This window comes from Fistularia commersonii, chromosome 32, assembly GCF_037954325.1.
Source record: "Fistularia commersonii isolate RoL2024-O1a breed Wild chromosome 32, RoL_Fcom_v1.0, whole genome shotgun sequence".
NCBI classification, from domain to species: domain Eukaryota; kingdom Metazoa; phylum Chordata; class Actinopteri; order Syngnathiformes; family Fistulariidae; genus Fistularia; species Fistularia commersonii.
In genome coordinates, this window is record NC_141315.1 from 3,315,141 (window position 1) to 3,387,229 (window position 72,089).

The 72,089-nt window shown below is 40.8% G+C and overlaps 2 protein-coding genes and 1 pseudogene across 3 annotated transcripts; all 3 read right to left on the reverse strand.

Annotated features, from left to right (window-relative positions):
- Positions 1-2,758: 2,758 nt before the first annotated feature.
- LOC147215153 (SH3 and cysteine-rich domain-containing protein 2-like) lies at positions 2,759-27,291 on the reverse strand. The gene is made up of 11 exons (XM_086140029.1): positions 26,869-27,291; positions 16,047-16,419; positions 13,829-13,923; positions 9,542-9,626; positions 9,195-9,307; positions 9,003-9,066; positions 6,991-7,046; positions 6,703-6,791; positions 6,004-6,055; positions 4,901-5,038; positions 2,759-4,735 (listed from the first exon to the last, which is right to left on the reverse strand). The coding sequence occupies exons 1-11, from the start codon at positions 26,941-26,943 to the stop codon at positions 4,637-4,639; spliced, it is 1,239 nt and encodes a 412-aa protein (XP_085996155.1). The 5' UTR covers positions 26,944-27,291; the 3' UTR covers positions 2,759-4,636.
- A 10,768-nt stretch (positions 27,292-38,059) lies between these two features.
- On the reverse strand, positions 38,060-49,084 carry med1 (mediator complex subunit 1). The gene is made up of 16 exons (XM_086139726.1): positions 48,937-49,084; positions 47,754-47,860; positions 47,173-47,251; positions 46,518-46,572; positions 46,069-46,201; positions 45,860-45,888; positions 45,678-45,749; positions 45,415-45,489; positions 45,110-45,273; positions 44,861-44,972; positions 44,605-44,729; positions 44,181-44,308; positions 43,354-43,555; positions 42,788-42,883; positions 42,545-42,650; positions 38,060-42,458 (listed from the first exon to the last, which is right to left on the reverse strand). Exons 1-16 carry the CDS (start codon positions 49,052-49,054, stop codon positions 38,618-38,620), a joined length of 5,442 nt encoding a protein of 1,813 aa, XP_085995852.1. The 5' UTR covers positions 49,055-49,084; the 3' UTR covers positions 38,060-38,617.
- A 17,367-nt stretch (positions 49,085-66,451) lies between these two features.
- On the reverse strand, positions 66,452-70,325 carry LOC147215155 (neurogenic differentiation factor 2 pseudogene; annotated as a pseudogene). Its single transcript, XR_015104206.1, has 2 exons — positions 70,084-70,325; positions 66,452-68,962 (listed from the first exon to the last, which is right to left on the reverse strand). The product of XR_015104206.1 is annotated as a neurogenic differentiation factor 2 pseudogene (transcript).
- Between the last annotated feature and the right edge of the window lie 1,764 nt (positions 70,326-72,089).

Genomic DNA, 72,089 nt, shown 5'->3' on the forward strand with positions numbered 1-72,089 from the left:
AAGCCAAACTGAAATGGTTGGGTCATGTACAGAGGAGGGAGAGTGATTATGTTGGTAGACGGATGCTGGAATCGGAGCTGCCAGGCAGGAGGTCCTGAGGAAGACCAAAGAGAAGATTTATGGACGAGGATATGAAGGTAGTTGGTGTGAGAGAGGAGGATACAGAGAATAGGATTAGATGGAGAGGGTTGATTCGCTGTGGTGATCCCTGAAGGGAAAAGCCGAAAGGAAAAGAAGTGAAGAAGCCAATGTTCTTGTCAAGTCATTGTTTACTGTCATATCAGTATGAGGTGTAACTTCAAGCCAAGGCCAAATTCCTTGTATTTATGAACATACCTGGTCAATAATTTTTATGATTTCATCACACCCACCAAAGTGAAAATAATAGCTGTATCTGGGTCTCTGTGAATCCATGGTGAGTCCTCCTCCCGGGAGCCTGCCATGTTGCATCAGCCGCACAGACAGAATTTTTCAGTCTGGGTGCTTTGGCAGTTGTTCTGCTGTTATTTCTTTTGTCACACTTGTTTCAGATGGGGTGGTTTGGGATAAAAGGGTGTAAAGTTCAGTAACTCATGAGACAGGATTGAATGATATTAGAACTAAAGTTTTTTTTTTTTCTTTTGGCTTAAACCAGAAATGTTCTCTCTTTAAAAATGCATTCCAAGTTTTCCGAACAACTGAATATTTTGGACGGTGTTGACAAACCAGTCAGTTTGTCAAACTTGCAAGAGAAAGGCTGGCAAGGAAGGGCCAAGTAAATCATTCTCTCTCTGTCTGTCACATTCTTCTACTGACATTGTACAGTATTACGCCGAATAAGGACATCATTCATCCTCAAGATGAAAAAACAAGATTGAGGATGAAGAGATACAGAAAGATAAAGACATGCAAATGTGTTCTTGATTGATGGAAAGGCAGCTTTTTCAAAGATTACCGGAAATAAACATGATGTTGATGTAGATGACCCATAACCAGAGCATTATTTTCTGCAATATGTAGCATCCAGTGAATAAAATGTCAGAAACAGAAAGGGTGCGGTATGGGGTTTATTCTTGTTTGTCTGACTCAGGGGTCTAGAAAGCTTTTATTCTCAGCTGACAGAGCCTTCCTCTCCTTTCCTCTCAAGTGAGAGCACACACTGTATAATCAAGTGCTATTTTGAGCTCAGATTTTCTTCAAGAATTTGCATTGTTGTTGTCCCTGCTGTGAACACTCTCGTGCTGCGATCATCACCTCTGCAGTGAGCGTGTCTGGCGGCTGCAGCACTTAAAAACCATTTGAGCATCAGCATTTAAAGAAGGCAGATTATTGTGTTAAAACTCACACTTTGAAAAATGTTGCAAAAAAAAAAAAAAAAGTTTGAAAATTTTTTTTTAAAAACGTTGCTTAAAATGTTGCTTAAAAATATTTTTGAAACATTTTGGTATTTGAAAGGTATTCCATCCCAGAACTAAAGATATCAGGTTTTTCCCATGATGTCGATACATGTTTGAGAGAACCACGAAAATGATATGCTAAGGAAGAAAAGGTAACTCGGTCTAATGTTATTCCTTCATCCCTGCCATTTGAAAGACTCTCCTTTCTGTGCTACAGTACATAAGATGAAAGAGCTCAGTAAGTGGCGAGCATCAGGCCACCACCTGCCATAAAGTCAGGAAAAATGATAAAATATATGAGCAGCTTGATGAACTGCAAGATGCACACATTTTTGTGTCCCTCTGTAGAGACAAAAATCACATTTGATGCAATTTGATAACAGAACTGGGTCATGATTTGAGAAATGTTCTTCACACCACAGCAGGCGCACACACTACACACAGACACACAAAAAACACATTCGCGCAACACTCTTTGCCAGCTTAGTCTGAAGCCTGCCAGCAGCTTTTCCACTGCCAATTAATTTTATTTGGAGTTAATCATTTTATTTATGGTCATTAAGAACAAGCAGTCTTCTCGGGCTCTGGCTTGTCAACTGTAATGAAAGTGCTTGGATGGTTGGAGTGCTGTAACCGTCAACGAGGCATTTTCTTTTGGAATTCAATGGCTTATAAATATAGGTGTGAAATGACTGAACGTGAGAGAAAAAGTGTATAATTTCACATTTAAAGTGAATTGTGTTTCATGCATACCGTGACAAGAAATTGCTGGAAAGGGCTTCTCTTTTGAAAAGCACCAGTTTCAAAATTTGGCATCTTGATTATTTCGAGAACACACTTTGTAACACCCTGTTTTGATGGCCAATGCCAATTGGGAATTATCGAAAAAACACTCAAACATAGCTGGCCTTCATCACACTAATCACATGCAATACTACTGATGTCTTCACCATCAGCTTCATCGAGCGTTAACCGTGTGTTTAAAAGCCCAAATAGTCCACAATCTGATTATAATTCATTTACACCTGGCTAGAGAACACGTACGATGTGAAAAAGGCATACTCTGATACATAGTCCTGACTCATATATGAAAGTTGGCAGACATCGTGATAAGGTCAGCAAAAAAAAAATTAAAAAATTAGGAAAATTAACATTTTGGATGACCTTTATATACCCGAAAAAGTATAAAATAAATATAATCAAGTACAGCTTCAGGTATAGCTAGTTATACTCACAAGGATCTTCAGGTCACCAATCACCTGTGTTTTATCATGTTTAAATACTGGTATATATATACATTGGGACGATTGCATTTCATATATGAAATATACTGCATTGCAGTTAATATTTCACGAATAAGAGATTACACAACATGAGTTCATCCAAATTTATTGAGAGAGTGAGGGTCACAGGACAGCTAGCCATGCAAATAACTAGCCTGGTAGTGGTACATCACCTGGATAAGGCCGATCCTGAGCCAATTTGGGTTCTAGTCATTGACAGTAATGTTTAGGATTAGCATGGCGCAAACACACATCATAAATTTGCACTTGGTCCAAGCTGCTATGCTCTCAAAACCAGAGTCCACATTTTTATACAAACTGCCAAAGCAAAGATATACATTGACACGAGTGGTTATGTGGAGTAGAAAATAAAGGGAGGGACTAGAACTATTGTGCATAGTGTTTTAAGAGATTTGTGCTGAAAGGGCTCAATTATAGCTGATGTCATGTGAAAGATTAATGAATGGTCTCCTGTTATTGGTAATTGTGACGTTAATGCCCTCAATTGTTTCCTGGATAGCTGCAAACCTCTTGGTTTTGAGTGCTAGTTAATATATATTCATAAAGCTATTTACAAATACTATCATACTGTTATTTACAGATATTGCTCAAACAAAAGGCAGTCTGTCAGTGCCTTGTGGTTTGTAACAAAGCAATAAATCTAATTCTTTTTGGGGGGATTTCACCTTTCATCAAATTTAAGAGCAGTAATGAGATACCTAGACTGTGATTGACCAAATTACAGGTATTCATATACAAAAAAAGAAGAAAAAAAAAACAACTTTTTTTAGACCCCCATTTTTCACCCTCTTTTGACAGACAAAACCGAGTTTGGTTTATAATCAAGCTTCTTGGATTTTTTTGGCTCTTTCCTTGGGAAAAAACAAAACAAAAACACAAGCATTTCAGATACTCTGCGTGGCACACCATTCTCACTTTGTAGAACACGGCCATATGTGACGCCAAATATTGCATGACGTTACATACAGATAACCTCAATGACAGGAAGCAGATTCTAATGGTTTGATTTATAGCCACACGGAGTGGTGTGAACTGTAAAATCCGAGGAGAATAGAATTGAAGGGCAGACTGAGAGACAAACTCCCTGAAGTGCACACAAAGCATTTGTCACATCAGTGCTGTGAAGAGCACAAATGTGGTATAATCAAATCACTTGAGAGCAGTCTGAAACACAGATACCCTCCCCCAGAATATGCGCATCTGTGTGTGTTGTGACTTTCATTTGACTGCGTGAGCAGCAGAAAAGACTTTGCTTCAAAATCTTTACATCCGTTCAGTGTAGAACCTGAATTGTTTCCTCGTCAGACTTGGAATGACACATATGTACATGGCGAAAGTCACACTGCAACAGATGCGTTTACATTTAGAGCAGCAGCCTGCACGTACAGTGCAAACGTGGCATCAACAAATAATTCGATGTCAGGGCTTAGGGGAAGGTAAAACAAAACGGGAAAACTTGTATACACAGGAAACCATGATAAACATCTACAATCATTCACAATCTGATAGGTCTTGTTTTTCACACCATGTACAATGAGATGAAGACAGTTTGCTTGCAAAGTCTTGCAAATCCTGTCGGCTTGGAAATGCCTTGACATCATAGTAAGGTAGTCCTCTTGCCTTTTTCTTAGACAGATGGCCAAGTGAGGTAGCCAGACTTTCTTCACATGATGCTACATCTGCGTTGTGCATGTAAAAACACACATAATGTAAAGATATGCTACAAGAAAGTAGCTCTAAGTAAGCCCCTCGCTAATATCTCACTTAGCCTTGGAGTATTCTGCGTCCTAAAGCATAGTTGTTGACCTTTATATCTGTGGCCACTCGAGATTTTGCTTGCTGCCACATTCTGGAGAGGTGGAGGTTGGTGGCGATCAGTGAGGTGCTGGATAAACACTCCTGAGTATTCCTGTCTTCGTGAACTTTACTACCAAACTGGGTTTCCAGGAGAGGCCATCATATTTCTAGCAGATAATTCACAGGGACCAAGCCTCTCTTTTTTCCACTGGTCAGCCTGAGGAAACCGTCCGTCTCCTCATTCTTTCCCACACAGATCTGCAGTTAAGGAGTGTTGGGAGGGTAGAGGGTTGGGGGGCAGGATGAGAGGGGGAGGGGCAAATCAGAAATGTTGTCCTCTAATTTCAGCACTTTTCTGCATTAATTTGCATAAAACTATTTAATGTATTCAGAGGGAGTGCGAATGATTGTATGCACATTCACCTGAGCCTCTTTCACAGTCATCTGGCCTTTGTCTCTGTTGCCATGGAAACCAGCCGTGACCTTCCACACCCGCTCACCAGGACGGACCCGCTGCACAAAGTTGGCTGGGAAAAATCCCACCTTGTTTCGGCTTTTCCCCTGAAAATATGACCAAGCAAAAAGTTCTGCACTGTTCTTATCTCAGTGCTTTAAGTACAAAAATCCATGACTCACTCTGATGGTTGTTGACAAAAATTCACAGCTACTTGTGCATCACTGCCTCCTGCCTCTGAATGACCGCAGGCCTCGAAAGTCCTTGTCCTACTTTATGCAACCACACTTGATTTTGATTGCTGCATTTGCTTATTAACAAACTTTGGACCACATTTCTATGATGGTGACAAAAGTGAATTTAAAACAAACCACTACAAGTGGTGGGAAAATGAGGATAAGAACATTTTGGCTTTTTAGGCCAAAAGCTCTGTTTGTATCGTTCTAATACGGCAATAAGTTTCTGGTACACAGATGTATAAAGTAATTTATGATTAAATTGACCTTTTTTTGTTTCTACAGGTCATTACACATACTAATCAAAGAAAAAGGATATTGAGACAGAAAGAGTATAACCATCAAATCTTTGATTGACATTTTTTTTTCTTCTTCTACTCCTTTCTCCTTTCGGCTTTTCCCTTCAGAGGTCGCCACAGTGAATCAACCTTCTCCATCTAACCCTGTTCTCTGTATCCTCCTCTCTCACACAAACTACCTTCATATCCTTGATTAACATTTTAAAGCAGTTAATTAAAGCGACACATATTCATTTATTCAAAAGAAAGCTTTTTTCAATATTGCTTATGTGTCTATTATTCATCCCTCAGAGAAAGAAGGTTAAGAGCATCAGCTGAAATCTCCTGTCCCACTTTATGTTTCTACTTCATGAGAACAGCTAAATCTGCTGTGATCCACCACAGCCTCCAACTCTGAAGAGACTGGCCTTTGACCAGGAAAGAATCAGCGAATCGCATGCGTGTCTGACTGGTTATTCCACCATATCTAATCTAGAATAAGTTAAATGGTCCTGAGAGAAATAAAAAAAGAGGGAGGGGGGTTATTCAATAGTCTACCTTCCACCAATCCTCATTGGAGTCATCTGTGACTTGGACTCTATCACCGGGTCTGCAAGAGACAGTAAAACAGAGTACTTAAAATAAAGCAGAGGGATACGATCATTAAAGCATTTATGAGAATTACACGAGAAAACCCAGCATCTAAGTAGTTTGCTTAAAGGACTATCAATAAGGTACACTCTTTGACTTTAAAATCTATTTTTCCATTAAACAAATCTACTTTGGTTGTTGGGTCTTCAATTAACTGTTATCTAGTTCTCTCTAAATCAAGTTTCAGGATCTGGATTTTTGCCAGTTGGTTGTGACTGAGGTTAAGTTGCCTTTTTCAAATAAAATCAGAAAATCAACAAAAGTGGGTGACTGACACACAAACATGTATTCTTTTACAATCTTCAATCCTTTAAATAATCTGAAGGCTTCGTCCACCTGAAAACATGCAAAGCTCGACTCACTTTCTCGAGATTAGTTGTAGGCCGTCATAAAACTACTATTTCTTGTTGTGTTTCTCACTAACAGCGGTTTGTTTCTCCAGCTCTTTCCTCATCCCACTCCTCCCAACTCAAAACCCTTCAGCTCCCTCCAATTGTCCCACTGAGATGGCAGATGGTGTATATACGCACATCCCCAATCTCTCATCAGTGACTCTTTGACCCCCCCCCCCCCCCACACACACACACACAGAGTATAGAAACTTACTGTAGTTCTAAGTCATTCTTTTCCTGAGGCAGAAACTTATAGAGAGCCACATAGGTGTGGATGGAGTGAACCTCAACCCGCTTGGGAGTCTAAAAAAAAAAAAAAAATAGTGGACAGAAAAAAAAAAGAGTGATCCAGAGATATGAATATTGATAACTGTAGGTTCCTCAAATTGCAGTCCAAAAGTGAGTGGAAAGGGGAGAGAGTTTAAAGGGAGTTGACAGGGTGCAGCTGCACCGAGAAAAAAAAGAAAGCAGCTGAAAGATGAGAGGAACGCTGACTACACACCTTCAGGCTGACCCTGTCTTCTGAATCAGCTTTCTCGCTTTCAGGAGGGGTGAGCACTGAAAAGATACACAGGCAGATAGGTAATTATAGGGTTAATCAGAGTACATGTGAGAGGAGGACAGAAACAGCAAGAGTGAAACAAAAAGGAAAAGAAAAAAGGGGACAAATATATAGAGAGAAAGAGAGAGGGAGAGAGAGAGAGATGTCTTGTCAGTTGCAGCAAACAGGAGGAAAGCAGGCACCAAGGTCATTTACTTTTAAGTGGCAGCAGTAAAAACAAACATGATCCCCCCTCCTGGGACTCAAGACAGTGGGGGGATTGTGCTGCCAGGAGGACGAACACATGCAGCGAACTGTACGTTCCTGGGATTAATGTGGCTTGCGTTCAACAATTTCCAAATCATGGGCTCATTAAAGTACGTCTCATCTCGTTCTAAAATGTTGCTTGTAATTCTCCTTTGCAAAACAAGTCACATTTTGGGAGGGATTTAACATTTGGTCTTCAGATATCAAAACAAATCATGTGATCAATTTGTTCCTGGTTGAAAGTATCTCATTGAGAAAAAAATCCTGATAGTTTGATTTGTTCGTATTGTCTAATGCTGTTATTATATGATGTGGTCGTGTTTCAATCACGTGTTAAAATTCTTGGTTTAGTCACACTGGATCTTAGATGCAAAGAATCTACAAACTATAATCACAGAGGAGCAAAATGTGCATATTGGAGAGAGCAATCCAAATGGGGCAGAGATTTAACCTTAGGTACATCTTGCAAAGATATGAGATTTTCATCGTATGATGATCTAAAAAAATAAATAAATTGAGTTTTACAGTTTATTAAGCTATACAAATCCTTTTACGGCACTCCTGTCAGTCAGAGCTCAAGAACGGTAGACCAGTATGTCGACCCTCTATTCTATTGTAATCAGACTTGGTTATGGTTGTGGTTATAAGTGTGGTTAGTATGAGTTTGAAGCAAAGAATGGATCAGACCTGGGAGCCAAATGGACATTCCTGTTCATCCTTTCCACAGAGGGCCCTTATCAATGATGCTTATGAACCTGCTATTTCATCGTATATTGTGAATGTAGTAAAAATCACCCTAATTTTGGAAATAAAGTTAGCCTTAACAAAACAATTGCCTTTTGTTCAGTCCAATTACAACCGAGCCTCCTGAAGGCCCAATATACACATATGGATAGCGTGACCACATTACCATACCACCTCTGACTCATTTTGGGCCCAGAAAGACCCAGCAAATAGCAGGTGGCAGAATGAAAATGCTAATAATGAATCTTTTAATAATGAAACGCATTTTTGCTTCCCCCCTTTGGCATCGTACATACATTGAATCATAGTGTCCTCTTTGAATAAGTTGCCACCTTTTCTCCTAAACAAACCCTTCCCGTGGACATCCCAAGAATGCATGAGCATGACTTGGGAAAATGCAATTTTGCAATCTACCAGCCAGAGGAGTGGGACTTTTGGATTGTTGCTTTCATTCCCATATACCATGCCTGGTTTTTAGGCGCAATTGAGTTTTTCTTTATTGAAAATGCAGTTGCTCCTTTTTCTAGATTTATCAAACCAATCTGAAGCTCAAAACCCATACAAGGAATTTAGCTGTTCAAAATTAAGACTTTTACATATCCTCAACCGCAGTCCCCAAACTGGGACCAAACGGAATTACAGTCAAAGCAGCACATTAAACTCATCTTGCTCTTTTACCTGAAGTAAAATTTCTGTCAAAGTCTAGAAAGTACAGGTCATAAATAAATCTGCATGATCAAGAATTTAGTGAACCCAAAGCATGGGTTGCAGTTGACCTCAACTCACCATGAGTTGACTGCCTATATTATGGAAAAAAAACGGGGGGAAAAAAAAATACAGTGCCTAAAAAGTTATAGTGCATAAAAGACTATTCAACTGTGTGATTTCCCTTAAAGGGCTTTTTTGAAAGCTGCTATCTCTTGACAAAAATAAACGTATGAATAAAATGTATGAATTTGTACTTCCTGGGATGGCTTCCTCTTCAGCAATCGTCTGGTTCTCCAGTTTGTCATGTATTTTATCTGCCTATAATACAGAAAGCCAGCAAAGTCAACAAAATTCTTCATGTGATCATTTTCTTTACGAGATTATGATTTGAGTTGTCCGTATAATTTATGTATGTGTGTGTGCGTGTGTGTGTACGCATAGTATACCTCATGACAGGGTGACTCTGAGATACTGCTGAAGCTGGAGCGACTCATCTGAGCCAGTGATGTCCCATAGCGCAATGCTTCATACACAGGGTCAAGACTGCCTTTATCTGCCTCTGCACAACCAGACAAGATGGGACAGAGGAACATATGTACAATTTGACAGCTGACACTATACTGACAGTGACACACACACACACACACACACACACACACACACACACACACACACACACACACACACACACACAAGTCTGTCACACGTCAAGGGATGAAGGCCACAGATGTGGCAATTAGTCATCCTTACAGCCTGCTACTGTGATAAATCAGCCTGTGCTTCCATCACTCACCCTGCGCTGCGGGAGCTTCTCTGACCACGCCCAGGGGATCGGTGGTAAGCAGCGGAGAGCTGAAGTTCCTCTTAAAAGCCCCTGTCTGAGAAAGTTAGACAAGAGAGTGGACATAGAGGTGAGATTGTAGCAATGATAAATAGCGATTGAAGTGGAAAAGAAAGTCGGAATGCTTTTGCTGCGGGACAGAATATTGAATCAAAAACAGTTCCACTCCCCTGTCCAAAAACTGCAGTAGAATAAAAAGCACTTTAGCCTGAAAGCATTTTCAGACCTAACATCTTTTGTCTGTAAAATAAAAGGATAGATTTGTCTGCTTCTAATGGAAGCAATGTTAGCAATGTTGATGTTATACATTGCTAACAAAAGCAATGTATAACATTGCCCCTTGGCTAGCTGATAGTTTATAAACAAACATTCAAACAGTATGACAATCACCACCTCTATTGCCCCAAGAGCCATTTCTCTCACATTCTCAACGAAAATCTATATACCTTTAATCCGGCTCTTTCCCTCACAATGAAAAGCTCTGGACCACTTGGTGAGCACAATAATTGTAATGAATCCCCAGATGAGGGAACAGGCTCAAACATCAAGCATATGATCCAAATAATTAAGAGATATTATTCTTTTTATTAGAAATTATCAAAATCTACATGGAAACACCTGAGAGTTGTGCTGAATTAGAAGATGGACTTTCTCATAAAAAAGCTGATATCATGAGTGAGCAGAGTATGACATGTAATGAGTTAATTAGACGGAGGACCTGAAAAATGTCTCAATAGTATTCAAAATTTTATTAGGGAATCGTAAACGCCTCCAAAAAAACGTACGATTGACTCAGAGATGATGTATCTGTAATTAACTAAAAGGCACTTAACTCTGAATATAACAGAGCAACAGAGTGTTTTACCAGTCCAAAACTGGAAAGAAGAAAACTTCTACTCATGCGAATGGAAAGGATAACCACAAAAAGTAAGTTTACTTGTCTATTCCAACAGATGTTAGCTCAGTCAGCTAATGTGAGTTATTACTATAGCCTCATTACCCACTGCTGGTGGTAGATACTCACCAAATGTCTCCAAATACTGCAGTAATGAGGCATGACTATGTTTTTCCCCTTTTCTTTCCAGTAAATTTAGACCACATTTAGGAACAAAAGAGGTCTGTCACTGTCAGACTGGAGATGATCAACCAATGTAGATCAGGGACTGAACAATCTTTGATATAGGAGTCCGTATCTTTATTTAGCCTGAGAAATGTGTTGAGCTCCAATATATGACTCATCAGATAACATTTCAAAGTCATATTTTTCACTGATGCACCCATGAATTTGTTCAAAATTCTCCATCAAGAAACCGCTTGCAAATATAGCATCAAAAAGGTATTTCATCTCATTTCTGCAGAGCGTCCGCTCTAACTTGTATACGCCGAAAATAGCAGTCCATGAAAAAATTCCTAATTCTTTTTTCTTTAATTTTGAAGGCAAAGTTAAATAATAAATAATGCAATGAGTGCATACATTATGCTGCCGACAATGTGCAATTATGCTGTGACTGGTTATGTACAGATGCAGCCATTCGAGTGGACATGTGCACAAAGTAGACATTGAAAAAAGTGAAACTAAACAAGGAGAATACTGAGTTACTTGTGCGTCATTCCTGCCAGTTTAAGTCAAATGTGACGTGACTAAACAAACTAAAGACTCTGATATTAGATTGAATGAAAAATAAATAAGTAGGTGTCCTATTAAACCAATTCTGGCTATTTTTGTTCTACTTTGAAAATAAAAATGTCACGGTAAAATTAGTTTTATTTTGGAAGTGAAGTATCACTGGCTTTATAGATTTTGTACAATTTTATGTGTTTCTGCCAGCAAAAAAAGACCAGAAAAGCTCTCACGTGTACTTATTTGGCAAAGCATGTTTGAGTTTGTTGCATTTTGCTTACTATTGCTTTTATGATCTTTGGTTTAATTAGTTTATGTCATGTGTTTCCTGGGACACAGTTTTGTGACAAAAATAAAAGGACTCTCCTTAAATAAGGTTGGCACATGCTTCATTTACTGTTCGGTTATGCTAATTGGCAAGTGATAATTAGCCTCATCTCCTCTGGCAGTGCTGCAATTTGAAATGCATTAGGTATTGCAAATTGGAAGTAGATTCATCATTTCCCAAGTGTTTGAAACCTTACATTTTCTCTTCCACACAGGAAAACAAACACTAGCCAGAACATTAGATCTCAACATCTCATCAGTAGTGAGTGTAAAGGATTACTGTACAACCTTTAAGAGATTACAAACGCCGATGTAACACACATTGCTTAGTAGACATCTATAGAATGCAGGAATGGTACTCGTGCTTGAAGATGAGCACAAAAAGTCTAGAGTAGATCGGTGTGTTTTGCCATCCTGCAGACATCATTATTTTATGCAGAGCTAAGCAGTCTTATTTCTGAAACATATCTCAATTAACATTGATTTGGAAATTGTCCTGATTCCAAAAGAAATGAAAGCTGCTTTATTCAGAGAAGATTTTAGGGCAGTTGGTCATTTATGGGAGCACTCAGCAAATGGGCTGAAAGCGAGCCAGAGCAGGTGCAGTCAACACACACACCCACACACATTCTTCTGCTGTAACATTATTTTGTCGTAGTGATACTCGCTTTTGAACATGGTGCTTTCACCTCTTGATGATAGCGTTCTTCTCTTGCTTTTTACTGGACTCTGGTGCCAGCAGATACTTTACGCTTTCATTCCTGCAACCACATTAGCAATTTCTATTGTGCAAATTCTTTCACTCCCACAGGAGAAAGATTCACTATTCCTATGTTGATATACAATGAGATTCCAGAAACAAAACAGAGTCCATCTGAAAGAATATTGGTTTTGCATCACTTTGGTTGACAGGCATATGTTATGTTTCTCAGATGTATAGGAACCAGCCGCCATTTAGGTTCACAAAAATTCCTAATCCTTGCTTTGATGAGTGTGCAATGATCGAAAAGGACACTGACGAAGCCTTGGCGAGAGCTTGCCGTGTCATATCCTCGAGGGATTGTGTGTGCTCAAACACACTGAATTTCACACTGAATTAGCCAGACCAGCTGGTACAGGGAGATATTGATTTTTCCAACAGAGTTGAGAGGGAAGGAAGGAAATGTAGCACACAGACAAGACAGAGGACAAGAGAGGAAGAGAGAAGGGCATTATGAGAGACAAACACCACATGCAAGGGAAGACAAAAAGGCTGAGTGATAAAATGTTGGGACCTGCCCATTGGAACCTATCTGTGTCATAACTTTTGTTTCTAGAACAAAAGTTATGGTATTCATTGCTGGGAGATAATTGTAGCCGTTACACTCCTCTGATATTTATGTCGCAAAGCTCTGGTTACTCCAAATTAACTTCACAATTGTTTATCCAAGCTGGTTTTTAGGAGACTTTGTCTTTTTCAAACAACATGGGGACAATGAAGCTACTCAAATCCTCCATCTATGGAGGAGTAAATGTGGTTTCTTGATTTGAAGGGCAAAGTTACAGCCAAGATAAGATAAGAGACATATTGCTTTCCACATTAGTCTAAAGTCACAAGGCACTTCATCCACTTCAATCAAATTGTGTATTAACAATTCATAAAAAATTATTTTTGGGTGGGAAAAATCTTGCTTCCCTAAGCTGGACTACAGTCACGGTAGAAATGGAGCTGCAGCTATTCAGCAAAGCAACTGAGTGATACTGTTGAGATCGAAAAAACTTGTGAGGTTGCAATGAATAGATTAGTTGATACAAAACCAACCTGTCCAATTACACAATTGCCATCAAATGATAGCGACAACTTGCTTTCAATCTACACGCCAGTAGCTACTTGGTAAAGAAGTAAAATATTAACACATGTCAGAAAAATGACTGTTGAAGGGCAAAGTGACATGTCAGAAAAGTTAGACAACAATTTAAGATTTGTCACACACACACACACACACACACACACACACACACACACACACACACACACACACACACACACACACACACACACACACACACACACACACACACACACACACACACACACACACACACAGACACAGACTGCTTTTCACACCCCTGTCAGCACTAGATGACAAAATATTGTCTTCAACCTAAGTGTCAGATGCCAGTCACGTACATAACACTTAAAATTCTATTTCTGTTTATTCAAGGTGAGAAGTAAAGTTAAGTGTTAAGTTTAAGTTTTATGTTCAAAAGGCACAGAAATGAGACTCAAATTCAGAATGTTCTGCTCTTACCTTGCCATTACAAGGCTGCTGGGACAATTCAGATGAGCACCAGAGATGGGCAGCCAGCTTACAGGCTTTGCAGCGAAGCCCCTGCTTCGAGTTACCTGCGTGAACATCAACATCCATTTTATCATAGTATCAAAACTGTTATCTGTTAAAAAAAAAAAGAAAAGAAAAAAAAGGCCTTTCCCCACTATCCAACATTTGCAGGATGCTGCTGTTTCTGTTGTAGTATAACAAATTAATATATGTATTAATAGGCTATAATTGCTTGTCTTACCACCATTCAATAAGCTGAAATGACTTTTCTGAGTTACATATCCACACCAAGACAACACCTATATGTTAATATCTGTGATGAATTACAACAGTTTTATGGTATTTTAACAACCAACAGGAGCTATAAGATTGCATTTAATCCTACAACGTTCAGTTTCTGTAAAAGGACCTGCCCTGACATGGGCCAATCATGAATAAAAAAAAGAAAAGGAAAATAAATGCATTTTCTGTCATTTCAAATTAGCCTGCACATGTATTTATCAATAGAACTGTTGCAACAGTGTTATGACAAAAAAAAAAAAACACTGTAAGGGTGTAAGGGTGCTCCTTAGTAATCAAATAAAACATCCCTTTTTCTATTATGATCTTTGTTTGATGTGTGTTTAGCATTAACTTTGATGATTATGAGGAAATGAATGCAGGTTAGGCTCTCTCTCAGAATGGTGTTTGGTGGGCTTTGAGGACACACACACACACACACATATATATATATATATGCAGAACACATTAGGTAGGGAAATATAATAACTGTTTGTATTATATTTCAAATGTCTGTGTACAGATATCCATGCAAAAAAGATTAATCTAAATGTTTCTGACATGATTTTTTGTAAATACTGTTTTTTTTGTACTTGTGTTTATTTAAATAGCACATTTATTAAATAACACAAATGCTACTCCATGCTTAAATGCAAATATCAGACATTCATATTATACAGTAGTAAATATCATTATGCATACACTCTTGTATCTGATGACAAATCAGGAATAGTACATAGGCTATTCAAAGGAATGACTAATGAGCTCTTGAGAAGGTTTTAATAGTTTGCAAGTGGGCCAGTGACCTCAGGTACAGGCTTTGAGTATTTATCACAATCCTATACTGAGCCATGAGAAACGTCAAGACTGGCCATTAATCAGGTGACTCTTCATAATGAAAATTCTCAGTAAGGTGCAGTTTCTCCGCCGGCTTTGTTAAAACAGTTCAACAATACAAAAATATAGCGTTTACAATGTGATAGACACTTCAAAAACAGCGAGACATTACTTATGCAATTTGTAATTTGACATGTCTTACAACAGGCTATTCTGTCGTTGTAAAACTGGTCGTAAACTCTAGTGTTACTGGAATCTGTCACAAATGAAAATAAGGCTCTTATTTATTATGATTTGACACATATAGCTGGCCAATCAATTTTTATTGTTGGCTGGGAAATAATCCAAGACAACTGCTCTGTACAGTAGACTGGGTACTATGAACAGTTCCGCTGACAAATGTCCACTTTAGAAAAGACTATACTACCCCCAAAGGAATTCTGCTTCTGGAACCCAACATGAGACAGCACAGACTGTCAATTTAGATAGGGACTAATGATTTTTTTTCTGCCTGATGATACAAAAGAATGACAACTCCAACTTCACCTTTCTTTGACTGGATAGTAGAGCTGCAGAAACCGGTGAAAATTTTACTCCAATTACCTGCTTTACTGATACTTCATGGCTGTAACTGATAAAATGTATTTATTGGGGATTTCAGTGAACCAGTCACAGCCAATTTAACTCAATGGCTGTTTCATCAACTGTTCTTTTGTAGAAACTTGAGGAGTTTAGTTTAGTTTGGTTCTGCATTTGTACATGACAAGTTCACATGGGAAAAAATGAAAAAAAAAAGAACTATTTCTCCTACAAGAATGAAATCATTCAACTTTTTTTAAAAACATTTTTTGAATGTCCTTCAATATTATCATATTATATTATATTAAGGTTAACAGTAGGTTTTTACATATTTCTGCTAATTACATCCTAACAGTTATTAATAATGGAAATTAAGGAACACAAGGAATGTTCAATTAGTTAGACCATATACCGATACTGTGTACAAACAAGGATGTAATAGGTCTAAATTTTTTTCTTTTATAACTTTACACTTGCTTGTACTGTAACCCACCTTGGATGACATGTTTGCATCGATGGCAGCTGCTTGGTCGACGAAAGGCATGCTCCTGAAAACAGTGCGTCTTGATTGGCTGGGCTTGGACCTTCAGTTGACTTTTGGAGGTGAGTGACAGTGAGGGACTGACGGCGGGGGAATGTGTAGTCTCTGACAATGAGGGGTTTGGACTAAGAGATGGGGAAAGCGTAGGAGATCGCTCGTAGGCCAGCGGGGACTCAGACGGAGGAGGAGGTGATTGTGGGGCCGGAGGAGTGGTAATAAAGGTGGAGTGAGAGCGAGAGTCACCATTGCTACGCTGAAAAAAATTGTCCACACTCTTGCTACGAATGACTGATTTGAAGGACAAGGAGCGCTTCAGCCGCTGCAGCTGAAAGAGAAAAGCGAGACATTCATTAAAATAATATAAGACCTGAACATGAAAACTACAAACCGTGTTCATGCCAAGTAATTGAATGGGGTCCAGCTCTCCCATTTATTTTTATCAACAATTCAACAATCAGTATTAATAATGGTAATTATTCAGAAAATAAGTAGTATAAAATGCTTTCTGTAACATTTGATACAGGCCTAAAACTCAAGATTTAGATATTTACAATTTAGAATTCCCTCACATTTTAGGATTTTCATATGACTGATTCAATTGATATGCATTTGTGAAAAAAATGTTATTAATAATACAAAAATGTACAATGGTTAAACATTTTCACTGTTGCTCAGGACTGCCAATTTCATGTCGCATACTGGGTAGTATGCAGTAGTTCTAAAAGTTGATTCTTAAGGATTTTCAATTGTTACACAATACTTCTCAGTGTTCAGGAACTTCAAACTGATTATTGGTGAAGACATAAAAACCTTTCTAAAAACCTCAAGTCACGCAGTGCATAATTAAAGGTTGGTAGGATGTTTGGTCTTGAAAAATGAATAATTGTTCACCCCCTATCAGCTAGTTCTACCTTTTGACTGTCCTCGCACCCCCACCCCATCTTTAGATCACAAATTTGCTAACCCTTGTGAATCCTACCTAATCAATATCCCTTGAAATTCACATTTGATTAGTTTCATTGAGCGATCTGCACCTTGGCATTTGATGTAATCCGTGTGTACAACAAACACGGTTAGTCCAACACGCTACATGTCTTACATTACCATATGACCACCATTCTTTATTCTTTGCCCCATTACAAAAATAAATAAATGCATTAATTAAATACAATCCTGATGACCCCCAGGACAAAGGATCCAGGATACGCAACTTTTTGAAGATTCATTTATCAAGTGTGAGGACAAAGATGAAATACATCTCAGGGAAACCTGCACAGGTTGTGTTAAATTTAGCATTTATTGTGCGTGTCCAATATTCTTCAATTGCAGACTCATTAATGTGTACCTATTTTGAGCATAGTGCTTCACAAACAGTACAAACAGTTTGATTCATATACCTGATTTTTTGTTCGCTTATGAGGAAGGAGGTAGTGTTCGCACCATGTATATTGCACCTTTGAGCTTTGAAAGCCCCTGCATTACCATCTGCACTCCTTTGCAGAAAATCTGATCAATATCATTGAGCAGATTCTTCTTTTACTTATTTAAGCTACAGATTCACATGTGCCAATTAGCTTGAGTGATGAAGCGTTTTCTCCGTTGACCCATTTTGAGAAGGGCTCTCGTAAATGTTTTCTTCAGGGAGCTGAGTCCACATTTTCCTTAATGGCCTCCTCTTGGCTCAAGCTTGTGGTCCCTTTGGTAATGGATGTTTCTCAATTATATTTTTAACTTGTCTGGCTGTGTTAATCTGCTTTGCAGCAAAGGCCAGTCCTGTTCAGTGCCCACTGAAGCTCTGCAAGCTTACAGTAAAACACAACGCAACACAGATCTGATATAATGAAGTCTAAATAAGTTAAACAATGTACAAATACTATTTAAACACAACAGCTCTATGCAGTTCCTCAATAGATTAATTAAAAATAGATGATTGCTGAAATGATTACAATCTGCGGACCCATATTGTACAAAGTGTAAGGAAAATAAAAGCTACTATGCTCTACTGTTAAATGGAGATTGTAGATTTATCATTTCAGTCAAGACAACTATTGCTTGCAGGTATAAAAAAAAAAAAAAAAAATACCAGAGTCAAGTTAAATACTCGATTTCAGTGGACTGGGGATTGAGACCACCGACCGTCTGGGGGCACAGATTCTTGCAATTGAGACACAGCGGCCTGACTAATACAACTTTTTTATTATGTTAAGAAGGAATAATTTCTGAAAGAGAAGAGCAAGAGAAAAAACTGCTCATTTCTCTTTAAAAGAGTCTTGAAAATGTTATTTATGGATCAAAGTGCTGGAGACCCAGCACACTCTTCACTACTCACAGCAATTAATTCATGACAATGCAACTAGATTTGGAACTGAAAGCAATGTGGTTTTGAGGGAAATGAAGAAAGAAAAATAATAGAATAGTATGGGGTAGATGAGTTAAGAGGAAGAAGAAAAGAAAAACTAGAAAAGGCCTAGAAAACAGGAAAAAGGGGAAAAAGACCAAACCATCAACATTAACTGCCAGTGTCTTTTGAAGCCTCACAGTGAACCAGGGTCTCTCTATCACCCCTAAGAGCCGATGTCTTGGCCTTGTTCTTTGGTCCAAGTGAAAATGAGCACTGGGGTGTTTGCTGGGGGCTTCTATAAATAGGTTGTTGTGATGAATGCCTGGATAAATTAATGATTAGGGAGTGGGGGTTGAGTTTTCACACAAGATGCCTGTGAAAGGCAAAAAGTCATCCTACTGCCACTACAATCCAGTCAAATCGCCTTAATTTCTTAATTTCTACAGATGCTGCTCACATAATTGATTACAATTTGCTGTAAACAGTGATTTCCTTGACAGAGTCTTGAGAATTGAATTCTATTTACATCAAAATCGCAGTTGTAAAAAGGACAACAACAAAAATGCCGCATAAAGGGAAGGTATAATGATGAAGAAACGATTGTGTATGTGTATGATTGTCAGGCTATAATGTTCTGTTTGGATGTGATGGGAAATTACTAGACTTTTGTGGATAAGCAGGTGATTGTGAAGCATGTGTGTAATTGATGTCAATCAGCCAGCGCAAGCGTGACTTCAGGCCTCTGCCAGAAAAACTATATAACGGTACATCATGCCATGAGGGGACAATAGTGAGTGGACAGCTGAGGAGCTAGATGACAAAAGAAGGGCTGCATTTTTATATAGTTCTAACTTGCTTAACATGAATAAAATGCAATTTTCCTCATAAACGGGTTGAGGCAGTCATGCAAGGCTGGCTTCAGCCTCAGAAGTCAAGGCACAGGGTTCTACCTGAGCACTGTCTGACAGGGTATCTGGAAAAGTTAGGCATCAAAAATGCAACTCACTGGTTGTGGTAATTATTGACAGGAAAAAACAGATTTGGAAATGAAGTGACAAGACAACAAAGGAATGAATATGGATTTGAATACAGAAGTGAAGAGGGCATTTAAGAGGATGAAGAGTGGAAAGGCACTTGGTCCAGATGATATCCGTATGGAGGTATGGAAGTGTCTAGGAGACGAAGCTTTAGAGTTTCTGGTTAGATTATTCAACAGGATCCTAGAGAGGGAGAAGATGCCTGAGGTATGGAGAAGAAGTGTGATGGTCCCCATATTTAAGAATAAAGGAGATGTGCAGAACTGCGGCACTTTTAAAGGAATTGAGTTGATTAGCCATGCAATAAAGTTATGGGAAAGAGTAGTTAAAACTAGACGGAGAGCAGAAGACAGCATTTGTGAGCAACAGTATGGTTTCATTCCTAGAAAGAGCACTACAGATGCAGTATTTGCGTCACGAATGCTGGTAGAGAAGTAAAGAGAAGGCATTGTGCTTTTGTAGATCTAGGGTGCCAAGTGATGAACTACGGTATTGTATGAAGAAGCCTGGAGAGGCAGAGAAATATGTTAGACTGGTGCAGGACATGTATGCTAGCAGTAAGACAGTGCTGCGGTGTGCTGCAGGTGTGACAGAGAAGTTCAAAGTGGAGTAGGGATTTCTTGTTTGCAGTGATGATGGACAGGCTGACACATGAGGTTAGACCAGGGGTGGGCAAACTGTGGCCCACTGGTCTTCATGCAATACATGCTTTTTAATACTGCCAAAGATCTGTACAGAATTCATACTTGATGTGAATGATTCGATCAATGAATGTGAGAGCTCAAACAGGAGATTATTTCATATTTGGAGGTATTTGAGAATTTTCCTGAGCTGAATGACACATCGGGTTTGTGATTTAGCCCAGTGATTTTTAACCAGTGTACCGCGGCTCACTAGTGTGCCGTGAGAGATTGTTCAGTGTCACGTCTGTGACACGATGACGTAGAAGTCAATGTTAGAGTTAGTGCTGCGCGACAGTGATGGAGATGGACAAAAGAAAAGACGTGAGCTCAAGGCAATACAACGTAAGCTATCTTTCATTTGGATTCACTTTCACCGGGGATGCAACGGCACCGACTCCGCTGTGCTTGGTGTGTGGTGAGAAGCTATCCAATAGCGCCATGGTGCCAAGCAAGCTTAAACACCATCTCCAAACGAAACACCCTTCCATTTGAAACAAGCCTATGGGCTAATTTGTACGCTTACGTACAAACAATGAGAAACGGGCAATTTTTTGGGAGAAAAACCACAAAGGTAAACAAGAGAGCCCTCAAAGCTAGCTACCTTGTTGCTGAACACGTAGCTAAATTAAAAAAGTCCCATAGTGTGGCCGAAACATTAATACTGCCAGCTTGTAAAGCTTGAGCAAGAGCTTCGTGTGTCATTCTACCATTACTGCCAGGATATCCATTGTGTGTTCATCGAAACAGCTACAGGTTTCACACTGAGTATAAATACATTAAAACTATATTATTAACTATATGTATTACATGTACAGTGCACCTCTGACGCAAGGGATTGCTTTCATTATTAAAAAAAAATAGCTCAAGAAGTCTGCATACTTTTGTTGAGGCATGGATAAGCTTGGCACTCTCTTGGGGGTTGTATACTCAAGTAGCAAGACTTGAACCACCTTTAGTTGTCATTCCACTTTTTTCCCCTTCAAGTTGCTGAGTCATTGCTTGTGAGGATTAAAAAGCTCTAGTCTACTTTATCTCCCAAACATCTTATCCAAAGACTACAACACTACATGTGAAACCCATGGCTGGAGGGGGGGGTCAGTGTCTGTAATTATGGATCCACTAACCAATGCTTTTTACACAAGGTTGGTGGGAAAATGGGCCAATATGCAACCAGTTTGCTCAACAATTTAGTCAGCCATGATGGTTTAACAGTCACAACTTCTTGTCACTAAAAGTGAGGGTTGGAATAACAGTCAGTGATGGAATTTCCCCTCAATTAATGCCAAAGATGTTATCAATTCTGGCAATATATGGTAATATATGGTAAATGCAAAAATATCCTGGTGTAAATGTTTTATTCAACAAAGCCTTGGAGGAAACTGTGACGATAGTATATCATGGAAAGTTTCAAACTTGAATACTTTTTCAGACAATTATGAGTTTATCATAAATTCATTAAACTCTAAACAACATACAACTATTAGTTGCTTAGCAACACAAGCTTTCTCTAAGGAAAAGACTAACTTGTATCTGTATCATCCAATGAGTCTAGTCATTTTCAACTATTTCCAAAGTGACCATGCACACATCCTCATTATCTTAATAATAATATGGACTTTGACTTTAAGGGAAAAAATAGCCACAGGAAGTTCAGTCACAATAAACCTAGGGTCAACAAGAAACAATGAACTGAATAAACTCCACGCTCATCCTCAATGGACAATCAAGGGCAGTAATTCAATAACTTCATCATTAATTTCAACAGCACAGTGTAGCACTGGATACATTCAGGGTGACTCCAGAATTTAAATGATACTTTCATGAACAAGACATTTTAAATGCCCTCTCTTCAAACTTTGTTCCTTTTCTTTACTGGTGTAACTATCTAACTTTATCTGTCACTCCGAAAGCTTTCTGTTGTGTGTTTCTTTTGCAGACTACAGTTTGTTTTAAAGGCCAGTGCCTCAAGTCAATCATTCTGACAGGAAGAATACAATCATATCATTGTTTGTCAGAGGTTTGGTGACTGAGAGACCCGCCTGCTAACAGTGATACTGATGAAACAAACACCACGAGAAAGAATACACTGTGCTATATACAGTAATCTGTTCAAAAGTGGACATGTGTGACAAAGGATCCACACGCAGTCATTTGTAATCAAAAGAGTTTGGGAGCAGACATATCCAGAAATTCAGAAGTTAACGAAACACATTATGTTTCATAAAAGAACACATGAATTTGTCTGCCAGGGTTTTGGAAAACTAGAAATGGAGATAAATAACAGAAACCTAAATGAAAAATGAATGCTAATTCAATCCTGAATAATTCTTGTGCTGATCACACGGGAACATTGACACTTTTTTTTCTTCTCTCATTTTTAAAAGTGAATTTGTTCTCATGTGCCAGCTCATCTCCCCTCATTTATGTTTCCCCTCATTTCTATTTTTCGACAACAGTGCACTTGGCTCTTCCCGACCGCTTTTTCACACCCCTTTCTCTTGGTCATTACTTATATGACCTGGCTGGCTATCTTACTCTTAATTCACCAATTTTCTCCCAAGCACTCAGGCAACCACCACAAGCCAGTCTTCTAAAATAGCTCTTTGGCTGTAAGGTAAATTTAATTATAAAAAATCCTGCTAAGCATGTCTCTTGCCATTCAAATAACCAAGTGTATGTTATTTTAATCATTTTGCTATATATAGATTAATTTCAGTATATTTCACAGGGGTAATAGGACAAGATGGCTACATTTTTCACTTGTATAATAATCAATTCAAACCATGATGTGAATAATGAAATATGGGTCTAAAGAGGAAGTACACGAGGAAATACAAGACAAAGAGAAGTTGTGAATGGGAAACAGTCAGACAAAACGTGAAAAATGCGTATTGCAGGTTACAACAATTTAATAAATGAGAGCAGGATGAGCCATGGTTTTTGGGAATCCTATTGGAACAGCATCAGGATAGTAACAATTCAAGGAAGAGAGCATGAAGGACGAAAAGGAAGAGATGTGTGGCCATCATTTCTCCTAATAAAAATGTCTTTGTGTTGGCTGAACAAGCGATGGGCTGTGTAAATGCCCTGTGGACCAGGGCACAGCACCACATAGTGTTATCAGCATTTACACCTACTGTCTTTTATGGACCTCAAACTTTATGCAGCAGGGAGTTGTGAGCACAACTATATTTCCTTCTGCACAAAACCACAGCTATATGAACGATTGCTTTGATTCGCCAAAATTCTCTGCATCCACAGCAATGATTGTCACTATCCATGTGCTGAAGACAGAATATTTTTGGAGACATTGTCTTAGGGTTGTTATGGTGGTGGAGGTGGAATAGTGATTTATTTTACTGTCACGGCCTCTATTAAAGCCACTTCAGAAGACTAGTAGGACCACTTAGCACTGTAATAAATACTCAGAGAAGACTGACAGTGGATAGGGACTCAAGAGTGGAGGACGGTTGATGAGTGAAAGACTAACAAAGCCAGTGAAATGGGAAGAGACAGAGAAAGGCAAAAAGGCAACAAGAAAGGTTAATACTAGATGTGTAAACCTATAAACATGATGATGGAGAGCAATGAGAAAAAATAGCTCTAAATATGTTTTGGAACAGCATACTCAAGAAGATAGAAGGGCATTTCCAGAAGTCAAGTTGTAATACATATTTAATCTTTCATTCTACTGTGGGATGTGGGCTGGTTGCAGTTGCCAGCAGGGGCTTGGCAAACATGGAACTACATGGCTGACACAGCTTGGAGGATTGTTTCCACCCAATTCTGTTTTGTCTGGGCAGCTATTTGCGTGAAATATGACCCAACCCCTAGCTAGTCACACCAAACATCTGCTAGTGTATTGGCTCATAAATTCATGCAGCACCTAAACGCCCACCATCCATTGTGCTGTCTGCAGTCAAATAGAAAAAACAACAAGCCCACCCTGCCAGGCTGGTTCCGAGCTCCCTTGGTGATGACCAACAAGAGTATGCCATAATGTGATGTGCAGCTTTGCAGTGCCAATTAAGTCTGTAATAGTGCTTTTATAAAAAATGTATATCAAAAAATATGCTGCAGAACATTTAGGTCAAGTTAGTAAGTGATAATCTGAAATGAATTTCTGGCAGAGAGGAAATCACTTAAGAAAAACCAAGATAAATCACAGATGTGATTGAAGAAACTGATCATGACGCCATAAAGAAAACAAACCTGTATTGTAATATCATGTCACCTCTAACAAGCTCCAAATTAAAAGAAGGTGTGATAGAGGAATTTACCTTTCCTTGCTTCATTGGCATAATGTTGACTAAAAGGTTCTCTGGCAGAATTGAAGGATTGATTTGAAATTAACTTAACAGTATATATGTATGTATGAGTGTATGTGAATTGTATGGGTAAACCAATTGTAAAACAGACATATTGTGAGTATATCAAACCTCATTGAGTCCGTTGACCCAAGTTTGTTTCATTATCTCGCACCCCTAAAAAAAACTGTAATTTCAAAAGTGCTTTTATATCTCAAAAAAGGTAATATCCCTGTTTCCCAAAAGCTTCTGGTGCCACCAAGAGATTCAGATAATCTGTGTGTCATGTGGTTTATGGTTTTTATCATATAAATTCAACTCAGAAATATAAAAGAAGCGGATACAAAGAATAGGGTTAGAAGGTGGCTGATGATTGGCTTTGGTGACCCCTGAAGGTAACAGCCAAAAGGAAAAGAAGATTTAACAGTTAAGACTTTGAAGAGGCAGTAGAAGGAAATCTTTTACATAAATTAGCAATAACAGAACGCACACAACACATAATAATGGTTAGTACTCCCGCTTCGCAGCAAGCAGGTCCCTGGTTTCACAGGAGGAAGGTATGTTCAGTGTCCGCATGGGTCTCCTCCGGATTCTCCAGTTCCCTCCCACAGTTTAAAAACATGTACAAGATTAACTAAAGAACTTAAATTGCCTAAATGTGCCTAAATGTGTGAATGATGGACTGAATGGTTGTATGTCTCTGTCTGCGGATGACTGGCAACCGGTGGGTCATGATATGGGTAGTGAATGAAAGAATACACAGCAACAATCTTGCAAACCCTAACATACTGTCACAAAGGGCTTTCTTCAGTGGTCCATTTGCTCGTACACCAAAGTCTTGTTCATTGAGTCAGAAGCAGTTATTGTTAAACACAGGAATATTGTCATAGTAACAGAACCTGTTCAGTTTTTTGTTTGGTAAAAGACTGGTCTCACTGGTCATGTTTGTTTTTTTTCTTCATGCAACACATGCTGTTAATCTAAAGAAGATATAGTGCATTAAGTTGCATAAACATATTTACAAAACATTTAAAAATATATAAAATGGGGCAATTTTGGGGGATGGGGGATTTTCATCATCACTCATCACTGACTAGAAATTGAGTCTGCGATGGTGTCAAGGAATAATATGGTGATAAAATGTATTTATAAAATCAATTTGGGTAATCCAAATGTACTCTGTAAAATATTCTAACAGACTAGCAAAATAGTGAAACTGTTAGGACTGTATGGCTGTGGACATGGACCCCCGCATCTAAATCCATCCATGTCTTTCATCCTATTCCCTGGTCTCAAGGTTTTTCCCATAAGAGAAGAGCCAAGACCATCATCCACTGGGCCATTCAGAGGATAGTATATTAGAGGTTTTATCCATACTGATATTAAGAGGAAGGAAAACAAAAGCAAAAATGTTTATCTTGTTGGAGCACCTGCTATTCATGTGGAGTGAGCTAAACTTATCTTATGCCATAGCAGTTTAGATAGCCAATATTTTCAAAATTTAACAATATTTATCACCAGCACTTCCAATTTCTTCATTATGTTCAATACTTGATGCTGTAAATACGGCTCAAAAACAACATGATGTAGAATATTGATGTTGATTTTTTCAATATCAGCACACGTCAGCCAGCATGGACGCATATATCTCGAAAGACAACACAAAACATCTTTCTCAAGCTAACCTCAAGTAAAACTCAAGTTTTGTTTTCCTTTCTTTTTCTTTTATTGACATTTGCTTCACTGTATATGATGATGTTTTGTAAGTTCATGATACTTGAAACTTCTTTTCACAGTTGTTGATGAAAAAGAAGAAAAATTGAAATCACAAAAAAAAATAATAATCCAGGCGGTGTATGACCAGCATTTGTCACATCACAACCGGTAGAGCTAACAACCTTGTGGCAAAAGCATTTAAATCCAAAACGTACTCTTTCCAAAAATTGGCTTCCTTATATATGCTGGAATACAAACATTCATAGTTGCTGTGTTATTTGTGTTTGCAAAAGGAATTTCACTGAGACAGAGATGCAAACCACAATTCTTAAATGGCTTAATTATGTGAAAGGATATTTCTTAAACATCTGTATAGTATCTAATCTAATTCTAACGGACTAATTGAATATGGATGCCATTCAAAGTGTCTAGCATTTTATGCATCCAGTGGGGTTAACATGCAACTGAAGCTCGTTGATGTAATCTCTGACCCCTTCAGGGTCAGGCAAGTTACAAGAATTAAAGCTGATTAGTTTTGTTACGCAAGACCTGTAGCCACGACTGAAATAGTCTCGTTAGAATTAAAAACAAGTTGTTTGAACGCAAAGCAAACGGTTCACACAATTCTTAAAACTGAAGCCCCACACACACACACACACACACACACACACACACACACACACACGTTACCTTTGATTCAGGCTGGCTGGGCTGGGGTCTGTGAAGGTTTTGCGGCTCATTCTCCTTCTCGCTGATTTCCGTCATCTCAGAAAAAAAATACGTATTCTATGAAAAAAGTCACATAAATTGGAAAAATAAAGTGTGAAATCCACGGCGAATAAGAGACGAAGAAACTAGGCGGACACACGTTGAAACATCGCTACAGTCTCTAAACCACAGAGGCAGAGCTAGTTTTAGTCGTCGAGTCGTCTGTAATGCGCTGAATTCATCGCTAATTTGGGGGAAATTCCGCGAGGAAGACAGACCTTTGGATTTCTTTTTAAATAAATGTCGAATTAAACCGCGTTAAGTGGGGAGAAAGCATCCGACGGAGGGAGTGTTCTGGCTCGGTCCTCTACCCCCCGCTTCTCGGCGGATCTTCCCCCCACCCGCTTCTCGTACTCACTCACACGCGCTCCACAACAACTTTGATTTCACCGTGACAACGTGGCCGGCTCGTCCTGATTGGTCTGCGTGAAGTAGACCACGCCCAGAAGACCTCGGGATTGGCTGAAAGATGATGACGCTAAGGAAAGAGGGTGGTAAACTCAGGTGGATCAAACCTGAGCTAATGAAACGTGTGAAACTCGATAGCTGACGCATAAAATAGGAAGAATAGCTTCTCTACCAAAGGACTGAAAGTACAAAATATAATGTTATATTGAGTGTAATCCCAAGTTTCCATAGGTTATCCAAATAATGACCTTATATTTTAAATTCAGTGTTATTCATACAGCTCCGATTCATGGTACCTCAATGAAGGATACAGGTTCACATCACATTTGTAAACTGTATGACAATATCAGTTACACTTTTAACACAAATTGCAGATGCTCGCCATGGTTTTTCGAATTTGCATACAACACCACCAAAGCAGGACTCATGTCGATGGAGGAGGAGATGAGACAGCTCACAGGGATGAGACAGCTTACAGGGATGGGGTGAGAAAATTGTCTGCACGGTGCTTCAGGAACAACCTCATCCTCAATGTCTCCCGGACGAGGGAGCCGATAGTCGGTTTCAGAAGGAGGGAATCGAATATTCAGCCTATCCTCATCAATGGCGACATCGACATCGATGGAGACAAGGGTCCCAGAAAGGTACCTGGGCACTCATAGTAAGGAGGACCTGACCTGGACAACAAGCACTGCTGAAAAAGGCAAACCAGAGCTGCATTTCCTAATGATACTTAGGAGGAACAACCTCTCCAAGAAGATGCTAAAGTCCTTTTCTCGCTGCGCTGCGCAGTCCGTCCTGAGATGCAGAATCTCACCATGGTTCTCTACTCGCAGAAAGGAAGGCACTGCAGAGGACCATAAACACCGCCCAAAAAATTGATTGGTCATCCCGTCCCTCCACCTGAGAACATCTATAACACAGCATCCTCAGAGATCCATTCCATTTTTTTAATATTTTTGGTCCATTTTTTCTACTTTTTAAGATTGTTTTTGTCTGTTTTTAATTCCACTTAACCTGAGAGCTGCTATCTCTAAATTTCGTTGCACTCTACGTCGTGAAAATAAAAGTCTTGAATCTGAAGCACTGATAATAATAAAAATCATCATCATTATCAACACATGTAACTCATATCACAATGTGCCAAAGGAAGGATGGTGCAGGGTGTCAAATATGCAGTAAAGGGATATGAATATGTATGCATGGAAAGGAAAGAGCCCAGTGCATTGTGGGAGTTTCCCCTGGCAGTTTAGGCCTATAGCAGGATAACAAGGGAGTTTTAAGTTGTAATTACAGTAGAGGCTTTCTGCTTCCCAGATCCAAGCTGGAGGTTGGTTCCAGCCTGATTGCTGGAAGCTCCTACCTACCTTGGAGACTTGAGGAACCACACCCAGCTCCGTTTTTTTCAAGTCAGAATATTGTGGATTGCTGCAATTATTTCCCCGCTCCATATGGGCCCAGAAGAGATGTGATCCTCCTGTGTGTAAACCAAAATAACAATGTTTTTGGCACACAGTATCCTCTTCAGCCCTCCAGTGAAACACATCAAGGAATCGGGAGATTCCAGGGGCCCACAATATGCACAGATGCTGGTCTTCTCTAGACACTCAAGCATATTTCCTTCTGCAGTTACAATGAATAAAAAAAGTGCAGGTTCATGGATTTTATCACCCAACACCAATGTTGTTTATCTCTTCCTCACTCAAGTATGGAATAAAGTCTTTTATAAAGTCTTTTTATACTATAAAGTCATGGCTCAAATCAAAACATGTAACCTGAAACTCGAGATGATTGTATTAAATTTGAAGGAAATATAGGTGATTTACAGCAAAATGACGAATGACTGGGCAGAAACAACAATCTTCAGAGAAGCAGTAGTTGATCTTGAGTAGCTGAATCAGCACCAAGGACAGTTCCTTTCTGCCTGCTACCCTGCTGCCCTGCTGTGTGTGTGTGTGTGTGTGTGTGTGTGTGTGTGTGTGTGTATGTGTGTGTGTGTGTGTGTGTGTGTGTTTGTGCGTGTGTTTGTGTGTGTGTGTGCGTCTACATATGCACGCACACATATAAACTGGAGAACCCAGAGGAAACCAATGCAAACATTAGGCAAACAAGCAAACTCCACACAGATTATATTATTATTATTATTATTATTATTATTATTATTATTGTTGTTGTTGTTGTTGTTGTTGTTGGTGGTGGTGGTGTTGTTGTTGTTGTTGTTGTTGTTGTTATTATTATTATTATTATTATCATTATTATTATTATTATTAGTAGTAGTAGTAGTAGTAGTAGTAGTAGTAGTATCTATAAACACAGTTGTCAGAATCAATCATCATCATCGGTCTGGAGTGGCTTGACAGCTCATTCAACACCCTGCCGTATTTCCGTCACAGGATGTTTTTGTTTTTGTGCTATATAATTTTATCATAAATGCAATACTAATCTTTAAGGGGTTCTCAGGGGCTATTGAGAAAATGTTGAATGATGAGGAGGGAAATGTTATCTAAAACGGGATCATAATGTAAGTATCATGTAATTCCAGACTATATAACACAACTCAGCCAGACTTACCCAATGCTTTAAAGTTAAAGAATGGGAGTTTTGACTCTGAGTGTTTCTTCTTTTTTGATATTACAAGTGAAGGCCCATAGGACCCCCGGAATTTATGTTTCCCATTGACAAACATCACAATCCTGCATTACTCTTTCATGAAACAATCCTGCATTACTCTTTAATGAAACAAAAACAGAAGAAAAACAGTGATAGGCCTTGTTTAAAGTCATGCCAGAGCTTTTTCTGCTATCCATTTTGCAGTTCCATCTTTTATTAAAATCTTTGGTAACATTTTTCATGCTCTACTTAAGATTTCTGCCAGTTCCTTCCATGTTTAACCCTCTGTGTGAGTGACACACACACACACACACACACACACACACACACACTCACTCACACACACAAATACTCATACAAACATTCATTAAATTTGGCATCCACGGAGAAATGTTGAAAGATGGCTAATTATGAGACATTTTCATTTAAAAAGGAGTAAACACGCAATGATGCCAGCCAATGCGTTTGTTCAAAATGTTTAAATTAAATGTTAAAACTATTCTATTTCATTTGGTCTATTGCTTTCTCTCTTGGACCTCAAAGTATTTAATTCATTTCAAAAACACATGAGGACTTTGTCACATTTATGTAAATATTTACTTGGTTGTATGTGTGTAATTTGGAGCACAATTTAATTATTGAAGTGGTATTTTCATTCATTTGAAATTTCATTTGAACACTCGAAAATGCTCGGACCAAAACAAATCCCAGCAAGGAAACCAGAAAAAAAAGGCAAAAAAGATTTAAATAACCAGATCCTGAAACAAACATAAAAACACTCAAATGCTCAGTAAAACAGGTGTTGGGATAATTCCTAGTTTGATTCCTGTGCTCCTCTTAACCTGCTGGAGTGTTGTTGAGCAAGACACCAAACCCCTGACTGCTCACCTGGCGCCGATAAGTGGGTTAAATGGCTTGGACATATTTTACTGATAACATGCTGTGTGTATAACTGAATGTGACAAAATACAGGACAAGAAAGACCAGAAATTTAACATTTGAAATTTTATGTGTTATGCCATTGTAACATGATGTCACGTGAAAATCTAATTCAATCCTTTCTACTTCTATTCAGATTTTCATTTTCTTGATTCCACGGGGGTGCAGTTCTGACAGTGCAGTATAACAATTGTGTATATATATAAATAAAACAGAGAGGTAGAGAGGTCAGGTTAAATACATGCATAAAGTGCTTTTTGGAGAGGAGTGTCCAACAGCTCGATATGGATTCAGGAGAACATTGAGTTCAAGATGTAAGAAATTATTCCATGCAGAAATTTCAAGATGTGCTCTTAATTATTATATGTTTTAACAATGGTGGAAGGGACACCTTTGAGATCCTACTAAGATGACTGACCCTTCTGATGCAAATGTTATCTTAACTTCAAAAAGAGGGTTAGAGGAGTCAATGAAGTGATTGCAGTCCACATCGGAGGACTGTTAGATATTCCCTGCACGGTGCAAACAGATATTATGCAAAGGTACAGCACTTAATCTGTGTAAAATGATGTAATATACAGACTAGTCAGCAGCTGGCCTTGCCAGTGCAAACAAATTATTAAGAAGAAAAAAGAAAACTTTTAAAAAAGAGTCAGAGAAGTGAACTGAAAGCTGATGACCAAGGAAGTCAAGGTTATGACTGTGACATATCATAAAGTGCTTATCCCCTTACTTTAAGTATATTTTAGGCCTGCACATATGGAATTAATATTGGAATGTAAATGTTTCAACACAGTGGTTCAGTTATTTTAGGAATGTGTTAAATTTTATTATTTATCGTTTCTAACGTAACCAAAATGTTGGAGATCAAGGCCACCAACATAAAACAAAATAAACAATTGAAAGGATGTTGAATCCCAGGTCAATGAGCTTGGTTCTCAAGAACTGAAGAAGCCTCTCCAATCAGAGGTGAGATGTCTTCGACCAACAAATAACACAAGGGTATAATACCTTACCACCAGAAAATGAACATTACAAAACAAATCTTTTTTTTGGTAAAATGAAGTATCTTCTTCACCCACTAAAACTGTAAGCATGTTCAATTTAATCCTGTATCATTTAAAAATGTGGGAAAAGAAGCAGTTTATTCTTTTTGTATCTCAATTCTGCTGTAAACAAACGTGTGACATCATTTCAAAGTCTAGGTCTGGATATGTGAAATGAGACATTTCATTTCATAATTATAGACATAAATCTGACGAATAATCATCGTTGTCAAAAGATGATATGAAGTTGGCTTCTTTGTATAAAAGAGATTGATAGATTACTTGCAGACTCAGTGAAAGAAGCCAATTGCGCGTGGTGGTTAAAGATTAATGGGGTAGAGATACTGTATCGTGCATATAGTTGGCCGTGACAGCTGAAGCCTAACCACTATTACAAGTGGCTAAGCATTAAATAACTTCCTAAGTGAAAAATCATATGATGAAAAAATTATATATGAATAGTGGCGATAGTGGTAAAAATAAAATCAGTACCAAAAATTTTGAAAGCTGAAAGAAATGTGACAGAAAGTGATGAATAATATCAAGAGAACAAAAATGGGCACAGTGAAAAAAAAGAAAAGAAACTTGACTGAAAATAGATTTAAAATGTTCCATTTCAAACAGAACAAATAAGAAGTCATCTTCTTCCCTCAAGGAATTTAATGGAAGAGCACTGGCATACAGTACATTTGACTCATGCATTAAATTTTCCAATAAGACGATATAATATTCCACAATATCAGCCCTCTGTTTCCTTTTATATGATAAATACCATGAAACAAAAAATGTTTACGGTTTATCATCGTAATCAGTGTTCTGTACATTGAGGCTGAAAATCCAATGATGTGAAAAGGTTTTCAAAATACAGAAATGTGTTTGCTTGTTGTCTCTGAAAGCACACAGCTGCACCCATTGCTGTGATGACGAGTTTTAAAGACCTTTTTCTATTTAAATGAGAAAGCTTAATTTAAACTCTTTGATGTTACGAACTCGTGCGGATCGCTGCGGTATCTGGGTCAAACGTTAACCTCCTAATTCCTGATAGGAGACAAATCTCTTTCATGATGTAACAAGCAAACGTTTGCTCATGTGTGCAACAGCCTTGTTTTTTATTCAGCACTTTGAAGTTTTTTTCACAGTCAGCCCACTCTGTGTGGAATACATGGCCCACTTCTTTCCCTGCATGGAGTGGTCGCGTGTGTCTGTAGATCCAAATTGTGTTGTTTGGTTTGTTTTTGTTTTGTTTTATTCAACAAATCTATATGCGTGTTTCTCTAGTTTCAGACCAAATAGCCGATGAAAGGATTAAAAACACCAAATCTTTTATACCAGGTTACCTATGAATTACAAAAAAGTGGTAGCCTATTGCTTATGTCAGATCAATATATCAATATATATCATTCATACAGTCGGTTTAAAAATATGAAAGCAATTGACTGGCATGCCTGCTAATCTGAGCAAGATATCCCCATGGGGGATTTGTTGACAAGAAAACATGTGTAAGCAGTAGTTCGATGTAAATCAGATTATACAAAACTATTGTTGATGTGATGAGCTGTCTTAATTTGGAGGTCACACAGATGTTACTCTGCACAACAATGAAAGGTGTTACTTAATGATGCCACTTTGTTAGTGCTCAATATGCAGCCACCTCAAAAAAATATGACATCTTGGATGTGTGTTATCAGTGTGAGGTTGTCATGCAAAAAGCTGCAAAGTTCTTTCATCTTTATTTTATTAATCACATTAATCTTACACTGCACAAAAATGGAAGGTGTTACTTAATGATGCCACTTTGTTTTGCTTAATATGCAACCACCTCAAGGAAATATGATATCTTGGATGTGTGTTATCAGTGTGAGGTCGTCGTGCAAAAAGCTGCAAAGTTCTTGCTTCTTTATTTTATTTTTCTCAGAATTTTTTAACTACCTTTATTTGAAACTTCAAATTTTTCTTTTTATTCAGTTTACAACAGCAGTTCTTGCAGATGACACTAAGCAGAGAGAGAGAATAAGAGATTAATGTGCAGAGCCAGAATAATTTGCTCCAGAAATGTGATGGCTACATTTAGCTCCAGAGGCAGACTCACAGTGCCAAGTGGTGTCTGCTCACACACTGTCAGCATCTGAAAATGTGTGTGCGTGTGTGTGTGTGTGTGTGTGTGTGTGTGTGTGTGTGTGTGTGTGTGTGTGTGTTTGTTTGTTTGTTTCCTCTCACTCACTGCACTTAAATAAAAAGAACCTTTCAATTTTGAATTCATGTTTGAAGTCGTTTCATAAACATTTTGATATAACGTATTTATATATATGACTATCTATAAAAAACTAATGAAACAACAGCAAATAAAATCCCTGATACAAGGCAGACACTTTGCAATGTAACACAAGTCCAAGTCATGTTCGGCAGAGCACAGCAGGTCCTTCTATCACTGCATCTTTATGAGTGATGTGGATGAATTCATACAGTGAAAGAATGAAGAAGAGGACAGACAGGTGGCCGCAATGACATTGGAGTTTATATTTGACATGCCAAAACTTGCTGGCTCTGCCATCTGATGACTCACCCCGTGGACACACAGGGATTATGAACACAATGGTCTTCCATTTCTTTTTAATGAGCACTGCAGATGCAGTTTCAGGCATGTCACTGCAGATATTCAACCAAAGACAAGGGCAATAATAGGAGGACGTGTGATAGATGTGTGTCTTCCCATTGTCCATCAGTACTTACTTAAATGCCTACGGGAAAATATTGCGTGATTTGACTTCATATCAAATATCAGATGCTGTGTTTTAATATTGTTGACATTATGTTGAAGAGATAAATCAATTGATATTCTGAATGTTGAGTAAGATTCAGCCTCCCATCCATTATCCATACAACTTACCTTGCACTCACCGTCACGGGTAGCAGAAGACACGTGCATCCCTGAAAGATCGCCGATCAATCACAGATAGGCAAACCATACACTCTCTCTCTCACAGAGGGTCTCCAGTCATTGTGCAGTTTATTTTTGAACTGATTCAGGGAGAGCACGCAAACGCCACATCGAAAGGCCCCCTGTCCGAGAACGTTCGGGCGGTGAGGTGAAAGCGCTCACCACTGCGCCGCTGTGCAGAGGCCCGTCTTTTATTTGGTTTCATTCGCTACAAATCTGACATTAATACCTATTATTCACAGAAATATGTCAAAATGACAGAAGGAGTGGAGAATGCATGGAAATGTATGAGATATTACCCTTTTCAGTAGTTCATTACATAATGCAGTCAGGTACATAAATAACAGTGAATGATGATTACCTCAGATTTGATTTGGTGAAGTTATCATGAATTGCGTGTGCCGGGAGAAATGACATCCTCTTCCATCGCATTGGACTGCAGTCCTGCTTTTCAATCGCTTTCAGTGTCTTGTCAGAACAGTTATTATTCAGCTGCCACTTAGGCTGATTTACATGACCATAAAAATGCAATTTAGAGGCAAAGTGCCCAACCAAGTAAACGTGTAATAAATTTAAACTCACTTTGCTCCACATGCAGCATTCAAATTAAGACTGATGTTGTAAGCTGCTGCTTTCCTTGACAGAGTAAGTGGGGTTTGTCTGTGGCTGTCTTGCCATAGCAATAGCTTTGGTTACAAATGCTATATTTTCAGACAGAAAACACATCTATATTTGGTTCCTCTTGTTTTTTTCCCTTCTTCCTCAGCTTACCCCCCGTTTTTCCTGCTCGTCGTCCACAAGCCGACTCTGCACAGCTATAAAGCTTAACTAACTGGCAAATGACTGCCTCTTCTTCCCTGCTTATCTACAGGATGAGCTGTGAGGTTGTTTCCATACCACGGTGCCATGGAATGCAGCTTTTCCTTATGTGCAATAAAAGACACCAGAGGTATAAAAAAAATCACATAACAGAAATGCTTCATGATTGGCGAATTGGACAGATAGAGGGTGACACACACTATCAAGCAAAACAGATGAGCATGGCTGCAGATCCAGTTGCTGCGTTGTCCTTTACCTCCTGAATATAAAAGTCAGTGAGACGAACGCGCTATCCGGATTAAGTGGACTGAATGTTATTGGAATAAGAATCTGAATTGAATCTAAATCCAGAAACGGTACTAGGCGAAACCACACACTTCCATCCATCCAGTCCTCTATCAAATATATACTGTCTGCTTCTGCTTTATTAACAGGATGAATGAAAGGGACATCTTTTATTTCTTAGTTTGTACAAACACACGGAGAATTGCGCTTGAAATTTTGACAAGTTTTTACTTACCCTACAGAGACTTAAAACTACACAGTAATATGATCGATCCACTGTTGGCCTTGTTTTTAAGAGACAGTGAAAGAGTTCACAAAGGATGCAAAGATGAAGGAAAATTGACATTGATATATAGCAAACTAGGAGATCATGTGTAGAAGCAAGGCAGACTTTCTGAGTGGCAGGCGTTGACAAAAGAGGAATTATCTGTGCTGGCGAGAAGAGCAGATCAGCAGATTGAAAAGCTTGAATAGAGTCAAGGAGCGACGGGCGGGGAAAAAGAAAGCACAGAGCTCACAGACTGAAGCTTTTAATTCCAAGAGCATTGACAAAGATGGCTGAAGAGGACTAGTGGTAAATACACAAGTTGTAAATGGTAGTAAAAAGGGCATTGTATTATGCTTGTGCGTGAGACTTTCATGAAAATGCTATTAACAAGGGGGCTTTTAAATTGAAAATATTTTCCGTCTTTTTGCAGGATTTACATTGATAAATAGCAATGTTATAATGGCCCTTGTACAGAGACCCCATAGAATCCATTGCATGTGCATTTTCCATGCCTCTCAATCATCTACTGTCCTCCTACTTGTGTAGTTGATTGAAAACCGCAAACCCTCTTGAATAACCAATACTATTTGGATCTTTAGGGATAGCAGGGATATTTGAAGGGCAGGCTGTGCTGGAGTTCAAACGCGGGAGGACACCCCTGATATTGCCATACAGTGTACGAGTGATGTGTTCGTACAAGGACAGATATGACTTGTGGCAGTGGTGACATTCAAACAACCTCACGCGGTGTTGTTTGCTAAGTATTTAGCTGAATGGGACAATTTCCCACATCCATCCTCTGGGCAAGTTAGTATATATACAGCAGTACAAAGGGTTAGATGACCTCCCACAGGGGCCCTTCAGCTGAACCCTTTAGGACAATGCCAGCAATGGGAAACCAACCAACCACTAAACTGATGCCTCAGGCAAGCTGATGCCTGTTAAAGTCACAAAATAAATAATGCTCATGCCATGAGCTGAGAATCACATTTCTCTGAAGCAACTAGGTTCACCATAAGACACACTCACATAGACATATACATATATATGACATGTATGTATATATATATATATATATATATATATATATGTAGTTGTAGTATATATATATGCCACAAACACATACCATTAAATATTCAGCTTTTGCTAATTCTGGGGTAGTCTAATGTTACTCTGAAGATACATTCAGAGCTACTACTACTTCAGCAAGTAAATACCAAGCTCATTTAAAGTTACCAAATACATATACGCATTTGGAGCACATTTTAAGCACTTTTGATGCAGAATCATTTTCCAAACTTCAAACTACAGATTTTGGTGGATCATTTTCATAGAAAACAAATTCTCTTGATGTTTTAAAAAAAAATCACATGAAAATACTGAAAAGAAATCTCTTTGTAGATCACTAATATCCTTTTTGCATGTCACCAGTCTGTTTTATTGTGCCCTGCATTATTTCCGCTTCATCCCTCGAGTGTTCATGTCTAATAGCCATGAATGAACGTGTGAATATTTATTTAACCTCTAAGCACTGCCTCTGGGAATGTGAGTAGCAATTGTGCAAGACGAAGCGGGTTGATACACTGCTGCCGCCTAGTGTTGGATCTAAACCGAGGTCTTATCGCCACATGGTTTCCAATTACTAACGCCACATCTGAGTATTTATCTTGATGGTTGTGCCTAAAAAGTTATTATTGCATTCATTGCTACTGCTGGACACACAACTGCTTGTTGTCTTATTCTTACATTTTACCTGAAAATAAAGAAAGAATATAAAAGTACAGAACTCTACACAGAGTGTTTCCCAGAATTTTTATTTTTATTTTTGGCATCCCAAACTTTAACAGTTAGAGGGGAAAAAATACCAGTATGTTTCTTTTCTTCCATTATCACCAAAAATGTTGCTGTATCAAAATCTACAAATATAGTAGAAAAAAAGGCAACTTATTGCAGTCCCCTTTTTTCATTATATCATTTTCTCTTTGACAGACTTCTTTTGTGGCAGGTTATTAAACAATGACAGTCAGCCAACCACAGAACAACTGTGCAAAGACATAAAAGTAAAGATTTGTTGTGTGTAAAAGGAAACTAGTTATAACTAGCAAGGATCAGGATGACAGAGAAGTAACTACTTTCCCACAAGCCTGGTATCCTAACCTCTATACAATAATACTCAAACTGTAAAATAGAACATTAATATAAATCTTTAAGAGTCAGTGATCATTTAGAGCCACAACATTATATCCAGTTCCAACATGTGAATTGACTAAAATAAATAACAGTTCCATTTTTATGTTCAAAGGCATGTTTTTTTCTCTCCAAAAGATGACCTAGTACAGTAAAAGTGAAGAAATAAAACTAGAGGTTGCCAGTGAGTGCTGAATCCATAAGATCGTCATCTTCATTTCTCATGTACATGGGACTTGGTCTGGATGGACGCTCTGAAGTGAGCATGGACAAAGAGGAATCTGAGGCAGAGATGGGTGATCGTGACCAGCTGTCCGCTTTTATTGGATGGGAGGACGGCCCCATGGACATGGAGGACTTCTTTTTGTCCTTATCCCGGTCCCGTTCTCTGTCTCTGTCCCTTTCCCGTTCCTTCTCTTTCTGCTTCTTCTTATCCTTTTTGTGTTTCTTGTGCTTCTCCCCTGAGCTAAGGGGTATGGAGCTCATGTAATCCTGTGTGGGAAGGGGGCGCATCGTCTGGTCGTCATCCGAGCTCGGGCTGTTTTGGTGGGACTTCTCGGCGACGGAGCTGCTGCCCGACTCACTCTCGCTGTCGTGGTTGAGCGGGGTGTATCCTGGCGAGCGGCTGTGGCTAGGTGAGGAGCGGTCATGTTTGGGAGTAGACCCACTGAAGAGAGGGGAAGCTTTGAGACTTGAAATTTGAGGACGCATTGAGTCACCAGCTCCTTCCCCTCCTTTCTGAAGTGTTACTTTGGCCTTGATGCTGGGTGAGCCACCATCGGGTTTGCTAATGATAATTTTGGTCAGACCAGTCCCACTGCCCCCTCCTGTTTTGGAGTCCATCATCTTTTTATCTCCACTGTTTCCCCCTGACACAGACCCTTTCGCTTTACCATCTTTATCAGACTTTTCTCGCTTGTAGTCCCCACTTTGGGAGGACGGGGCATGCTTGGATGGACCCATGTTTGAAGGTCCACTGCCGGTAACATTTGCAGGAACACTACCTGGAGCTGATCCAGAACTAGTTCCCCCTCCTGGTGTCCCGACCTCATCCTCTCCCACGCCTCCACCGCCTACACTCTTCAGTTTGTCGATAACTGCTGTAAGAGAGGGTTTCTTGTTGCGACTAGGAGACTTTCCTTTGGCATTTGGGTTGTTTGCATTGTTCTGACTGGCTCCGCTTCCACTTCCGCCACCTCCGCCGCCCCCTCCGCTTCCACCCCCTCCCCCCGATCCTCCACCCCCTCCACTCCCACCTCCCCCATACTGAGACTGAGAGCCTCCAGAAAAGCCCATGGAACCAGATGAAGATGAAGAGCTGGATGATGATGATGACGATGATGATGCAGAACTAGAGGAGCTACCTCCAATTGGCTTCTGGGAGCTGATACCCCCACCAGAGGAAGACTTTGAACCACCAGAACTACCACCCCCGGAGCCCATTGGTGATTTTGCCTTTGAGGTAGGAGGTGTTCCCGGAACCTGTGACTGCTGGATTTTCATGGGGGAGGACAATTTTTCACCAGAGCTGCTGGAGCGAGAGTGAGAAGGGGAGATGTTGGGCTTTATGCTGGGATTCATGAGAGAACCAGGAGGCTTTCCCCCCTGGTTCTTAATCTTTCCACCACTCCCAATTCCACCTCCGCTACCTCCCGGCCCGGACAGCCCATGTTTGGTTATTGGAGAGGATCCTGGTTTGCCCACGCCCATTCCCTGAGAGGAACCTTTCGACTGAGACGGTCCACCTCCGACGCCCACTCCGACACTGCCTGGCTTGGAGCTGTTGCTTTGTGTAATGGATCCATCTTTGGATTTGATCTTCCCGGAGGAGTGTGAATGGTGACTTTTGCTGCTACTATTTCCCCCCGATCCTCCTGTGCTGCTCGAGGCGGAGCTGCTAGATGTGTAACCACTATGTGATGACGTTTTTCCCCCAGTAATGGTCCCTTTAGCGATCTGTATTGTGATTTTGGGAATTGGTGGTGTGGCACCACCAGGTGGAGTTTGCGAGCGTCCTGAGCTACCGGGAGACTTAGAGCCTCCTCCGCTCAGGCTTCCCCCAGACCCTGAGCCACCACTCGGAGGCGTGTATGGCCGCCCCCCAGAGCTATGAGAAGGGGACTTCCCATCTGGGTCTAGCTTTTTTCGTTTAAGTGGCTTGTCTTTAGATTTACCCTCACTGGACGGAGTCCTGCTACGTTTGACCTGTTTGCCCTCTGATGAAATGCTCCCCATTCCAGAGCTACTCCCTCCACTACCACCATTCTCATCCTTTGGCCGCATGGGTCCCTGTTGCTGTTTAACTTTGGGCTCTGCACTTTTATACTCAACATTTGATGCTACAAGTCCAATCATGAGAGGACTCTGAGATCCTCCACCATGAGTATCTCCCAGATCAGGTGCTTGCCCAAGGAGTGGTTTACCACCTCCACTGTTGCCCACAAAAACAATTCCCATATCAAAAGGGTCCTTCAATGAGGGCTCTGGGGTGCTCTGTCCATGTGACGTTGGATTCTGAGGTGTGCCTGATGGGGTATTCTGCTGACTACCTCCGCCAAACCCCTTGACCAGGTCAATGTCTCCATCTGCACTTGGAGAACTGTCATCAAAGTAGTTCTGAGAGAATCCATGGCCTGATGTCAAAAGGTCTGGGTTAAAGTCTGAAGCATCGGGGAAAAAGTTGGTGGAAGACGAGTCGCTAGTGGGTGTAGCGGCAGTTCCAGTCGCCTCAGCAATTAGATCTGCAGCGTCTGTGAAAGGATTCTCATTGCTGTTGGTGTTGAAAATGTCTGCCGAGTCAAACACCGCACTTCCCTGACCTGAACTTGAGGAGTCGCGAATGGGGGTGCCTAGGGTGCCTCCATCCTCTGCGCCACTACCCAGGGGGTGCTGGCCATGACCTCCGCTGCTACTTTTGCCCGTTTGCTCAGGTAAATCTGACAAAATTTCGGTGATATCTGGTCCCATGCCATCTGAGTGCATTATGCGTGGTGGACCACTACCTGGTGGTGGCTGAGACTGGACATGAGCTTGTGAATAAGGCATGCTTGGGCCAGAGGGTGGGGTTCCACATTGACTAGGAGCTGGAGTGATGCTATGGGGTGTATCCAACCCATCACCTGTCAGGTTTACGTCAAAGATATTTTGCGATGGATCCACATCCATAGAAAGGAGCTCGCGGTGGAAATCGTCCTCATGTGTGACTTGATGATGCTGGTGGTGCTGGGACATGGAGGAAACCTGTTGTGACTTCAGGCCCAACGCAGCACCTGCACCACTCGCAGCTGTTCCAGGCAACATGGCACCTTTCTCAGTCACTCGTTGGCGTTTCTTCTTGCCTTTGTTGCTACTTCCCGGGCAAGATCCTCCCATGCTGTCCGTGCGTGGTGAGCCAGAGGAAGAATTCTGCCTCTCTAACGGACTGGAACCATAGAGCGTAGCAAAATCTTGTGTGGGGTTATCTTTCAATAGGTTCATCAACATCGGGTGATTTTTAGTGTTGCTAGCAGGCGAGGATGTTGGAGGTGGAGTCTGATGGGGTGGCGGTGCATTCTGGGAGCTTGGGCTAGAACCCACACTCCCAGTAATCTGTAAAAGACTTGTCAGGATTGGATTCTGGGTGACTTTGCTGTAGTCGTCCGAATGACCTTGACCAGCCTGTTGCTGCAACTGCTGCTGAGCATTCACCCCGCCTTGGGTTTGACACTCTGCCCCCTGGGCTTGCCTTTCTGAGCGGGAAATCCCAAAGAGAGAAGTGATTGGGCCTGTAAAGTTTGGTCCTCCAGGGGGCCCTCCTCCAGTTGGTGTGCTTCCTCCAGTGAGTCCAGGTAGTCCCATTGTGTTACTTACATCTCCTGTAGCCATGTTATAGGTGGGACTGCCAGATGGCGGCAGATTATTCTTCACCATAATTTCCACTGTTTGCGCAATCAGAGAGAGGGCTGGTGTGTCTGCTTGGATGGTCTCCGCTTTCCTCCGGATCGCACGCATTGTCACAGGGATGGACATACATCTGTAAGAGGGACAAAATGATGAATAAAAAGCAACATTTCAACAAAAACATAACAAGTGCATTAAAGAGGAAAATAACGACCTCACCTCTGGACCACTTTGGTAATAAATTCATCAGTGCAGATCAGAGCATCTGAGAGTCCTTTATATAATTTGCAGGATACTTGTCTTGAATCTATCACTTCCATTACAACTGGAAACAATGGAGGAAGAGAGGGTTTAAATTTAAAACAACTCATAGTAATAATCGCAGACTCGCACAGGTATGAACTATTAGTCAATTCCCAAATATGTCGGATTAATGACACTTTAAAAGGAATGAGTGCTTACCACAGACTAATGATTCATTGACCGGGTGCTGGAAAGAGACACTGAAACTTGAATCGGTCAGAGGGCATACTTCAAACTGCAGAAGACTGGCATTGTCTGAGCATGAAAGGGGACAAATGCAAGTTTTGTAGAAAACCAAAATGGAAAAGAAAAAAGAACAGCTTTATATTGTCATTGTTAAGTGCAATACAACAAAAAGAATGTGCAGTCTGTGCTGATCGCAGCCTTGCTCACACTCACACTCAGCACATGCACAGCTCACTTTTACACAAGCACACACACACACACACACACACACATACACACACACACATGCATGCATAAACAAGTCTCAAATTAACACCCACAGTAAAACTAGATACATACACAGTGAATACAATATAGTCAGAAGTGAGATATTGTCCAGATTTCACATATTTAGTAGATTATTGCACATTGGGATGACAGTATTATTGCACATAAAAAGGTTGAATATTTAAAACGAATTCCCCTCAGTAAACCAAAAATCTGAACAGGTACAATTAGAAGAGAAGCAAAATCGATTGACTTGGACACAAAATATTCACCTTCTTTGATTGAAGTCCGTTTCACACAGCTACCAATCAAAGTGTTGTAGGCTGCCTGGTGTCTAATGATATCCAACAGAAGTGGCACCTGTGCTGGGTGGCGAAAAGGGATCTTGGTCACCAATGCTCCTTGAAGAGAATGGCCATCCTGCACTGGAGCATCACCATTCAGGAAATAACAGTGCTGCTGGTCAGGTAACACCTGCAATGTGGAGCATTTTGTATGGATTAGTATTTTTAACATTGGTGTTTCAATATTAGCTGAGTGTATTTTCTTTTCTTTATTCATCTTTTCTGTCATGCAAAGGAAATTCCTTAATCAAAGACTATGAATTTATAGATAGCCTTTTTCAGCAAAGGAAGAGATTGAGGGCTTAGAGACAATGAAATGCATTACCGCAATCACTTAAAATGATGTGCTGGCTGGTTGTGAAAAGTGACAAAATATTTCAATATAATATCCAGTGAACGCTACAAGTAACGCGGATAACTATAATCCATATGTCATTGATCTACTGACAAATTAGCCAATAGAAAAGTACCCTTCAATGGGTATATAACAAAATACATTTGGTGGCAATATTTCACACACAGCTAAATTTCAGACCTACAGGCCTCAAATTAAAACATTCGATTCTAGCAATATTGCAACCTCTTTAACTAGGTCTGTTGTTATGTGAAAATGACTTTAAACACTTGGGCTTTGTAAACTAATGACTGGTCACATATGAACAGTCTTGTGAGTAGCAGTGATGATGTAGGATTTAAAAAGTATATTTTTTCTTTGCCGTGTATGTGTGTGTGTGGTGTAATTTTGTTCAGCTCACTGAGTAGAAGTGCATGTTGTGTGAAGGTAGTGGTGCGGTGCTCCCCTCCTCCAGGAGCTGAAGCTGGCTCTGTACGATCAGCTGATACAGAGGCAAAAGGCTGGGGGTAGTCTCAAAGACTGGGATAGCTGTTGGAGAAAAGTGGTTAATGAAAAACTTGGTTGGATTCCTGGTACGCCTGGTACACTTGGTATTTCTGTACGCTACGAATCACTCAGCAGTCTGATGCATTTGATGAAGAAATCTGCACTGATTTTGGGACTCAAAGGAAACATTCCTGTGGTTCTTAAGACTCCTTCCTATCACCAACTTGCAAAAAAAAATGCATAAAACGATGATATATGGGGGATACTTGTTCTGCCTGTTAGCAACACTAAAGAAAACAAAGAAATATCAAAAAACCTTTGACAGCCATGAAACTTACAAGTTGCGTTGCCCAGTCTCTGAACAAAGGACAGTGAGAAAGGCATGGGGCGGTTCATCTTGAGGAAGAAACAGGCTGGCAGGTCCACACAGTTGGAGTTTGTGACAGTAGAAAAGGAAGGCGTACTAAAAGAAACAAATTACAAACCTTAACGTCAGTGCTACGACTATTTAGTTAGTCATTTCAAAACTGAAATGAAGCACAGTTGGACAACAATATAGTATTGATTCTGATTAAGTGACAGGCTCACCCTTACCCCTTGTTGTCCACTGGGTGGGATCCAGTGATGAGTGGAGCAATCGGAAGCTTGTAGGCAGCATTTGTTCCCTCGATAGTGACAGAAACACTTACACCCACAGAACGTGGCACTTTAAAAAGAATCAGTGTTCACAAACATAAGCACACAGATGTCACAGGCGGGTTTGTACATCCCTTTACCATACAACAGACTCGGTGGCAAATGTTGAGGAATTTAAAAATGGGTCCATCCCCTCTGTGAACATACCATTGCTGTCTGTTAAGTTAAGGTGTATGCCTGTTCCCTCCTCAAATATGTCATAAGGGGATACATAACACTGAAGAGAAACAAGGTGGCCACCACTCCTTGCTGTTAGCAAGCCCACGCTGCCATGAAGAATAGTTTCTACTGTATTAGCATTGGTTGCCAACCTGCAGATAAGACCAATGAAAAGCAGTCATTGGAAAGAACAATTATCCTGTTGACCGTTATAGTCATGTCAGTCATAGTGTGACGGAATTTAATGAAATAAACGTACAATTTGTGTAATAGAAAAGGCTTTGGAAACTCACCTAAACATGTGCATCATCTTTGTAAGATCAAGCTCTAAAGACTGCAGCGCTATATACATCTTGGTTTTCAATTTACTGGAATACATAGATTGAGTATGTTATTATGCATAATAGACAAAGAAACCAAAGGACGTATGAAGCGACGTATCAAATGTTTGAAAATGTGAATTGTAATATTCTCAAACACCACTAATACAACTAATACTAAGAACATGGATTTCATGTTTTCAGCAGACACACATAAAGCCTATACGCATGCTTACTTATCTCCAGGAAGCTTGTACAATTCAACCAGTCCCTTCAGATGTTTGGAAAACTCCTCAAAGTTCTTCTCCCTGATGATAAACCAGAAAAAACGGTGGGGCTTTCTAACAAATATGAGTATTTGGTGCCTGCATCAGACGATAAAACTGAAAGACGACCTTATACTTGCTCCCATTCTTACCTTAGATGCTGAATTAGCTCCGGGCAGCTCTGTAACACAAATTATTGTATGATTTATTTTGAAATCCAGCAAGTTATTCTAGAAGTGAAATTTACAATTTTTGGACATTGTATTTTATTTGCACTGCAAGTGCTTGCTTGAAAATGAATCAAAAGGAATGTAAGACAGTGAGCTGATTACTAAGTCTATTATATATGTTTTATACTGACTGTAGGGTTTTCTCCCTGATGGGCCACTTTGACGTCCACTAACAGGCCACTACTGTCAAGTTGCACCTCTACGTAAAACATGTCTGAAGTAATGTAGCACTCAGTTCCAGATGGGCTAAGGTGGGAGCCCAACCTGCGCAGAAGAGACAATACATTTTGTAGAGATTGTAATAACACTGCAACATATAAAATAAAAATATTTAAAAATAAAGATTTGCCTGACTGCCCTAGTTCAATTTGTGAAACCCAGCATTACACTTTCTGTTGCCCTTTAAAACAAATTAGTAATGAATAAGAATCAATAAACACAGATAACATGTTGCTGCGTTATATCTAAAATAACACAAATAAGCATTTTTCTCTATAGTAAAAAATATGTCCATTTCAGTGCTAGCAAGAAGAGATCCAGTACAATGATGAGAAATAAGAGCCAAAGAGAGAAAACTCACATGTTTTGACGAGCGATGGATTCAAGACGATCAGTCATAGAGGGCAGAGAAGAGACTAGAAAAAAGAGGGGAACAAAAAATATGGATTTTGAGAATTGTACTATGAGAATTTGAGAATTGTTCCTTGACAAGGAAATAGGATTTTTGGCAGAGTTCTTTTGTCCATGAATTCATATACTGTATTACAACCTAAGCGCAACGATCAAGTTCGCTACAACATTGTGAGCCAATCAGTTTACCAATGCAACAAACACATATTCCAGCAGCAATGGAAATATATTTCATTCAAAATACAAAAACAAGTGTTGTTTTCCAATTTGAAACCACAAAATTACTGACTACAAAATATATGTAATTGTCTGCTTAATACACAGATGCCCATATGCACGCACATTGTCAAATATAAACTTTTTTTTCCTTAACCCTATTAGGGTTCTAATGTGATGTATGGAATGTTAGAATTGTTGTTATTCAAGATACTATGAAATCAAAGTTTACTGAAAACAACAAACCAATAATTCAATCAGTACCATTACAACAATAGTCAAGTACAATTTTTAAGTCCATCCAATCAGAATCACAGCAAATGCAAATAGTTGAGAAATATATGTTTTTAAATGGTATAGTGTGAAAGAAAACGCTCTCTTGGTCTCACCTTTCAGTGCTCTCTGTAGGGTCTCCAGGCAGGTAAGCAACAGCTGGTGACCAGCAGCATTCATCATACCTCGCTTCTCCTGAGAGAAAGCGTAAACAAAAACATTCAGTCAGAGAAGCATTGGAGAAATGTAACCTTGCTTTAAAAAAGATGTAATATTCATATTCTTTTTCATTGGCTTATGTCTAATTAATTAATTTTGGTCCTGTTATTCAAACTGATGACTGAGAGATGACTTCCCTGTCACCTGGTGCCACAAACATTCTGTTACACACAAATTAAAATGGTGAATGGGATTTGCAAGCCTGACGTCCTGTTAATATTGGCCCTGAAATGAAAAAAATACTAAAGGCCTTCCACAAAAAAGGCAAGACATGTTAATCAGATGTAGTTGCATGATAGATGAAATATTCTCTTCTCTGGTTTCACCAAACCAGAGGTATGTCGTGTCAATGACAGCCACTTCAACCGCTGGCATCATAATGAATGGCAGACAGCTTTTAGTACAGAACTCACCGGCTACCAGTTAAAACGTTGCCTTGTGAAAGAATGAAAATGTCTGGCAGAGCAAAAGGTCTCACCATGGCCTGACGCACGACTTTGCATGTCTCCTGCCACGGCCGTGAGGCGTTGTGTTTGGTATGAAGCCTCTCCAGCAGAGCAGCCATGCGAGTTTGCTTCTCTGCCTCTGCAGATAGATAAAAAGATGATACTTATACTTACGGCACTCAAACTATGAAATGTGTCCACAATGTCACTCTACTCTCAATAAAGTTTCTCTTTCATTGAAAAAAATACAAAGGTGAAAAACGTTCAAATTTCCTGAAGATGCAGTTTTGCTTTCTCCAAGACAGCTACTAAATCAGACCTGGGCCACATCCGTCATGTTTCGCTTTTTTTATCTGGCCCGCCAAACAATTTTTTTTTGACTATTTTCACAAGTATTTTTAATAAATACTAAATTTAGATTTGTTCTTTTATTTTGTTTAATTTCGGATGGATGATTGTGTACAAAATAATGTCAGTACATTTCTATGATCATTAATGATTTTAAAGTTGAAATAAAATGCCCAAAAATTTTAGTAATTCAATTGCAATTTTCATTTTGTTTCATTTACATGATACCTGGTTGACCCGCGCAAAAAAATTAAATAAGAAATGTGGCCCGCCAGCCAAACTAATAACCTCGGTACTAAATCAAGTCAAACATCTCATCCTTAGAACCAACTCTGTCACCTGAAGGAACTATTTAGACAGATATTCTGGACGCTAATCGTACAGAGAAAAACATTTAATACTAAGAGAATGCTTTTTCCGATCATGTATTTTAATACCCCAAGCGCCTAGATTTTTACTTGAATAGAAGACGATGCTAAAAAAGAAAACAAAACAAACGAAAGGCGGGTTGACGCTGAAGCTGAAGCGGCGACTGTGTGTCATGTCACGCTCCGTTCAATAGTTGGAGCAAAATGACTGTTTGCTAACTAGTTGTTCACTTTCAATAGCTAACGTAGCTGCACCCTCAGCAAAACAACATATCAGGCCAATTCTTTCTGAAAGCAACCGTGCTCCCCTTGTAATACGAAAGGGAATAGCTGTAATAACGTAGTCATAACCTCGAAGAGATGAGTTATAAGAGGTGTTATTTGAAGCTCCGCTGCCGGCTAACAAACCGCTAGCCTAGGTTTCCTTCCCCATCGAGCCGTCAGCGTGCTAACAAAAGACAAGCAGGCTGAACGGAATATCAGAAGGCGTCGCGGTTACCTGTCACCTCCTCGGTTTTGACACGGTCCCCGTGGCTTTGGTTTCCTCCGGGTGGAACCGAGAGGGAGAGTTCGGTCGCAGGACTGCCCTGCATGGACACACCAGGCCCGGCCGCCATTGTCCCCGCGTCCCCGCGTCCCCGCGCCCCCATCCGGGCTTCCGTACTGCCGCGGAGCTCGATCTGTGGATGCTCATTTATTATCACTTTCGTGCTCACATTCTATCACATTCTTTATTTTTTATTTTCAAAGGTTAAAAATTGCCCATCAACAGTTGCCCTGGTTTGGGAATATATGCTTTTCTGGCTTCTAGACAGGAACCCGTTCTACTCTTCAAACTGCACCAGTTTTGTTATACTTACAAAGAGGTAAAATTCTTTGCCACATTTAATAGTCTTTTCTGGGTAACATTTAGGGGCATAAATGAGCTAAACATTTAAATGTTCTTCAATCGTTTGACTCTGGGAAAACAGTGAACTCCAGATGGCGTACGATCGCCACGACTAGAGGATTCATGTTTTGCCAGGAAAAAAATCTCAGCGCCAAAATCCAAAATTATGATGGAATAATGCCTGATGACCGTATTTACGATGTGTATGTTTATATAATATGTCTTGTTTGCCACAAGTATATCAGACTACTATGTCACTAATTAAGAATTAATTTATAGGTTTTAAATAGATAGATAAATAAATAAGTATGCATGTGTGTGTGTGTCACAAAAACGCACATTTATAAACACACACACACACACGCACACACACACACACACACGCACACACACACACACACACACACACACACCTGAGCCTATTGCCTACAGCTGAGACTGCCAGTAAGTGCTCTCTGGGGAGGATTTTCCCACCAACACATTATGACCTGCCCAAGAGAGGGAGCAGTCTTGTGTGTATGAATACGTGTGCAGTAATATACACAAAGATATATTTGAAAACATGATCCAAAAAAAAAAAAACAGATCAGAAACACACACACACAGTCATACATGCATGTGATTAGCAATAGCTATGAGCCGCAGTGGTGATGTAGAGAGAGAGAGAGCAGATTGGCATGGCCTGAGACAGGGGACAGACACACAGATAGACAGGAGAAAAGAGGGGAGGTGTTGCTATGTAATTGATGTGCCCACCAGGAGCTTTAGCTGGCTGCCTGGCACAGAAGAGAAGGTGGGCACTGCTGCCAAAACAGCAGTAGGAGAAAGGAAAGGGAGGCACGGGCCACGGGGAGCACAGTCGCGGGCTGAAACTATGCCCATCAATCAGAGGCTAGTTCACCTTGCCATGCCAAGTGGGAGCCCCCCTCTGTGTTGAGGGAAGGGGTGGCACGGGAGCAGAGCTGGCACACTTACTAAACCGCCACTAATCCGCATGGAAGGTGTGTGAGTGCCATGTCTGAATGGGAGTTCAGTGGGCAGAGTCAAACACGAGCTCAAGAAAAGAAAGTTAAACCCTGCTTCCGAAGGCAGTACATGTTTAGTTTATGATGCAGAAAAGTCATTAGCATTTTGACTCCTCTGATATAGAAAGAAACGGACTCCCAGAATGATGCTGGGGGCGTCATGACTCCCTCCCTCCCACACTGGCTTTTGCCATATTCATATCTATTTCACAAGTTGTTTATTTTAATGGTTTTTAAATAATTTCCCCGTAATCATCAGGTTATATTTAATGCTGCCTTTTTCATTTTTGCTGCCCAATAAATTCACAATTTATTGTCAGTTTCTCTGATTGGACAGCGATTGTCAAAATCGCTGACCATATGTTTCAAGTAATTTCCACCGGGTTATCCTTTTCATAACATTGGAAAGACCAGTGTATTGAAAATTCAGGATTCAAGATTTTTAATTGTCATCGTGCAGGCACAGTGAAGTTTTGCAGTGAGTGCTCCTTAGAAGATAATAAATAGACAAGTGATATACATAGTGCCTAGGTACGATATATACAGTATGAGGTTATAATTAACAAGCATATGGCACAAAATTAGCAAAAAAAGTAATAACTTCCATTATTAGTTCATATCTTACTATTTATACGTTATGCAACTGTGCTCTTTGCAATGACTTTAAAAATAACATTACTAGACATGTGTTCCGATTTCTGATTTTTTTTTAACACGTACCCCACCTCAGTCTTCTGATTTCGGTTTGATTTCATTTATTCATGACTTATTAATGACTTCATGACAATGTTTAACACTGACATCAAATCTATGATGGACAGAGTGGCTGTCTTGTTAGAAATGCAAATGTATCTTTTGGGGCCACAAAACGATACACAGTTACCTTGAGGCCCAATAATTGGCCATCGAGGGTACGATATTATAAATTGTTCCTTGGGGGACCAAAACAGACTCATACTGTAGCCCTCATTTCTGACTGTGTTGAAGGAGATGACTGTGACACCTCTACCAACACATGTATTTGATTTTCTCTGCATGTTTCCAGCTTTAACAAGGGACGGCAGCTTGGCAACCTTATGAGCGCTTTGAAGTACACAACCTGCTTTTCCACCATCTCCCTTGGTGAGCTCATAGTTTACCTGCTGTGAATGAAGATACCCCATTTGATGCATACATTTGTGCTCTACACAAGCTAGCAAGGGACAAATTAAAGGGAAGGTCTACACCATTTTTTTTCTTTCTGACATTTAAAAAAAAAGAAAAAAAACAGAAGCTTATGGTCAAATGATCAGTTTATTAACATTTTTAGTAAGCTGAGTCTTGTAAAAATGTGCCAAACAAAGGGAACTGAATGAGCCTTTTGCTTTTTGCCGATCCTATCATTCTGAAATCAGTGAGCCTAAAGGCTGGATATGGTCCAGGAAACAGTGGAGCATTATCAGGACACAGTTTCTGCTTCTTTGGCACCAAGTGCCTTGAAGTGCAAGGGCAGCTGGGAAGACTCACTAGGAGGTGGAGAGAGAGGAAAGAGTGAGGGAGCGAGGGGGGGGAGGGGTCGCCCCAATAGGACCATTTGTGATGAGGCTCATTTGCACAACGGCACTTAATTGGCTAAAACAATTAATTAATGTGTTGGAAAGTTGGCACAAAAAGTTCATTTAAAGGGGCTTTAATAAGCAATTAGGGAGAAGTAACCAGTGAAGTAGAAGTGAGTAAAAATGGTGCTGAAGTATTTGTACAACTCTAGTTTTCCTGGGCGCGATGGTGCCATACATGTATAAAGGTATGGCTCAACCTAATGGGAGGGGGAGTTTAGAGAGCATCCCATCGTGAACAGCAAGGATATGAAATACAGTATTTTTACCCCGTACTTTTACATACCCAACTGTTCTCAGTATATACATTCCAAAAACAGAATTGTCTCCTCTCCTCCTCCGTCTCCCTCCCACTGTCTGCATCGCTCTCTCGCTCTCTCTTTCTCTTTCTCTTTCTCTTTCTCTCACTCTGTGTATGAAACATCGCATGACTAATGAGTGGAGCAGGTTGAAATCCTGGGGAAGATGTCCTTGGAAGACGAATGCATTTTCAGCAGAATAATTAACTTAATTAACAAATTCACATGCATATTCATCAGCCTATTAATGTCTCCTCTGTGCGGCTTGATGAGCAGTGGGGTAATAACCATCTCATTTGCATAGCCTGTTCACACGACTCCCCCGTTTTAAAGACAAAATAAGGGAAGGGAGAGCACAGGAGGAAGGAGGAGAGATATTGGAGAAAGGAGACAACAAATAGAAAACAAGGGGAGACGCTCAGCGGGGTGACAATCACACGTGAGGAAGTGACGTGGGCTGGCTGGAAATTCTTTCATGTGATGGATGAGAGACATGAGGGGAGATGCGAACATGGATCCGACTCAGTCTTCCCTTTCAGTAGACCTCCGTGAACCATTTCCTCCGTCCCACTGCTCCCTCTAGCATAGTCTCTTTGCTCAAATCAGAAGGAAGCCAGTCAATGTCTTTTAGTGACCCTCTTACATCCAAGTCAGAATGCAGGCGGGTATCTTCATTGTTAAACTGGAAACATCATCCAGAGGAAACTGCATGATCATATCACTGCCCTCTCTGTGTTTCTCTCCCTCTCTGTCTGACTGCCTCTTTCTCTCCTTGCTCTCTCTCAGGGGGAATCTTCTTGGCATTGCTCCACTCCTTTCTTCTCCACTGCCAGGCTGCTGCCGCTCTTCTCTGTCTGCACACAACCTGGTGCCCGCCACCTTTCTCACACACACTCCACATGGCAGGCCGTGTTTGTGCTAAACACACACCTACTGTTTACAGTAGGTTTTATTGTCATTCTTATGTTTGTGCTTCCGCTAACATAAATCCACAGCTACTTAAAAGATGAGTGTTTATTTGAGGACTTGAAGAGGAAACAAAAGAAAATAGCAAAATCAATAACCCTCCGTTTTGACGCTGCTTTACTTTGGAGCTGCTGTATTTCTCTGTAATATACACAGACTTTAGTTTTAGTGAATGAGCCAGATGAATGATAATTACCGGACTTGCTGAGGCAATTATATCACCTTTTAAATTCCCTGGGTTACTGTATAATCACAAGACTTTCATATTTACCCTCAAAAAATCCATGATCGGTTTGCTGTGTAACAAGTATCTGAAAATGTCATCTTCTTTGGTTCTCGGTGTGAAGCTAAATCTTAGCGTTGGCTACTTTCTGTCTACAACAATTATTATCCAAAAATTATATTTAAAAATGTTCCTTACAACATCCGGCCACTGGGATGCTTGTATCGGAGTCGACGACTGATGGTCTTGAGGTTTTATTTCACTTCACTAAATGATTTGACACACTCACAATGACAGAAAAAAAAGCCTAAATATTTTATTTACAAAACAAAAGTCACAACAATAGGTTCTGCTTAACAAGCTCCGATGAAGCAGCTCACACACTAGGATGTTCTTGCTTCATCCTTTTGGGCTTCTGATTTGCTCTCGTGGCCAAGCCCTTATCTAATGCCTCCTCTTAGGTGTGCAATGCTCTTGGAGACTGTCTGTCATCTGCATTAATTTTAATGAAACTCATCTTCTAAATATTCCTTCCGACATGTCAGTGAGAAAACAAGACAGTGCAGGAATAGACGAGAAACTGCAAACATGTGCAGCGTTAGAGACCACATCACTGCGAATTCATTTACAAATATGAAGCTGGATTGGTTGATAATACTCTGGCACTTTGTTTGCAGCTTCAGGCTGCAACAAAAGGTCAGCAACATCAATGTTGCTGTTACTCAGACCATGACGTGTCAGGCTCAATTTGAAAAATACTTAATGCAATTTGAAATTTGAAATTAGTAAGGGGTAAGACTCAGAATCGCCCTGCTTTAAGGCACAAGTGTTGTTTCCATCAGAGGGTGCCTTTTTCTTTACATCTGGAAAGTGAAAGTGAAAATAATTAACTGAAATGACCATTTCTAGAGAAATCCTGTTTCCACAACATTGTCTGCATGCTCCAAGTTACTTTCTCATAAGGAAATTGGCAATCTATGGTGTTTGGCAAACCAAAAACATGTCGTTAATTGCATACATTACATTCAGACATGATCGAATGTTTTGTAAAGATATTTTTATTTGCATGCATGTTACCTTTTGACATACATAGGCAGATACCTTGCTAGACTATGACATAAAAAAAAAAAAAGACTTTTTGTTCTATGTTATACAAGTTCAACAGACTCTAAACACGTTACAGGTTACTTACTCAAAGGATTATGTGAAATGTAAGGGTATTATCGTATTTTATGTGTGGAATTCAATTTTTGCCTGAATCAAACTGCGTTCCATTTTTAGCTTCTGAAAAACACAGGATGACTTCCATGACTTACCAAGCTTTTCCTGTACTCAGGGTCACAGGAGTGCTGGAGTCAATCCCAGCAGATATCGGGTTCATTCTCGACTGGTTGCACTTTCTAATCCATAAGATAAGATAAGATGAGATGAGATGAGATGAGATGAGATGAGATGAGATGAGATGAGATGAGATGAGATGAGATGAGATGAGATGAGATGAGATGAGATGAGATGAGATGAGATGAGATAAGATAAGATAAGATGATTCAGACATAATAGACTTTTTAGCCACAAAGTTATTTGTCTTTAAATGTTCCAACAACATCTCTCGTTGAACCAAAGTTCTTGCGATTCTTTAATCTTGAGTGAAGTTTAGTTTTGAGTGCAGTTATGCATATTTAACAACTGTCTGTGGGATTTCGTTAAAATAGATTTAAAAAGTTTTGAAATTTGAAACACGCTTACAGTCAGGTCAGATCGTGCTGTTTGATTGGGCCGAGCACTGGATGGGGAGCAGCAGTCACAAATGAAAGAGCAAGGAGAGGCGATTGAGATACAGAGCATTAGCTGGTGTCAGGAGGAAATTAAAGGCCAGATCACTTTCTTAATCAGAGCACAAGCACTGCGTTAAGAAGGAATTAGGTCGACAGCTGCTGTGTCGCTGCTTACCTTGCTCTCTCGCTTGCATCCTTCTTGCTTTCTTCACTCTCTCATCCTATAGGCGACACCAATATTTTTCTCACTGGTCTTGTCATTTTTCTGTTCCACAACTTCAATGCCTCAGGTTTTGTTTTCCTCTCCTAGGAGCATGGAGCCATGCCTATTATAGTACAGTGTATTTTTTTCTCACATACCACACCTGCTGCGCTCACATAACCAAACTTTCCAGGACATTATGAAAATAAGAAAAGAGAAATCACTGCTGGAGAAGGAATATGTATTTGGAAAGATCCAATTACATATCACTTTTACTGACAGATTGCAGGAAGTTATGAGCTGATACTAAATAATGTCCGGTTCCAAAGACGATTACTCTACCTCCATTGTGCCACGCCGCCCCCTTATATATGATAATCATCTATGTAACATGAATACAATACATATTAGCAACTGCACAAATATCCCGATGAAAAAAACTGTTCACCGTGACATTATTTTCAATTCTCTTTTCTTGTCATTATATTTTGAAATTGGTTCTGTCTAAAGAGATGCAAAATTATCTTTGGGATATGATATGCAGTTTCTACAGGATGGGTATTGGGCTAAATTGTATTGAACATCACTTGGTGCTCCAGACTTTGTCTTATTTTTCAATATTTATCGCAGAGCAAGTCATGCAGAACATTGAAAATGATATTTTCAGCCATTGAGTTGATAATAAATCGGTGAAAATGGGTGAACTCAAAGTGCCATTCTCGTTGTAGTATCTGTAACTCATAAATATGAAATGAAATGAAATCCTAAACGTGAGGGTTTGAAGTCACAGGAAAAAAAAAAAAAAAAAACGTGTAAGAAACTAAAGGGCGGAGGAAAAGAAGAAAAGAAAGGAGAGTGATGATAGATATGGATGGGTGTTGGTTCTGTTCCAGGAGACTCAGTTGTGCCCCCTTGGCTGATGGATGAGCTGTCACTGTTGAGTTCCTCTATGTACACCTGAGATGAATGGACAAACAGCGCCAGGCTTTTTGTTGTCTATCCATCTCCTCCTGTTTGGAAACAGTCTGTCCCACACCCACACACAGAAGGGCCTTGTCAGATATGGATCTCCGAAGATCATTGGCATTATTTTTAGAATTCACTTGCCACCACCCTGTGTCGTTTGCCAATTTTAATCGTATTTCTAATTTGAACATTCCATGCCAAATGTGACGCAGATTGAGTGTTTCCCAGAGTTTCTTCTTCTTTGACTAAATGTGTCTTAAAGACTCCAAAATGCAACAGAAAAGCTTAAAAATTAGATGAATGAGATGGATAAAATGACGGCTGATTAATACGCCTTTCATTTCAAATATGCTAAACATTCAGAACAACACACTGAAAATCCATAGCAGTAACTTGGATCTCAAACATTATTATTGCAATTTACAGCTGGTGTCTGACAATAGGCTAGTCACTGAGGTCAGGTGTCACCGAGCAAATGCGGCGTATAAAAGTTAATTTGTTGCTTTAATCAGCTGAATGAACCAGAATGACCGGGAGCCCGGTTGCCAGCTTCTTCCTGGAGACTTCAGTTTATCTGGCGTAATGTTTGGATCAGGATGAAAAGACTTTTAAAAAGTGGACTGACAGATTGTTTGCGATGTCACTATCATTCTTAGAGATACCTATAACGTAGGTATTTTATTTGGATTCGGGGAAACCTGATGTGAATGCTTTGTCATCACATATTACACGTATGTAAAACATGTTCTGTACATCTTGAATAAATTACAATCATTTTTTTAATACAAGAGTGTGAAAATGTCTCTGAAAATGTTCAGTTCACTAATAAAACGCCAAAAAACATCTTGACTCTGGTGGTTGTTCCCATGTCGCTACAATGGCGATAGATTTTGCAATAACCTGTCACAGATATGTAAACATTCTCTTGAATAATGTTGGACTGATGGAATGTCTGTAATGCTGTCAATTTCTGTCAAATTGTCCAAATGTGTGAATGAGGGGTCGTATACTGGCCCTGAGATCGACTGCCAACTGGTCCAGGGTGAACCCCGCCTCTCGCCTAACGCCAGCTGGGACAGGCTCTGGTCATGATCCCAGTGCAGGATAATCGATAATAAATGAATTAATCTCTCTTTGGAAATCTCTTTTCTGTCTCATTATGTATGTGAATCTATCTATCTATCTATCTAGCTATCTATCTATCTATCTATCTATCTATCTATCTATCTATCTATCTATCTATCTATCTATCTATCTATCTATCTATCTATCTATCCTTTGAGGTTGTACATAGGTACATACTGTATGAACTCCACTCTCTGTGGCCCAAACTCACCAAAACTACTCTGCATCCTCACCGGGGGGGGATTTAAAAAACATTTAATTAGGCTTTTGGCAGGGCTTCACTTTTGGCCTAGAGGTGTTGGAGGAGATTTACTTCATCCCTGGTAGAGCCTCGCAGATTAAACATTCATGAGAGCAATCAGCAGACCCTATGTGTTTGCTCCTGCTGTACAACTTCATCTATAGTTTGCACGGTGGTGCATCATTTTTCTGTAGGTTTGCATAATTGATCGATGCACCCGTGGGGTAAGCAGACTCTCAATCTCCCCCCACGGTCACGATTGTGAGCCGTTACGCTATCAGTCGATAACATTGTGATGCGATTACACTCATTTTCAGCTGTGTTCGCATGTTTTTCCACATCCATCCAAAAGAAAGGTATGTTAGGAGATAGGCTGTGCATAAAGACAGAGGGAATTGGGGGAGAAGGGTTGTATGTTGTTGGGGTGGAGTGGAGGGTGTGGGGGGGCAACAGATGGTACGCCACGCTGCGAGGGACATCGGCTGCCACGATTGGGGCGGGTGGAGGGGGGCAAGTGGGGGCAGATAAATGGGAGTGGGTGGGGGTACTTTTCCCCAAAGTGCCAGCAGGGATGACAATGGGGGGGGGGGGGGGGGAGGATATGTGTGTGTTTGCATGTTTTGCGTGCTTACATCTTTGTGTTTGTGCTTGCATGTGTGAAGGAGAAGTCGAACACTCGGACTTCACTTTCTAATGATGTGTTGAGGGGCGGTTTTACTCAGGACACATTTTCAACCAAGACTCTATAAAAACCAAAGGGTGCTGGAATTACTTGCAACCCAGTTGCTGAGATGAACTACAAACGGTGATCCTCATGTCAGAAGCCATAAATCAGCCTCCAGCAAAATGGCCACATGTGAAGGAAATTTAATAGCTCTCGCTTGATTTTCGGCTATTTTTCTTAAACAAGGCTGTATTTCATGGGCTGAGAGTTGCTGACTGCGGAGCCTAGGGAAGCAAAACTGAAACTTACCCTGAATATCCGACATCCCTCCTGAATAGCGACCGCCCCTCTCTTTGATTCCCTTCTATTGCCACACCTATGCGTGCACGGACGGCACACATGCTCGCACACATGCACATAAATGCACATACCGACCCCCAATTACAGCGGCTGCCTGTAAACCCACCAGCTTCGTTGGTATATATGGTGCTGCCTATTGAACAGATGTTGTGGAATTTAAGATGCAAGAGCCCCCCTCACCCCATCCAACACACACATACAAATACACACAATCACCATCTCCATCCCCCCAGCTGGCCCCGCCATGAACGTGCCATGTGGCGCTGCATTCCCCCTGGCATTCCGACTCTGGTTGTGCCAAGTCCGCCACGTCTGGCTGCTGCCAACTGGAAAGACCAAGAAAATGGCAGACTCCAAATGTATACTTTTTGTCAGTGTCTGGAAGTGTGTACCTGCACAAGCCTCCCAAACCAAAGTTGCCAATCTCCATCACTGTAACTGATGATTCATAGAACAAAAGATAATTCTATTTCAGTGTTTAAAACTATCCTTTGATGTAAAAGTGTAAAATGTGTGTGTCCATATTAAGAGTTCCTTTCCTTTGTGCGTTTGCTCGTGTGTCATTCATGCAGTCTCAAAACACCAGATCGCACATAGAGTGTCACACTATACATACTGGCTATGAATTCACTTGGGAATGGCGGCGGAAATCCTGTTACCATGGAGATGTCCAAGCTCATCTGTAATAAAATCTCAACTTGAGAGAGATTAATTCAGGGGTAAGAGTTGATTTATTCATCCTGGTGGATACTGTTGCACTTCCTCCTTCGCTCTGATGTTTTCAACTGTGATAGCCGCCCATTCACTGCCTCTTTTTGACATTTCATGTCAGTTGTTGCCACTGCTATGCTTTTCCCCGAAATGCAGGGCATGTTAAAAGAAAAGTTGAGTCATATTTGATATCTGTCGACAAATACCCTGAAAAAGGGCAAGGAGCTAACTACCCAAAATGTAGATTTGATCTCATGTACATTGCTGTACAATAAACATGCAAAAATCAAGGATATTCTCCTCTATTGTATATTTCGACCTGTATATATTCAATCCCACTGCTGTAAATGCTTCCCCGTGCTTAAAAATCCACAGGTTAAAAGAACTATTATTCATACATTTCAAAGAAATATGAGCATTTTGATTATTTAGATGTATTAATGTATTCACCACAGTTAATTTGGTTTCCCTTGATGAGTGTTGTATTTGTCCCCACCAATTTCTTTTTCATGCATATTCTCCTCACATTTTTCTTATTTCCCCCTATTTTGGAGCAGATGAGCTCTTGTTAGTTAACTGCCGTCTTTAAACTCCCTTCATGGTTCAAATTATTATTTTTTTTTTTTTCGTTTTCCTCCCAAAAGTGATTGTTCGAATATGCAGAGAAAATAACAATAGTTAGTGAGACGAGCCATCGGCAACGCACACAGAGTGTGTATTGTTGTTTTCTGTGTTTCCAGGTTTCCTTGACAAGGACAAATACACATGTGGCTCCTCGCAGTGTCGACAGACAAGTGTATTCACCTTTGGCCAAAAAACAAGTTTGTGTGAGTTTCATATATTCTTAATACAAAAAATCTGTCTGACTCCTAAACACTTTCAGGGGCTTAGTGCAGATACAATAATCTTCAAATGTAATTTGCTAAAATAGATACAGTGACATTCATACATTCATATGTGACTGGTAGACCCTGACAAAGAAAACAATTGTTATCGCACTATTTGAGGGCAAATTCAATAAAACATTCATTTATTTTTTCATGAATCTGCAGAAGAACGCCGCTGATGATCTCTCGTGCTAGCTCATCCTGTTATCACACATGATAGAATGCGAAGTGCATGTGTTTTCATCGGAGTTGATAAGTTGATAAATCGCTCATAAATGAAGTGTTCTGAGTCCCGTGCTAGTGTTTATGTTTGTATCAACATAAAGTCATTCATGTGTGCATATGCATGAGCATATGTTCAATACCAGCAGGTCTCCACGCGACCCTCAAGTCTCCCTTTAATTCAATGGATGACCCCCACACCTCCCTGTCCCTCCTGCCCTCCCTCCCAATGAGAGGTGAGCGCTCCTCTCATCTTTCCACTTCCGATAATCTCTTTTATTCTGAAAATGTGGGAGCCGGCGGTCTGTTAGTACCGTTGCCCGGTGGCTGCCATCAGGACGCACTTCACTTTGTTTACTTCGGGGTCCAAGGAGGCGCGGAGGGTCTCCGAGACAGGAGAGACAGCGAGGAGGCAAGATGGAGAGTTGAGACAAGGCGGGAAATGAAAACAAGAGGCGAATGTAGAGGAAGTGGGAAAAACCTTTGCCGCTGTGAGAATCAAGGCGGCAAATAGGTTTGACCTCTGATAAACAGCACAACAGGGTTTAAATTAGAATGATAAAGGTCAAAATAAAGGTCAACAGCACTACCTAATTATCGGAACATGACTGCCAGTTGTTTGCCAGCTGCTGCTTGATATAAAACAGAACAATTCATTTTTTATCAGTCCTCAGCTAATCAATCACAGTGCATAAAGTCATGTTACCATGACAACCATATGTCTAAATGCTCAATTTGTCATAAAAACAAGAAAGACAGAGGTCATGATCATAAGGGCTTTGCATATGAAAACCAAAACAAATACAGTCATTCAAATAGTCTGCTGAATTACTTCATACACACATTTATTGTACTTGATTACGGACACTACACGTCATGATTTAATATTCCATTCTTTTTGTTTTCATTTCCTTTCAAAATTATAATTGACATGATCAGAAAGGACCTTGCACTTTATGTAAAATAAGAATAATTGTATATGGTAGAATGTGGTGCAGTTATTACACAGCAATATGCTATTAAGTTAAAATGAAAATAAAAATTGAAAATTAAAAAAAATCATCCACAAATGATCATTACTTACCCACTAAATGTGTTTAAAGGTCAGTGAAGAACAATTGCGCCCCATTTATTAGCTGGATAAAGCATTTAAAGGAGCAATGTGTTTGGTATAAATCAAACAAAACAAACAAACCAAAAAACCTTGGATATCATGCCTGATTTGACAGGGAAACAAGTAAACTTAGCTGTTATGTGAAATACTATTGCACATGTTATCACTGTCAATCAAAGGCTGTGATTTATTGTTCAGTATAAAAACAGAATGTCCCAAATGTATAACTTCTCCTGAGCCTTTGTGACGGACTTAAAGTAAGTAAAGAAGTACACACAGTCATATGCACTCTGGAGGTCAGATTCTCACAAAGTCAAAACCTGTGCGGTGGCTGCTAAGTCAAGGCCAAAGAATCTGTGTGTGTGTGTGTGTGTGTGTGTGTGTCTGTCTCTCTGTGTGTCTATGTATGCATGTGTGTGTGTGTGTCTGCGCATCTCAGGGACACTCCTGTGCTATTTCAGTATGCGTGAGAGAGTGTTTAAATTCAGTGACAGCTGTTCATTAGTCCATTACAACCCCACGCTGCTGATTCCTCAAAGCAGCAGGCATCGACAGAAAGAGACGCCGTGGAATGCATGAACTCTGCAGGAAGTAACGAGATATATTTCATTAAGACAGAACAAACGGTAATTAATTGTGTGTGTGTGTGTGTGTTTTTATTCTGCTTTTTTTTATTTGGGTAAAAATGAGTTGTTGAATAAATGTTTCTTTCTTTGATATCTGCTGTCGGAAAAGTGGTGATTCCAATAGATGAAGCTTGTATTTTTCCGTTTTATGTTTTATCCCGGGTTGCAAGAAATGGCCCTCCATTGTCTTTTCGCAATTTCTCTGCCTCTCTCAATCATCAGACCTGATTCGAAGCTGTAAAAATGAAATAAAACATGCCACATCTTGTGCATCTGTGTGTTTTGTCTCATGAATAAAAATGCCGGAACGCTTCATATCTCCTGTCAAGGTTATGTTAATAGTTTACCTCCTCAAATGTTGTGATATTTGCCGTGCGGTGTGCATCTGGGGTCTGTCTGTGGTGTGTGAGTGGGAAACATATGGGCAGACACCAGCACGGACCTATTTCACTGGATTTTAAATGAAACCTTCACACCTGGCAGATACCTGGCCTCTCCTATAATCAGTTACAACCGGTCTCATCGGTTTGAATTTCCATGTTTTCTTGTTCTTTTTCACGATGTAGATACAGCATACCTTGCTCTGTTTGTGTGTGTGTGTGTGTGTGTGGGTGCGTGCGTGTGTGTACGTGCATGCCTTCACGCGGGTGACCAGCCAACAGAGGAGCCTGTCAAGGGTGTTATGTACTTTAAGAAGTTGTTTGATAGAAATGACCATGTTGCATTAGTGAGAAACAAGGAGGAGAAGAAAGTAAAGTGAAGAGAAAAAGGTGAGGAATAAATGGATACGCTGAAAGGGGGGAAAGTGTTGCGGGCACGAGAACTGAGGAGTGTTTGATTAAAGAAAAGGGGAAGTGCGAGGGAAGTTTGTGAGAGGGCTGGAGCAGAGACAGTGAAGATGTTTGCAAGGGGAGGGAACAGAAAAGAATCAAACATGCCAGAGAAGGAGATGGAGGAAGAGAGAGGAGAAAGGAGCAGAGGAGCGAGGGCAATGAGTTGGATTGAATACCATCTGACAGGTCCAGCTGGGAGTTTGCCCACCCTGCAGCACCGCAAAACCCCTCAATATGGAGGCCAATTACTGCTGCCCGCGTGACCAAGGCATGGCAGCATCAGAGATGCAACCCTCCTCCTCGCCTCTCCTTTTCCTTTTCCTCTCAACTCCCTCCCCTTCCTCATTTCCTCACCCCCCCCCAAAATAAATAAAAAACACTCGCCATCTGTGACAACAACCTCTATACCTTTAGCAATCACAAAATCATAATTGACAGCACACACACACACGCACACACACCAAGCATGATAAATTGTCAGTCAGTACATTACGAGCTCCTGTACTTGACAGTAAGCCCGTGTATGTGTGTTCCAGATATTTAGAGCCATTTAGAACTAGAGATACTTTCACACCTTCTGCCCCCCCCCCCCCTTTTTTTATTTTTTAACGCACAAACTTCACTCCAGCACAAACTGCTTTGGCCACACGCAGAATATCAACACACACCAAAGCACTGCTGCCGTGCCAACCATGCAGAAGACTCAACATCTCCACTTTATCGTCAGACCTGCATGTGGTGTGTCTGGGCCGGGGAGGAGAAACGGAGGGTGGAAGCAGGTGGTGCGATGGAACTCGGTGTCCAACAAACATTTCTATACAAGTCATATTTATGGGCCCTTATTAAAAAGAATGATACCCGCGTTGCATATCACGGAGGTGAGACACGCAGAGCACATGGTGTCACATTTTCATCACTCCAGAGGTCATCTGGCTGACCTGTTAATTTCCTGGGGGATCTACTTTCACCCCCCGCCAGGCCTCACTTAACCTCTAACTCATGATTGAATGATTTGATATCATGCTTCTATGTCCAGAATAGGGCCCCATTTAAGCTGATTTTGTGCCCACAAGATGATATGGTACACACACACACACACACACACACAAACACACTCTGATCAGTCTGTCATATTTAGAGATGAATTCCAACATAATTAATCTGATACCTTTCCCTCTCCTCTAATCTGGTAAATGCAGAAAAACTTTCCAGATGGGCAACCTGTGAATCATTTATTCATTTATTTAGTTTTTCTTTTAAATTACGTTTTACCTACCAGTCATTATTCATATAGCCTTAAAATCAAAGCTAATTATTTATGGGTTTAAGATTAACCTCCGTGTCATATATACGGTATTACATTCATATAAATATCACATCTGTAGTAATCATCGTTTGATGTTAGTAAAACCAAAGTAGACAAAGGGAAAAAAACGGTTCAGTTACGATTCTTGTATGTCTTGTTTTGTTTTGTTTTGTTTTGTTTTGTTTTGTTTTGTTTTGTTTTGTTTTGTTTTGTTTTGTTTTGTTTTGTTTTGTTTTGTTTTCAAAAGCGCGCATCGGTTAACGCGCTATAATCGGAGTGGCTTAATTAATCATAATTAAGATAATTTAGTGAATAACAATATTATAAATTCATCTCTAATTAATTGATTAGCTTCACTGAATCGACTCCATCAAACGAGAGCCCCGCGTGGAATGACTAATGGGAATATTCCACGGGGTTGAACGTTTCACGGACCCCCCGCCCCCTCCCACGCATGTTCGATCGTCCGCAGCCTCCCGCGCGTCCGTGACCTTGGGAGCGGGGCCTCCGCTCGGCCGGGGCGGACGCTCGGACTCCTTTGACGGCGGAAAATAATGAACAGATGCTGGATGAATTAGGAAAGAAATACTGGGTTCCTCCCACAAGGGCCACTTTGGCAGGGGCCGCCTGGCTGCCACGTGGCGCAGCTGGCATCGGGGCTGCCGGTGCCGCCGGTGCCGCCGGTGCCGCCGGTGCTGATGGAGCTGCTGCTCTTTTTCTTCACTGGCTTCGTTGCAGATCAGACATTTAGTGGGTTGGCACCCTGTGCACCTGTCCGACACCCGAGTCCCGGGCCTGAGTCCTTCCCTCCAGGCCCCTCCGCTCCCCACGTCCATCCGTGGGGAAGTTAAAATGACTTTCACCTTATTATACGTTTATTCCGGTGCAGTTGACGGGCTCCAAATAAAAAGCCGACCTACACACCCCTGCAGTCCCGTGTGCGAATTGGGAATCCATTTTTTTTTTATTTAAAAAAGAAATCTCAGAATAGGGCATTGTAAAATCTTGATATTCAAGCGCAATAATACCTATGCTCCCTGCAGCAGACAGATAGAATACTTAATTGAAAAATAGTCAATGTTTTTAAACTATCGATGTCGTTTTTATCAAATTAAATTAAAAATTAAAATGATTTTATTAAACCCTTTTACACTATATCCTCTGCATTAGAGTCATTCATCTCGGGTGAATTGTGAATGACTCAATTCCCCTTGGTGATTCTGTAAAAATGGTTTGAAAATATTAGGGTAAAAAAAAAAAATGAAGAATTCAAACATGTTTGAGATGAGAAGATAAATCTTTCAGAAAAGAGGAAGGTGAGCATTTTGTTTTCTTCTAATCTAAAGTCTGCGATTCCTTCAGAGCCTTAATCGGATTAGATTTTCAACAACAGCAGTGACTGGATGTCGGACGGGCCTTTTGGGTTAAACTCCGGTGAGGGTGAATACAGAAGGAATACCGCAAGATGTGTTTATATTTGGTCAGCAAGTACTGGTGCTGCAGGACCGGCCTGCTCCTCCCTGTGGAGCTCATAGATGATTTCCTCTGGATGTCTGTGGCAACATATGGGTACAAGGGCAGCGGTCCAACACTGTGCCCACCGATTCTAGAATAAGCGGTGATGGGATCTGACCTGCAAACCTAAAATGAGAGTTTTGTTGTATTGTTTTTATTCTAACACGAGAAGAGTGAAAATAGGTCAGTTTACGTATAGATTTTTTTTATTTTTCTCTGAGCCTTCAAGAAAACATTTGAAATTAAATATCCCAAATTACTTGATCAGAGAAAGAAACCAGGTCCACTGTCCTATTTCTGCCATTTTGGGGAATGACACTGGGATTTTACAGTTTTAGTTGTACTCATGTGAAGAGCATTAAAAGTGAGTCCAGCCGCACTGTACTGAGCTGTAGATGACACATGATGAAGATCCCAGTTACCCAAAGGTGTATCGCTGAATCTTCTGCTTCTAAAGGATTTGTGAAAAACAAAGAAACCGTTTAATCAAAGTTGATCAATTTCAAGAAACATTTCTTTGGATTTATCGGTGTAGTTTAAAACACTAAGTAACACATGTAAGACGATACACATTAATTGAACTCTAATCAACTGTATTAGCAGCAAGTCTTATTTTAAATTGTTTTTTGAAACTGTTGAATTCTGTAAGAGAGCAATTTATTCCCAGACTTCAGTCTTTCTGCATACTTGTACTTATGATTTATGTCTTTTAATACACAGAAATAATTATAATTAGAAAAAAAAACTTCTGAAATTATTTCGATTAAAAACAAAACAGATTTAAGTCTTTTCATGTGTTCTCTCATTTCTCCCATTGCTACATTGATGCTCGGGGTGGCAGAAAAAAAAACCTCATCAATAAAACAAATACTGTTGCAAAATAAATCTACATTACAATCAAATCAATATAATTACTTGATATTTTATATCAAACGATAATTGATTGATATTTTCATCAAAACGGTTGGACGAGTCTGTTCGAAAATATTATTCTTGTAGTTGTTGTTGCTATAATGTTCTGTTACGTTATTTAAATTGAGTTTTGACTGGTTGAGTCGTCAGGTTTCAGACCTATTTAATCTGGTTTTGTGACGGGATTTCGGGCCTTTATTCCGAGTTCTCAGCGATTAATTCCCGATATGCAATTCAGTACAATAGAATTTCATGAAATCTCTATTTCTACATTTATTGTAAAATCAAACCCTGGGCAAGCATGAGATTAAATTAACCTACCTTTATCGAAGCTTAACTTAATAAAATCTTTGAAATCCGCCATTGCAGTTAAAACGCATTGGAGATGTTCAAGTGTTGAAAGTGTGTGTGGGGGAAAAATCGAAATGATAAACTCCAAAAAACACGGCAATACTTTTGGATTGCAGATTGTTGTATTTCAGATAATATTTGCTGAATATTCCAAAAGTTTAATGCAGTCAATTTAATGAAAGGCGGGGCCACCGAGTTCTGCCTCCGATCGGAATAATCCCCTTGATAATCCGATTATTTCATAGCAGACAATTATAAAACACTCTTTTATTTCCGGTATATGTTGACAACATGTTCCTCGAAGGGGCCTTCATCCCTCTCGTCATCCTGCGCGCACACACACACACACACACACACACACATACGCACACACACACACGCACACACACACACACACACACACATGAGCACACACACACTAAACACTGACAGAATACACAACAGTAAGGATGACGTCAGAATACAGAGGGTTGCACGTGAGAGGTGCCGATGTCAGTAACCGGAAACGGAACCGGAAGCGGAAGTGGAAGCGGAACAGGGCTCTTTTGACGGGCTCAGTTGTGGAAAAAGGCGTTGAGATCCTCGTACTGCTGCGCTCTGTCGTGGTGCAAGTGCACGTCGTGGAAAGGCGGAATGTTTTCAGAGTGCACGCCACCGCCGCCGCCGCCGCCGCCGGCGCCACCGCCGCGTGTTCCCGAGGGGCCAAACGCGACGTGTCCGGTCCGGGAGGCGCTCAGTCCGGAGTAATGCATAGAGTAGTGGTAGTTCCTGTCCGTCTCCGACGACTCCGGTTGCCTCCCGGGAGCGGCGCCGTTCAGGCAAACCGGCGGGCTGTGCTGGGCCTCGTAGTCCGGGCTGCTGTAATCGGGTGACGCGCCGCCGCCTTGCGGGTACACGGCCTCGTACCCGGAGCCGTACGCGTGGCTCCGCAGAGCGAGCGCGCCCGATCCGGGCTGATAGTGCGGGCTGGCCAGGCGGGAGCAGCGGTAGGAGTACGGGTGGACGGAGAACGGAGAGCTGGGCATGTGGAACCGGGCGCCGTCGGCGCACGGCTCCGTGAGGAAGTTCCGGGTGTTGAGCTGCAGGCAGCCGGCCACCAGGTTGGTGGTGGGCTGGGAGAGCCCCTTGCACAGCATCTGCACGTAGGACACCACGTCGGGACGCTTCCCGTTGCGCAGGATCTCCCCGAGCGCCAGGATGTAGTTCTTGGCCAACCTGAGCGTCTCGATCTTGGAGAGCTTCTGCGTCTTGGAGTAACACGGCACCACTTTACGCAGGTTATCCAGCGCCGAGTTCAAGTCGTGCATGCGCGTCCGCTCCCGAGCGTTCGCTTTGAGCCGGCGCATTTTGGAGCGCTGCACATGCGCCGTCGTGGGTTTGCGCTTCTTCGGCCCTCGCTTTTTGGCTTTCTCCCCGCCCTTCTCGTCGGCGCACTCCTCTTCCTCTTGATCTCCCTCCTCCTCGTCATCCTCGTCCTGGTCGTCGTCGTCGTCGACGTCGTCGTCATCGTCGTCGTCGTCACCCGCCATCTCGGACTCCGCCCGGCTGCTGCCCTCCCGCGCCTCCTCCGGCTCGTCCGCGCCGCGGGAGAACGGATCGCGGTCCCCGGCCTTGGCCTTGCACCCCTCGCCGTCCGGGTCGTCGGCCCAGTCCGCCGCCAGCCGCTGGACGTCCGGCAGCACCTCGTTGAACAGGCGGCTCAGCATCGCGCAGCGAACCTGCAAGATACGCACACACGGTCAACGTTGAGACGCGCAAAAACATACCGGATGGTTTCTTTTCTCCAACAGATTATTTCAGACCATTCATCCCCAGTCGAATACAGTGAAAGACGGTAATTGGAGTAATCACGTTTCAATAAGCGTCTCCTGACTAAATGTCACGAAGCCCCCCCCCCCGTCGTCCAACATGTTGCTCTTTATCTCCAGAAGTGCATCCGAGTCTCATCCGATCAGATGGACTGAAGAAACGCCATTTCTCCTCCGAAGACTCACCGGCCTCCTTCTGATCCCCGCTTCGGACAGCGGGTCATCTGTGACCCCCCCCCCCCCCCCCCCACCACCACCACACACACACACACACACACACACCAGGAGGGATTCCAGGACATTCAAGGCCCCGCGGACTGCATAGGTCCTTCAAACCCCATTCCAAGCAAGTGATTTCTCAGAACAATACAATAATACTGCGATATGATTTTTGAACCGAATAATTAGTTCCTGACAAGGCCGCATGATTTACTAATCGGATAAAGGGTTATATGATTCAGAAGCAATAGACGATTCAGAATCAATATCAAATCTATATTCGATCAGAAACCGTGTGCTCTTGGAGCTCAGGTGCGCGTTGAGGCCAAGAGCATTATTCTCCAATCTTGTAAGCACAATGTAATTAACGCCAACCAATATATTGTCAATTAGCCCCTGAAACCTCCCCACGGTCCAAGCGAGAACACACACACACACACACACACACACACACACACACACACACACACACACACACACACACACACACACACACTCCTTTTAAGATTTTCTATTATAAGGAAGCTCTGCCACTAAATGAACACGGTGCGGTTTTCACGCACCTGGAGATCCCAGGTGATTCACCAAGACCGAGTGTATCGAATAAAATGCAGGTGGAGTAAAAAAAAAAAAGCCAAGCCCCCTCCCCTCCTTCCTATGGGACAGTGCGAAGATCCTTGAAGAAGAGTCACGTCAAATCACGCCGAAAACCATCTTCCCCTGTCTCTCCATCAGAGGAGCTACAACTAAACAAAGAGTGATAAATCACCCGGAGGAGGGTGGGGATGGAGAGGGTGAAGGTTGACACCTACCTCCGCAGTGGAGCTCCAGTGATGGGGCAGTGTGGGGTTTGTTTACACCATCGCTCCCCGGGTGGGTTACCGCGTCCTCACGCAGCGCGCCGACGGCTTCTGCGGGCGAGGCTCTCCTGCGCTCCCGCTCTCTCTTCCCCTCTCTCTCGTTCTGTCTCCTTCGGTGACACACACGCAGCTTCCCCAGCACACACACACACATTCACACACACACGCACACTTCTCCTCTTCCTCCCCTGTCTGCCGCGATCCTTCGGCGCAAACGCGCGCGTAGAGGGAGCCGTGTGGCGCCTCGGAGGCAGGACTGGGTGGGTTACATACCCGCTCTGATGCCAGGCCCATATGGCTGGCACGTCATTGGCAAGAGCCATCACATGAGAGCCGGTGATTGACATGCGGCCGCATTCACAGAGACTGGCTTCCCCCTCGGGGGAAGGAACTCGCCATCTGTCACCGAGCTGAAAGAGAAAATGGAATAAGCAGTGAATGGCACAAAAAAAAAACATACTGGATTCAGAAAGCTTCTGTTTGCGTCCATCTTTGGGAAAAAAAACGGGGTTAATCTCATATAGGAGGAATAATTGTCATAATCCCGTAATAATCAATTTTAGAGTTGCATAGGAATGATTTGACTGTTAAAGGATTATTTAATGATGTTGATTGGGAATAACTGGTAAACAACATAATAATAATAATACTTATAATTGTTATTATTGTATAATGTATTATTATTATTATTATTATTATTATACATGGCTTTTACTGGTTGTAGTGCATTCAAGTGAGTGAGATGCATTCAATAGAAAACTGAATTATTCTTAAAGAAGTGACCCGGAGGGCTAAGATGTCCACGGCGGGTCGTTGACACGGCGTGGAACCCACGGAGACCCCCGAGACGCGCAGCAACTGCCTGGGCGAGTCCACTGAATAGAGTAGGCGGAGGGACTGGGCTCGGGTTGCCAGGCTTGGCACCGGCCCGGTGCCAAAGGTGGCCGAGGCTCAGACTGCGGGGATTGGCGTGGGGGGGCGTGTGGTGGGCGTGGGGGCAGACAAGGGGAAGAGACAGAAGAAGGTTCAGTCCCTGCATCCGGGGAAATTAACGTTTGTGTGACAGATTGTCAGTGTTATTGTTGTTGATTGTGTGTGTGTGTGTGCGTGTGTGTGTGTGGGGGGGGGGGGGGGGGGCGACTAAATAATGATTATTTTCAGTATCCAATAATCACTTCATTATTTGTCTTTTAAACTATTATTACTTCCCAGACGCTGAGATGACATCATTACATGCCCTCAGCCCAAAGATACCCGACTCACTGCCGCAAAGGGCCATGAATTCAGAATTTATTCAAATGATGTGATCTCAGAGACTTCTGGTTTTTAAAATATAGCACGGGGTAAGTGAAAGAGAAATCGATGGCAGTTCACTCAGACGCTGACGACAAATTGACTATTAATATGTCGTTACAGTTCCACTGGGGTTACACATGGCATGTCCATAGTGGATTCATCCTGATGACAAAGCTGATGCAGCTAATTCAACTGTAATTATTCAAAATTATATCTGGTCATTTACCTAAATAAATGTTAATATTCTAAAATGTCAACTTATTGTCAAAAACTTAATCAAATGTATTACCAGCAAAGTTTACATGTGTTCCCAAGTAAAAATACTAATTGGGTCTGTGTTATATTAACAAAGAGGATCATTTTGTGCAAATGAATGTAAAGAAATGTCACTGCTGTATATTTTATGGATTTAGAGATTTCAGGGTTTATAAATTTGTTGCATATAATTAAGTGTACCATAGGTTTGTTTAGCTAACCTTTCAAGACGTACATTTCACACAGATTTGTATCAGAAACAAAATAAAATAGTCAAAGTGTAAACAACAGAATATTCAGTCTTAATAAATATAACTGTTCCATTTACAACCATTTGCCATGGAATGGATTGGCGTTGAAGGTTTATAAGATTATAATTGAACAGAATCATGGAAGCATACTTCATT

Bases quoted from the DNA above. Each gene is read 5' to 3' on its own strand.
- LOC147215153 (XM_086140029.1), bottom strand. From the start codon at position 26,943: ATGACGGAAATCAGCGAGAAGGAGAATGAGCCGCAAAACCTTCACAGA. The intron at 13,924-16,046 runs GTGGGTTACAGT...ATGTTCACGCAG, and splicing joins ATGCAAACATGTCATCCAAG to GTAACTCGAAGCAGGGGCTT. The intron at 5,039-6,003 runs GTAGACTATTGA...TCATATTTTCAG, and splicing joins CCAATGAGGATTGGTGGAAG to GGGAAAAGCCGAAACAAGGT.
- med1 (XM_086139726.1), bottom strand. From the start codon at position 49,054: ATGGCGGCCGGGCCTGGTGTGTCCATGCAGGGCAGTCCTGCGACCGAA. The intron at 45,889-46,068 runs GTCAGTATAAAA...TTTGTGTTACAG, and splicing joins ATCAGGGAGAAAACCCTACA to AGCTGCCCGGAGCTAATTCA. The intron at 42,884-43,353 runs GTGAATATTTTG...TTTCATGCTCAG, and splicing joins ACGGACTTCAATCAAAGAAG to ACAATGCCAGTCTTCTGCAG.